The sequence below is a fragment of the Ruditapes philippinarum genome, unplaced genomic scaffold (assembly GCF_026571515.1).
Source record: "Ruditapes philippinarum isolate M1 unplaced genomic scaffold, ASM2657151v2 ctg3648_1_1_1_1, whole genome shotgun sequence".
NCBI classification, from domain to species: Eukaryota; Metazoa; Mollusca; class Bivalvia; order Venerida; family Veneridae; genus Ruditapes; species Ruditapes philippinarum.
In genome coordinates this window covers 1-72089 of record NW_026855987.1, presented here as the reverse complement: position 1 = coordinate 72089, position 72089 = coordinate 1, and the positions used below count along the sequence as shown (strand labels likewise).

The window sequence follows — 72089 nt, the reverse complement described above, 5'->3', positions numbered from 1 at the left end:
AAAGAAAATAAATTTAATATTTTTATGTTTAGTCTCTTTTGTTACTATTTTTATATGCTTTTTGTATGCTTGTTACAATTATAATTAAAAAAGACTTTGTTCAATTTGACTACTGTTTTGTATGTTCCAAAGAAAATACATTTAATATTTTTATTTTTAGCAAGCCGACCAATGTTCATGATGAACAATGTCTTCGTCCGCCCATTCACCTAAGAGTATGATATCTCTTAAATGAATATCTGGTCATCATATGTCTACTACCTCTGTCATGGACTATTACTATTACTATTATACGATAAGTATAATGATGCAAATTTAAATGATTTAAAAACATCCAAAAATAATTAATTGTTTTTTTCTAAATAAAAAATGATTTGGGTGCGCGGAAAATAATTTGAAAAGGGTATCTGAAAAGGGGCAATTTTTTGCGCGGAGTTTCCAATTGCTCCCAATGAAACAGCTTTCCTGTATTTGTTCTAAAAATTACTTATAACAACAAACTTTAAAACCCTTACTCAATTAAAGCATCATCCTCCAGATTCACAAATTTTTTTAAAAAAAATTCAAAAATGATTTTTTAAATTAAAAAAATTGTAGAGTGAAAAAAGGATGTATTTTCATATTGCAAATTTGGTAATAAACCCACGTAAATTACTAAAAATAGTTTAAAATATAAAAAAATGGCCCTTACTGCTTTAATTTAAATTTCTAAAAAATTAGGGTGATAAAATAGAAAAAATTTTGTAATAAATGAAAAATTTTTTCTTAAAATTTTGGGAAAATTTTTTTTATTTTTTAAAAACCCAAATTTCCCAAGTTTAAATTTTTTTGGTTATTGGAGGCTACAGTTTAAAAAAAAAAACTGCACTCTGAAATCCCTTCAAATTTCCCACAGTTATTTACGTATTCAAATTATTTTTGGGAAATTTTAAATAAATTTGGTTGTTCCCCCCTTCCCCCATAAAGGGTTAATAAACTAGAGTGAATTTTCTCAAATTTGTCTTTAAAATTGATTTTAAATTTTATGTATTTTCTGATAGAAGAACTGTTGTTGTAAGGGGATTTTTAGGACCACTTACTGTTTTACCCACGTGCATATATAAAACCCAAACCAACATTTTTGGGCGTAATGGCATTAAAACTATAAACCCAAAAGGGCCGCCGTGATGCGCAGAAAAGGGGCCCTTTAAAAAGGGGCCCCCATAATTTTACTGAAGGGAAAAAAATTCACCCCCCAATTGTCATTTTTTTAAATTACATGTATCGTTTTTTTCCTTTTTTCACACTTTGAAAAAATGAGATTGACAAATTTTTGGAAGGGGTTTTCAATTAAAAAAAAAATTGAAAATTAAAATTTTGCGGGGGATTTTTTTTAAAAAAAAGTCTTTTTGAAAAAAGGGGAAAATTTTGAAAAAATTAAAATTCTTCCCCAAAACAAAAATGGGCTGTAAAAGTATATAAATAAATTTTTTAAAGCCCCCAATTTTAAAAACCAACACAAAAATTAAATTAATTTGGATTTTTTCCTTAAAACGATAAAAGCCTTTTTTTAAAATGCGGGAAAATTTTTTTTCTATAAACCCCTGTATTTTCCGGGGGAAAGAAATTTTTACAAAGGCTTTTTTTAAAATTTTTTTGAGGTTTCAAAGAAATTTTCCCTTTTAAATTTGATATCCTCATTCATTATTCAATCAGCCAGAGATCTAACGTACAAATGAAATTTTACTAGTAACATGGACAGGGCTTGAATTTAGTGTTTAAATGTTTTATTTTGTCACACTATTGGCGTCCTTTTTTAAGAGACTTTATTAAGTTGAAAACTATTGTTTAGGCGTGACAGCAAAATGCATCGCAGTTTTTCCCCATCTTGTATCGTCTGTCCATATTGTTGTTTTGTCTTCATACATTTCCATCCGCTCGTTTGAAAGTCGGAGAAATCTTGCTGTTTACTTCAATTGGGTCTTTAAATCTCTAAATGTAGTTGGTACTAGAAAAAATATAAAGAGAAAGCTACGGTATTTTCTGTTTTCATGTGACTGTAAATAACCGAAATATAACTCCTCTCTTAATGACATTACATAAACTATTTTTAATAAACTAAATTGCCCCAGTTATTTTAAAATTTTTTTTTTAATTGTTTAGGGAAAAACAATGTTTTCTAAACAGCCTCCCTGGCCCCGTGGTTCCAAAAGATTTCCACTCCCCGATGAAAAATTTTCAAAAAACCCTTAAAGGGGGTTTTGACTTTATTTAAAGTGTAAACAGTGTATTTAATTAACAAAATATTTCATAACGGGAAAATGGAAAGTCATCTTTTTTTGTGCCCTTGTTTCAGCACCCACTCTCTGGAACCCCCCTTTAGATGAAAATTTTAGGCATGGGGGAAAAATAAAGGAAACGCCAGGGCTGATATGAAGAAAAATTTTCTAATTGGTTTTAAAAGAGCGTATGTGTTCTATCATATAGTATTGTTTATAATTTTTGAAAAAACGGGGTTTTATGGGATTTTAATTTTATGTTCGAATAAGGGTAGATAAATCACAATTTCTTGGTCCTTTCCGCCAAACTTCGGATAAATATGCCGAACTTCACAGATTGAAAGTCTAACCTACGCTATAGAGTTGTCAACATGTTATCCAATAGTAAGTCAATGCTGAGATTTGTAAAGTCAACTTAAAGTAAGTCATTTAAAGTAAAAAGTACATAATCTTTTTAAAAAAACGAAAGTACAAAACGAAAGTATATGTACGGAAATTTTGTTATATTTTTAGGGCTAAGGTTTTTAAAATGGGAATCAAAGGCCTGGTTTTTTTAAAAAAGTACTTTTTTAATGATTTTAAAGAAAACTTTTTTTCCAAAAGGGTGCCAAAAAAAATCCCTAATTTTTTACAAAAATTTTTTAAAATAAGGTTGGTAGAACTATTTTTAAGATATGATTATAAATAACAGGTGAGCTGTTCGACAAACTTATCGATATTATAAAAACACATGAAAATAAAGTCAACGAGTATAGGACGATCAATACCGATAAAATATGCAGGATATTTCGGTAAGGTGGGTTTATATGTAACTTAAAAAGGTATTTGTCTTATCTATGTACAAACTATTGATATATCATTATTATGAGGAAAACGAAATTAGCAAGCAAACGTTTTAAATTCACATGAAACAAGTATAAACGGTAAATGTCGAATTAATTGTCTCTTGATATAATTCGTTATGTCTTTTTCATAATAGTAACGCGGTAATTTATTTTTCTCTCAATCTTTACTGAGATTGTTTACGGATCTTCGGTGAGTAACCGGGTTAAAAAAATAAATATACATCAAGGAAGTAGATTTATTATTCTTAATTGTCATAAATCCGGAGTGTATGAATGATTTTTAGTTCTTAAATTGGCGATAATTGTTCAGTTAGTTTAAACATAGATTATTTCAACAAGTATATAAGTCGAACACAATAACGTTTACAGTTTACATAATTAATCGTACCATTATGATATAATGTGTTGTTAAAGTTCTTTAATTATTACATTTTTCATTTTATTGCAATGTAGAAGAATATAAGTGGAAATAGACACGTAAATCTAAGTACCGTTCAGATTATGAAGATCTCAGGTTATAGACACGCATGGTTTTTCGAGTTCAAACCCACAACTGTGCATGGTTTTTACTTTAAGAATATAGTTATATAGTTGGCTTAAAGTTGGCAGTGTATATGTTTATACATGTATATGTTTGAAAGTACAATGAGAATATATATGCGTATGTAGTTGGTTGGTAGAGGGAATTGTTTAGTTCGATACCATTATCATGGAGTTTATATGCTATTTTTTCATGTACCAATTCATTCGTTCATTTATAAAGTGAAACGTTGAATATTTCTAAAACCAAAACGAATTGAATGCTGCAAAAGAACGACGTGCGCTTTCTGTTTCTGATAAAGTGTGATGAGACTTATTAAAGTAATTGTCTGACATACTAAGGTAATATGGTGATATATGAAAGTATTCCTATATGATCTTCATTTTCCTGTTATATTGTATTTGTTACATTTAATAGAATTTTTTAAGAACATATTTCTTATTTAAAAGTTCAATAGAAACTTTCAGATGTCACTGCCAAATTAAATCTTTACTCCTTTTGATTAACAGCAAAAGAAGATTTGAGTACAGTCACCAGATTTTCTAACAGTAATATAATCTATCAAGGCATAAGGATAACTTGGAACTGTTTTCAAGATGATGATAAACGACCAACTGGTTCTCTATGAGGATTATGATGAAAACTATGTTCCTCCCGAGGATGATATTTGTGAGTATGCCCAATGTATTGGTATAGACCCTGACAAGGAACCATATTTGCTCTGGATTGCTAGAAAGGGAATAAATGCTCCTCTCCCAGAGAATTGGAAACCTTGGTATGTTTATATATTTATATCAGTAAATGTAAACACTTATTCAATGTGATAAAAAACCACAAGTAAAAGCTCTTCCTGAAGTTCTACAGATTGTATTTCTGAAACCGAAATAATAAACATTTTTCATGGTCCAGTAAATACCTAGTCAGTTACAAAAACATAACACGTTTCGATTATTGTAGCTAATGTATGTTAAGATTTACATATTTACAGAACAATATGACTTTATCTAATGCAGCCAAGATCCAGGTGGCAATATTTATTACTTCAACTTTGCTTCTGGAGAGAGTATATGGGATCACCCATGTGATGAGTTCTACAAAAAGATGGTCATAGAAGAAAGGAAGAGAGTCAATTTGTCACAAAAACAAGGTGTTGTATAAAATTCATCATGGTCCTCTGTGTTTGAATAGTTAAGATTGCTGAATCTATCAAAACGCACGCTCCGGTCTGACATAATCCAAAAGTGATATGGTTTTTTGTAATAATGCAGCCAAGATCCAGGTGGCAATATTTATTACTTCAACTTTGTTACTGGAGAGAGTATATGGGATCACCCATGTGATGAGTTCTACAAAAAGATGGTCATAGAAGAAAGGAAGAAAGTCAATTTGTCACAAACACAAGGTACAACATATACATGGATCATCCTTGGCCAATAATAAGAATGTTGTGGCACAATGTGACCAATAATTAGATATATTTGATATATGTATTTTTACTAGACAATTGTGCAGTTCATATAATTTATTTAATTGTAAAATCATTGACCTTTCTCGTGGTTTAAATCTTGATGTTCTTAGGTGACATAGGTGTATATAGTAGCTCAATAGGGAGAGCATCGAATAAGTAATCTAGACATCGCTAGTCCGACCTTCGGGCGGGGCGTAATTTCTCCACAGTTTTAGATCTGTGACATTACTCTAATGATCATTTGGTTCTTTCTCATCACCATGTCAGATCAATAGTCAGTCACTTGTGGAGACATTGGCAAGTACTGGAAATTTATCCAGGGACGGACTACCGAGATATGACAAAAAGTATTCAAGTCGGCAAACAAAAACACTCCAGAAAAATAGACAAATAGAAATAATTAGTTTAAGTTTTTATAAAAAAAAGAATTGGAACTGTGACATTTATTATTGTATGAAATAAATTTCGCAGATAAAATGGCAACCAAAGAAAAAATTGACAAGACAGAAAAAGATGAAAGAGAAAATAGAAAAGATAAACCGTCACAGGTGATGGTATCTGAAAAAATTATGTAAACTTTATAATTTCTTTCCTCTGTTTATTTCAACGGGAAAACTTTCAAGTAGTTTTAAGAAATTGCAAGATTTACTCTTTTAATCAACTTCTTGTGTTACCAAACTGTATAATATTATGAAATGTTGTTGAAACCAAATACCAAATGTTGGTACATGTATTTGGGAATAAGGGCTACGAACAGATGACAATAAATTACTGATGATTCATATTGTTGCAATAATAGAAATAGAAAAAGTAAGGCACGAAAAAGTAGAGTTCGGAAGAACTAATTTATAAAATAGTATGTACATGAAAGCCTAAAGAGCCTTTGAATATGAGTAGATGACAATACGAAGATAAGAAAGACGTTAAAATACCTTATACCTTATATTTCTACGAAATCGAGAAATTTGACTACGCTTTTTTTTCTGACGCATTGAACAATGCAGGGACAACCTCCATTAGGACACTTCCATTTTACACCTCATGCCCTCATTTCTCATTACATAAAATCATCAGATGAGGTTGGAAACGCGACTTCTTATTTGGAAAAACATCCGCCGTGTAACAAGTTCCTGCCCCTGGTTAGTGGTGTCGTGTATTTTTCATAAAAATGCCTTGCTTATCTAATGTTAATTATCAAAAGGATGGTATTTATTTATTCAGTTTTGGTATGCTGTGTAACACCAGCACTTTGGGGTCAAAAGCACTTTGGGGTTCGACCCCAAAGTGCGTTACACTTCGCACCGCACTTTGGGGTCCAACGCACTTTGGAGTCAAAATCGAGAAATTGACCCAAAAGTGCGTAATTATGTTACATATCAACGCACTTTTGGTTCAAAAGTTCTGAAGGTGTCAACTGAGTTCTTCTTAAATACTGAGTTCTGACTTATTTTCGATCTGCGACATTGAAATATTTGAGGCGGAGTTCAAGATGGTGGTTTGATGCTTAAGTGATAAAATTGTTTCATTAATTTCACCACTTGAAATATTTTAAATAGTGTCCATATAACAAAGTACTCTAGTAAATAAATTATTAAATTATTCCTATAATTAAAAGATGCGGCGAAAATATATCATGTTCTGTCAGTCATTTACTTGATAATTTTTTGTGCCATATTAAGCCCCTTTTTTAATATGACATATTAAGCCCCATTTTAAATATGATGGGGATGAAATAAAATGCAGGTAATATTTTTTCATAAAAAAAACTATAAAATACTCTATTGCAATGTTTTGGTGAAATATCCAGTTTTTAGATCAGTCTATAAATAGTGATTTTTACAAATAAGTTATTAAGTTTATCAACAAACTTAAGTTTTTTGTAAGCTCCGTAACAACCGTTCTCCAGAGGCTTTTCATTGGAAATCTCAAATACTGCTTTTGAAATGACAAACATGAATTTTAATGTTTAAATAATAGTATCAGAGAAATTTAAAATACTTGTTATCGGAATAAAGAAGCGATAAATGTGAAAAAATTGTCATAAAAGTAGCAAAATGAAAACAATGTAGTGTTTGACTTCCATATATAAAACTAAATCACTATAACTGTACTCATTACAAAAAAGCAACAGATGAAAAAGATGGTTCAGATAATTGGCTAATGAGTACACCAAAATTTAAAATCAAAGCACAGAAGGCGCTGAATTTGTTTGGATCTCAGAATGTCAGAAAGGTGAAGGTTGTGAGATTATAAACCAATTTGTTTTTGTATAGTGCCACCAATGCTTTCCAGTGTTTTAACTGTAGTAAATTGGCTATAAGACTAATTGCAACACTGATATTCAATTCAATGTTTATTTGACTTAAACAATTTAAAAAAAATTAGATGCCTAACTGGGATTTGAACTCCAGACCTCTCGATTCCTAAGCGAGCGTGCAAACACCTAGGACACGGTGATGTTGTATGTTAACGGCCTGAAGAAAACCATATAATTCTAAATTAGGGTTTATATCTCTTATTATTTCGACGCTAAACCTGTTGTAAATAATCATGGAGCTTACTATAAGCATGTACATCAATAAAACAATATTAGAAATCTTCGACCACTCGGAAACTATTTTGTTGAAATTAATGCGCCTGTCATTTGACAGTCTTTACGCAGTGATCTCCCCTGAAATTTTCGGCGTTGTGTACATATACAGGGAAGTAACCGCTACAAAAAAGCGGACTACTTTCGGCATTTGCAACTAACAGCATCAGGGTCTGAAATTTCGCTACCATTATTTGTTTGGTCTGACTACCCAAACAAATAAAAAGCTTAAAAATTGCAAATAAAAGCACAATTGGCCTTTAAAACGTTATTTTTTATAATATCGGGGGGAACGGGACCCAACTATCCCGTCTGGACCCCCCCCCCCCCCCGATCGCATTGCTGACATTCAATCTCTGGCACAGCGCTTAACGACAAACCTTACAACAAAACCTTAAAACAGCTTAAAATTAGCGGTGTAAAAGAAGGAAATTTTTTAATTCTGTTAGAAGTATCCAACAAATTACAACTCGTTCAAAGCTTAAAAGTAGTGCTTTTGAATTGTCAATAAATGCACAATCACAAATTACGCGGATAAATATCATTTTAATCAATGAAAATGCTATTTTAGCAATGTCGATTACCTAATACTTCAGATAAATCTGACTATCGAGTAGTGGGATATATACATGTGAAACTGTTTTGGCGAGACGATTTTTGCTAAATTATTTACATCAGTGGTAAACAACAGGTTTATCGTGAACAAAATACCTCGAAATTAATAAGGATAACAAACCCTAAAATTCTATATATTCAGTTTTCTCGGTATATCGTCCCCGTGGTGTAGGGGTTACGTGCTCGTCTAAGGTACGAGAGGTCTGGGGTTCAAATCCCAGTCGAGACAACTATTTTTTTAAGTGTCTTTTTTAAGCCACGTAATGCAAGAATAAACTGTGGCTGTCATAAAAAATAACATAAATGATTTTTGATGCAACTCTGGTCATGCAAATTTCCGTATGTATCAAACTCAAACTGTTACAGTAAAAAATCTAAACGCAGTCGCTGCATCTCGGTGCCCTGCAAGATGAATAATAGTATATAAAAATAAATTTATACAGGAAAATGCATACAGAAATACAGTACGATTTAGTTGCAAAGATCAGAAAATACCACAGAGCTTGCAGCCCTTTGATTATGAATGATTGACTACTCAAATAGTTTATACTACTTAAGGCTGGATCTACACCTAGTCAAATTTTTTAAATGTCACATTTAGATAAGCTAAATAAATGGCCATTTCAACATATAATCAGGCACAATTTTTACTGAAATGTCTTATTAAGATTTCCCAGAATTTATACCTTTGTCTATGCTAAGATTATTATATTTCTATAAAATGTATAAATAAAAATAAACGGGAAAGTGATGCAATTAGCTAAAAACAATGGAGTTAATGAAAGGTGTACATTCTTTTGAAATAAATGGAAAAATGTGAGAAAAATATATTTTATAATTATTACAAATATTATTACAAATTATTAATTGATACAAATTCTTTATTTAAGTTCTTCACTCTTTTAAAATACCTATTGATTCTACTATAATTCAGGACACATGTTTCGCCTCTATTCAATACCTTGATTTTTGTTTACCATTGGCTTTGACTGCAACATATTATTTGAAACATCATGAGAATTCATTTTATTGATTGATTTTTTATGACCCCAAAGTGCGGTCGCTTGTCTGATGTATATGTACCTGTTTAACGCACTTTGGGGTCAAAATTGGACCCAATAGTGCGTCACGCACTCTGGGGTCGGACCCCAAAGTACGTAACGCACTTTGAGGTCGGACCCAAAAGTGCGTTTGACCCCAAAATGCGGTGTTACAATGCTGTAAATCAAAATAGAAAATATAGCAGTTTAATCTATAAGATGACTCACTTATAATAAATCTATTTACTCTCTTCAAGATGATGATAAACGACCAGCTGATCCTTGAGGAGGATTATGATGAAAACTATGTTCCTACCGAGCACGAAATTTGTGAGTATGCCGAATGTATTGGTATAGACCCTGGCCAGGAACCACATTTGCTCTGGATTGCCAGAGAAGGTGTCAATGCTAAACTTCCTGAAAATTGGAAGCCTTGGTATGTTTTTTTAATCAAAATATATTTTCTATATTATTACTTACATGTGATTGAAGTCAAACGGCTAACAATAAACAATACATCTTGAAAATTCAAAATATTTCAATATTAACATCAAATGATATCAAATGGTATGTTTTTGTATCAAAATATTTTTCTATAAAATACTTACCTGGATTTAATGTGATTGAAGTAAAACGGCCAAACTGCCAACAATGTATATTACATGTATTACATCTATTTCAATAGTTTCTTTATGAAATATTATAACATAATGAGTGTCTCTTAGAATTGAAGTTATACAGGATGTTATAAGTTTACATTTTTGAGAAAGAGAATGTCAGAGTTATTGACGAATAAAGTGCTTGAATTATACATGATTGAACGATATATCTGTTCTTCTGAGAAGTTACTTTCCTTCAAGTCAATGAATTGCATTGTTGCTCTTTGAACGGAAATAGTAAAGGATCAATGTTGTGATAACTCAATTTCTCTCCCAGCTAAATTGGTGTAACCTAGTATCCATGCGATTAAGCGACAAAAAGTAATTCATATCCTACCATTCATTCTTTAAAGAAATAAAAATGGTAACGGTCTGGAATATATTTTTTATGTGCAACATCAATAACTTATTTTCATGATATGGTTTTGTTACAATGCAGCCAAGATCCAGGTGGCGATATTTACTACTTCAACTTTGCTTCTGGAGAGAGTACTTGGGATCACCTATGTGATGAGTTCTATAAAAAGATGGTCATAGAGGAAAGGAAACAAACAGAAGGTGTTGTATATAACTCATAAGTTTTTTGTGTTTAAGATTGTTGTATCTATCAAAACGCACGCTCCTTTCTGAAATTAATTCACTACCATTAAGCTATCCATCCTTCCGTTCACCATTAAAACTGCTGCAATGGCATCATATGACCTCGAAGGTCTAGATTAGCATGAATGTGAAAGCCATTTGCTTTGATATAAATTAACCATTTACTTTATAACATTTTGTGCAGTTCAGATAGCTATTAGCTTATGTGACTATGAAAATACAATTCTTGACATGCATACTGCCTACGCTAATAAAGATATTATTTTAGGTGCAATGGCAAAAGGGGAAGACAAGCCAGAAAAAGCAAGAACAGATAAACATGTAGAGAAAAAGGACAAGTAATGTCTTAAAAAGGTATTTGGTATAGCTTTTTCATTTGGGTTACTTTTACATTTCAAGAATTCAAACTTAAATGCTATACAACATGTTAAATGTTTAACAATGATATGCATGTGGTTAATAATAAATATATAACCTGAAACAATATTACTTCTCCGCATCAAATAATTGAGTCAGTGCCTTCATTTCACCAATATATGTAAGGTTGTTCTGTCCAGTTTCCAAACTGTATTCCATCTTCACTGAAAAACTTTTAAACATTTTAAAATTGAAGTAATGATAGAAAGTTTACTTTTAATAAGAACACATCGTATCGAAACAAAATATGAATGTAGTTTATTGAGAACCAATGTCATATCTTTGAATGCTTTACATACCTACTGGTGTTCACCCATTTTAAATAACAAAACCACGACATATCATGTATTCCAGACATGAAAATTGAAAAAAAAGTTTGTTTAAATCACACACTGTACTCACAACATACTAAGTATCAAACATAATCGAGAATTTTCGTCATTATTTGCGACACGGGCTCTTTATGCACATAACCTTAAATATATGCACTTGGTATGGTGGTATAATGTTGTCTTGTTAATTAAAAGCATTTGAGCCGCGTCACGACAAAACCAACATAGTGCATTTGCGACCAGCAAAGATCAAGACCAGCCTGCGCATCCGCGCAGTCTAATCACAAATAGAGAAACTGATAGCGACCAGCATGGATCCTGATCAGACTTCGTGGATGCGCAGGCTAGTCTGGACCCATGCTGGTCGCAAACTATGTTGGTTTTGTCGTGACGCGGCTCATTTATTGAATCTCCATTAACTTGATCATTTTCAAAATATCATAGGCGATTTACAGGATTTTATACCAGTGGTGGTCGTAAAATGTCAGTATGGGGCATTGCATATTCCAGATGAGGATTTGGCATTTTACTTCGTTTCCAGAATGGATCAGTCAATTTATGCTTAATTTTCATATATTTTTGTGTAATTTCCACTAAATAACGTAAGTAAAGTTCAAATGCTCAGAGTGGTTTTTACATATCAGTCAAATCCAAGAAAAGGAGGCTGTGGCGTCAAACCCATACTGCTGAATACTTCTGCACTAGCTTCCAGCGTGCATATACATGTATCTGGTAGTACCTCATATCTGGAAAGACGCCATTTGACCAATACCCCCTATCTTATAACTGATTCTGTTTAAATAAACTTTATTCTTATTTTATCCAAATTTATTTTCAGCGGTCCAAGGAACACAGAGGATACATTCACTATCGGCTTGTTTGGTCCTCAGTATATACAACTATGTGCAGCATTTCTTTTTGTATTAAATTATTAAATGACTGACGTGAAACTTTTGAAGCGGCAAATTTCTCAAATATAGAATCAAATGTCTTTCAAGGCTAGTGTTCTCACTTAGAGGAGTAACCTTTAACTTAAACCACAGTAAATAATGACAATTAAAGTCTAACCTAGTATTGACTCTTTTTATATAAACATATAGCAGTAATTGTGAACGATGATCTTTCTTTTATACTTATTATCAAATAAACTTTTGTATTATCTTTTTGTTTTTGTACATATTATAAAATAGATTTTGTTATAATATTTTTGTTTTTGTACATAGAAGTATGTCTCCGTAATTTTCCTACATGTAAAGTATTCTAAGTAGCAAAATTTATAAACATTGAAAAACGACAGCTGAACAAAAAATGCATGTTCAACAATCATTTATGAGGTGACGAGTGTACACGGTGGCGACTGTATTGGTGGTCTCGTACTTGTATTCTTTGTTCTATAGTAAATCAGCCACATTTGAGGCTTTATTCCCGATTCCACTGTTCTTGAAGGGTTATATACTGCCTTCAACTTTAAACGTCACCATTATCTTAGTTAAATGAGACCCGAAATATAATATGTTAGCCATCTACTTTTTCAGAAATCTTTATTGTGTTGTAACACTGTATAAATTTACCATGACTGCTGGTAGATAGTACATCTTTAATCCTTCCGCCAACAAATGAGGTCCTAGAGAATACATAAAGTTATCATATAACACACACAGACTACACAGATGCAATTTATACACTTTAAGTATGACCAAACAAAATAAAGATGACTTAGATTGGGAAACCTTCAAATTTAAAAGAACAACTTTCTAGATTTAAACGGTTTGGGTCTTATTTCGTACCGGGTTGAGGCCTTATTTGACGACCGGTGTGACCAACCGTAACAATATATTTCTCTCACTATCTTTTAGAGTGTGCCCTGACTTTGACTTCCCCGTATTATCATTGAGTTACATTGTAAATGGCGGCGCCCGACTAAAACTGACACTGAAAATTTCATTGATAGGTATAGAATTCTATGTATTTTTTAATTGTTTTTATTTGATTTTCTTTCACATATACACGTGTAGTCTATAGCCGGGCAAGCCAAAGCCCGGACCCGCTTTGCGGGCCCGGTCTTTGACTTCCCCGTATCAAAATCTGATTTATTTACTAGCTTTTTATGCTGCCATTAGAGAAAATCTAATAATTATATATTCACTTTGAAATTTCGCTATTTCGCTCCGTATCGAGAATTAATCTCAATCTTAGTTTTTGTACTTTTTTATTGTCTTGATATTGATTTTATGTATGCACAGGTATATATAATATCAATATACGTACCTGGTATGCATGAGTAAAGTTTTACATGTTATAATTATAATTGAACTATCAGTATTTACGCATTTAACTTTTCAATAAGCTATTCTATTTCAATTCTATGGGGCCTTTATAGTACAATCCCCCATTAACGTCACATCCGGTAAGGGAAGTAACTCTTCCCTGACTGTTGTTGCTTAAATGAAAGGGTCTGGTTCTTATCTTCAAATCGCAGCGCATTTGTATACGGCAAAGCTGGGAGCCACGTTTGATTTGTCGAAAGATTTTGTAAATGGATTAAAACGGCGATAGTCTTGATGTTTATTTCGCCCGTTGCGTTGTTTATATTGACGTTGAAGTTTTAAATTGACCACCATCATGAAGAATTATATCTTCTGTGTTGATGGAGCAAAGGAATATGTGAAAATATTGGAAATGGAATAAAATACGTGGTGATTATGACGGTAGGTGTGTGGATTTTTTCCGGCGAACATTTTTATCCTGTGTATTTTTATAGACGTTGAAATATGATTTCTTTTCAAAACGGCTTAGCTGTATATGATCAGCACATGTGCTGGGATTGACAAATATACATTTTACTTTGATATTAAAGGCGTTTTGAGCTACACATCCCACGTGTCTGTGGTTCGGATCAGGATAGATAATTCAATCACAACTTTTCGATTCTTCCTACCAAACTTCGGATAAATACGGCGGATCAATCTAACCTACGCTACATGTTATGCAGTAGTCAGTCAATGTTGATATTTGTAAAGACAACCTAAATTAAGACAATTTATTGAATTTAAATTTAAAAGTACACTATCTTTTTAGTTATATTTATGTTTTTAAAAACCGAAAGTACAAAATGAAAGTATAAGAACGGACTTATTGATGATATTTCGATCGGTTATATATTATTGGGCAACTCATTGTCAGACGTACTTTTTAATCATAATATAACCGAAGTATACTTAATTTTCCAATGGATATCGATCTTTATACAAACATTGTTAACATCACGTGGTAGAACTATTTGTAATCCAGAAGATTATAAATAACAGGTATATGAACGAGTGTAGGACGATCAATACCAATAAAATATGCAGGATATTTCGGTTAGATGGGTTTATATGTAACTTAAAATGGTATGTTGTCTTATCTATATACAAACTATTTATATATCATTATTATAAGGAGAACGCTATTAGCATACAGACGTTTTACATTCATATTAGCAAGTCTTAGATCTTCGTATCAACGGTATATGCTCTTATTTCATTATATACGTTATGACTATTTACATATCATATTAACGCGGTAATTTATTTTTCTTCAATCTTTATTGAGATCATGCATTAACGATTTTTAGTTTACAATAGCTTTTGCTCTTAAATTTGGTTTGCAAATCATGGTCATGCAATTACATAATTAGGTAAAGAAGCAGGCGCTTGTTTTGGTTGAGTCTATTATGTTTTGTTTAGGGGGTGAGTTGTCATGTTACAGAAATTTACAATTTATATGCATTTATTATTTTTCGATGAATTCAATTATTTTAAATGATTCTGGGATTGTTTTTATCAAATTATTTGTAAATAAAATTGTTATATGTCCGATTAAAGACATAATTTTAATGAAACTAGTTAACACCTTAATGTGTATTGATTACGTAATGGTTTCAGCCAATGACATTACATCAATATGAAAAGGTTTGCAATTAGTTAATCGATAATCTTTATGTAGCAAACAAACTTTGAATTGCAAGTATTAATTTCATATTATATTTTCGGCTGAAGAAACTGTCCGAAAATGACCAGGCATTTCGTATCGTAATACGGCTGCTGTTACAGTATCACGTGATTATCCCAATCACCACCGCGACTTAACGCGGGAATTATAAATATAGCTAACATGGATAGGAATTACCTTTTTATATTTATTTGTAATAAATATTTACAAACCGTATCTTATTGGTTTTATTGGATCAATCGATAACAAATAATGATGTTTTTTGTAAATATATAATAATTTCTCAAATCTGTGACTATGGTTTTCATGAAATTCTACCTTTAATATATTAGAATGGTTTTTAATGCTCTGTAAGATAAAAAAAAAAGAAAAAGAAAGATCGTGTCCGTGTAAGCTAAGTTTTTTTATAAACTGGTGCCCAGAATTACGAGTTCAGAAAACAAAGAAATACTCGGGCAAAAACGGGTTTTTATTGTTTATATTTCTATCTCTGTGTGTTTGCAAGATTTTCATATGGTCTGTTCAGTGGAAGTTGGGTAATTTTGTGTAAATGTTTTAAAGCATAAATTGATCGTGCATTGTTCTTTTCTTGAAATCATTTTTTCTCATCTGAAGGCATACAACTTTAATATTATGATACATTTATTCACGGATTTATATCACAAATAAATTTATTACATTCCATGAACATGTTTAAAGATATAAAATAACTGATGACATGTTTGTTCATTTTACATAACACCTTTCATGCAGCAAGCATAAAAAGTCTTAACAGAAGTTAGAATGCAATCGTGTCTATATACCATACGAATGTATGTAATATTTTTCTTGTTAGTTCTTAAATTGACGATAATTGTTCAGTTAGTTTAAACATAGATTATTTCACAACGAGTATATAAGTCGAACACGATAACGTTTACAGTTTACATTAATAAGTCGTACCATTATGATATAATGGGTTGTTCAAGTTCTTCAATTTTTACATTTTGCATTTTTATTTCAATATAGAAGAATATATGTAAACACGTAAATCTAAGTAGCGTTCAGATTATGAAGATCTCAGGTTATAAACATGCATGGTTTTTCCGAGTTCAAACCTACAAGTGTGCACATTTTTTGAGTATGTTACCGTTTTTACCTTAAGAATATATTCATATAGTTGGCTTAAAGTTGGCAGTGTATATGTTTATACATGGATATGTTTGTAAGTACAATGAGTGTTTTTGATTAAAAGAAATTTAATGTTATATACAAGGCATGTATATATATATGCGTATGCAGTTGGTTGGTATCATGAAGTTCATATGCTTATTGTTCAGGTACCAATTTAACCACATAACAGTCATTAGTTCGTTTACAAGATGGTGGAACGTTGAATATTTCTAAAACCAAAGCGAAATGAATGATGCAATTTAAGAACGATGTGCGCTTTCTGTTTCTGATAAAGTGTAATGAGACTTATTGAAGAAATTTGCAGCCTTAATTGTCCGACACACTGAGATAATAATGATGATGATATGACAGTATTTCTATATTATGAGTGTTAATTTCCCTGTTATATTGTATTAGTTACATTTAATACAACTTATTAAAAACACTTCTTTAAAAGTTCCATAGAAACTTACAGATGTCACTACCAATCCTTTTGAATTACAGCAAAAGAAGATTTGAGTACAGTCACCAGAATATCTAACAGTAATATAATCTATCAAGGCATTAGGATAACTTGTCTTTTTTTAAGAAGATGATAAACGACCAACTGGTTCTCGATGAGGAGTATGATGAAAACCATGTTCCTCCCGAGCACAAAATTTGTGAGTATGCCCAATGTATTGGTATAGACCCTGACAAGGAACCATATTTGCTCTGGATTGCTAAAAAGGGAATAAATGCTCCTCTCCCAGAGACTTGGAAACAAAGGTATGTTTGTATATTTATATCAGCAAATGTAAACACTTATTTAATGTGATAAAAAATAGCAAGTAAAAGCTCTTCCTGAAGTTATACAGATTGTATTTCTGAAACCGAAATAATAAACATTTTTCTTAGTCCGTTACAAAAACATGACACGTTTCGATTATTGTAACTAATGTATGTTAAGATTTACATATTAATATAATAATATGACTTAATCTAATGCAGCCAGGGTCCAGATGGCGATATATATTACTTCAACTCTGTTACTGGAGATAGTATATTGGATCACCCATGTAATGAGGTCTACAAGAAGATTGTCATAGAAGAAAGGAAGAAAGTCAATTTGTCACAAACACAAGGTACAACATATACATGGATCATCCTTAGCCAATAACAAGAATGATGTGCCACAATGTGACCAATAATTAGATATATTTGATATATGTATTTTTTTCTAGACAATTGTGCAGTACATATAATTTATTTAATTGTAAAATCATTGACCTTTCTCGTGGCTTAAATCTTGATGTTCTTAGGTGACATGGGTGTATATAGTGTGCTCAATAGGGAGAGCATCGAATAAGTAATCAAGACATCGCTAGTCCGACCTTCGGGCGGGACGTAATTTCTCCACAGTTATAAATCTGTGACATTACTCTAATGATCATTTGGTTCTCATCACCATGTCAGATCAATAGTCAGTCACTTGCTGAAACATTGGCAAGTACTAGAAACTTATCCAGGAAAGCCGTTATGTGGACGGACTACCGAGATATGACAAAAAGTATTCAAATCGGCATACAAAAAAAAACTCCAGAAAAAAAGACAAATAGAAACAATTAGTTTAAGTTTTTATATAAAAAAGGAATTTTTATATAAAAAAGGAATTTTCATATAAAAAAGGAATTTTTATATAAAAAAGGAATAGCAACTGTGACACTTATTATTGTATGAGATAAATTTTGCAGATAAAATGACAACCAAAACAGACATTGACAAGACAGGAAAAGATAAAAGAAAAAGAAAAAAGGGAAAAGATAAACCGTCACAGGTGATGGTATCTGAAACAATTATGTTATATTTATAATTTCTTTCCTCTTTTTATTTCAACGGGAACTTTCAAGTAATTTCAAGAAATTGCAAGATTTAATCTTTTAATCACTTTCTTGTGTTACCAAACCGTATAATATTATGAAATAATTTTGAAACTTGGTATTTGAAAATAAGAGTTACGAACAGATGAAAATAAATAACTGATGATTCATATTGTTGCAATAATAGAAATAGAAACAAGTAAGACACGAAAAGGTAGAGTTCAGAAGAACTAATTATAAAATAGTATACAAGAACGCCTAAAGAGTCCGTGAATATGAGTAGATGATAATACGAAGATAAGAAAGACGTTAAAATACCTGATAGGTAAAATTTCTACGAAATCGAAAAATTTACTACGCTTTTTTCTGACGCATTGAAAAATGCAGACAAGAACCTCAATCAGGACACTTCCATTTTACACCTTCTGCCTTCATTTTCATTACATAAAATCATCAGATGAGGTTGGAGACGCGACGTATTATTTGGAAAAAACATCCGTCGTGTAACAAGATCCTGCCCCTGGTTAGTGGTGTCGTGGATTTTTCATAAATATGCCTTGCTTATCTAATATAAAATATAACTAAAACAAGAGCACCGCTAAGCGGAGCATTATATGCCCAAAAGTGATTTTTTTTAGTAAAGATGAAGCATTTGTAAGACACGGGAATTAAATAAGTATTACCTCCTTCACAAAACAATCCTCCTTTGAAGTTTCAATATTGTGGTCCAAATGGAACTTAAGTTATGCCCCGGAAACTGTTTTCAGTTCTAATGTAATAGTGACCTTGACCTTTGACCTTGTGACGCCAAAATCAATAGGGGTCTTCAACCCAAAATGGACAATCATCCTATGAAGTTTGAACACTGTGGGCCAAATGAAACTTAAGTTATCCTCCGGAAACTGTTTTCAGTTTTAAGGTCATAGTGACCTTGAACTTTGACCTTGTGACCCCAAAATCAATAGGGGTCCTCTGCCCAATATGGACAATCATCCTATGAAGTTTGAACACTGTTGGCCAAATGGAACTTAAGTTATCCTCCGGAAACTGTTTTCAGTTTTAAGGTCATAGTGACCTTGATCTTTGACCTTGTGACCCCAAAATCAATAGGGGTCTTCAACCTAATATGGACAATCATCCTATGAAGTTTGAAAACTGTGGGCCAAATGAAACTTAAGTTATCCCCCGGAAACTGTTTTCAGTTTTAAGGTCATAGTGACCTTGAACTTTGACCTTGTGACCCCAAAATCGATAGGGGTCTTCTACCCAATATGGACAATCATCCTATAAAGTTTGAACACTGTGGGCCAAATGGAACTTACATTATGCTCCGGAAACTGTTTTCAGTTTTAAGGTCATAGTGACTTTGACCTTTGACCTTGTGAACCCAAAATCAATAGGGGTCTTCTACTCAAAATGGACAATCATCCTATGAAGTTTGAATACTGTGGGCCAAATGGAACTTAAGTTATCCTCCGGAAATCAAATTGCTAACGGACGGATGGACGGACGGACGCCAGGGGGCATAACATAATATGCCCGAAATTCTTTCGGGCATATAAAAAGGGTGGTATTTATTTATTCAATTTTGCTATGCTGTAAATCAATATAGAAAATATGGCAGTTCAATCTATCAGGAGACTCACTTATAATAAATCTATTTACTCTCTTCAAGATGATGATAAACGACCAGCTGATCCTTGAGGAAGCTTTTGATGTTTATACCGAGGATGATATTTGTGAGTATGCCAAGTTTATTGGTATAGACCCTGACAAGGAACCACATTTGCTCTGGATTGCCAGAGAAGGTGCTAAGGCTCCACTTCCTGAACATTGGAAATCGTGGTATGTTTTTTTAATCAAAATATTTTTCTATATTAATACTTACATGTAATTATAAAGTCAAACAAGCATTACATCTTGAAAATTCAAAATATTTCAGTAGCATTTTATGAAATAAATTTTATTTATATATCAAATGATATCAAATGGTCTGTTTTTTGTATCAAAATATTTTTCTATAAAATACTTACCTGGATTAAATGTGATTGAACTAAAACGGCTAAACGGCCAAGCAACAATGTACATTACATCTATTTCAATAGTTTCTTTATGAAATATGATAACATAATGAGTGTCCCTTAGAATTGAAGTAATAACGGGTGTTGTCAGTTTACAGTTTTAAGAAAGAGAATGTTAAAGTTATTAACGAATGAAGTGCTTGAAATATTCATGTTAAACGACCCATTACCCGTTCTTCTAAGATGTTACTTTGCCTCAAGTCATTGAATTGCATTGTTGCTCTTTGAATGGACAAAGTAAAGGATCGATGTTGTGATTACTCAAATTCTGTCCCAGTTAAATTGATGCAACCATATATGCGATAACGCGACATCCTATCATATCCCATCACTCAGCTGATGCTGTGTTTATTGTTATAAAAATGGTTACGGTCTAGAATATATTTTTATGTGCAACATCAATGACTTATTTGCATGATATGGTTTTGATATAATGCAGCAAAGATCCAGATGGCGATATTTATTACTTCAACTTTAATACTGGAGAGAGTACATGGGATCACCCACGTGATGAGTCCTACAAAAAGATGGTCATAGAAGAAAGGAAGAAAGTCAAATTGTCACAAACACAAGGTACAACATATATTAGCCAATAACAAGAATGATGTGGCACAATGTGACCAATAATAACATATATTTGATATATGTATTTTTACTAGACAATTGTGCAGTTTATATAAGTTATTTAATTGTAAAATCATTGACCTTTCATGTGGCTTAAATCTTGATGTTCTTAGGTGACATGGGTGTATATAGTGTGCTCAATAGGGAGAGCATCGAATAAGTAATGTCCGACCTTCGGGCGGGGCGTAATTTCTCCACAGGTATAGATCTGTGACATTACTCTAATGATCATTTGGTTCTAATCACCATGTCAGATCAATTTTCAGTCGCATGCGGAGACATTGGCAAGTACCGGAAACTTATCCAGGAAAGCCGTTATGTAGACGGACTACCTAGATATGACAAAAAGTATTCAAATCGGCATACAAAAACACTCCAGAAAAATAGACAAATAGTAATAATTAGTTTAAGTTTTAATATTAAAAGGAATTGGAACTGTGACACTATTGTATGACATCAATTTTGCAGATAAAATGACAACCAAAAAAGACATTGACAAGACAGGAAAAGATAAAAGAAAAAAGGGAAAAGATAAACCGTCACAGGTGATTGTATCTGAAACAATTATGTTAAATTTATTATTTCTTTCCTCTTTTTATTTCAACGGAAAAGATTCAAAGTAATTTTCAGAAATTGCAAGATTTATTTTTTTATTTTATGCTTTTCATTGGATTACTGATTTATTCGTGAAAATTATATTTGATAATTTCACAGTGAAAATTATCAAAATATAATTTCACACTTTTCAAAGATGACACTAAAGATTTTCCCTATGCGGTACCTAAATTTTATTAGTGTTGACAATTCTCACATTGTCAGGGCTGTTTAAATTTAGAGAAAAGCGAAGCTGAAATAGATAAATAACTGAAATTTCAAAAGTAATAAAAAGAAGAAAACTTACTTCAATTCATTCAAATTACCAATCACCCAATATCATCTCTAAATATTTGTTTCATGTTTACAGTCTGAAAAATACAATTCCTTCCACATGCAGAACTGCTCTTGATGACATTTGGGCGTATTTAAGTATCCTACGAGCAATAACTGCCTAATAACTTGAAAAGCAATGACAGACATTAGCCCGAAGAATAAGTAAATAACCTAGCGTTCGTAAGTTTGTCAGGACTTACAGACTAAGGCAGCCTTTCAAAAAGTCCATGTGTTCCAGTTCCATAGCCGATTTTGAATGTTTACTCATCTGTCAACACTTATTCATTGTCTGTAATAATCCTCAAAAAAGTTTTCTTTCTTCTTAAAAGGTGTATGACTAACAAATCCAAATGATATCCCTCTGAATCAAACACAATTATTTTCCTCCAATGGAATACACAATTTTAAAAATGGCGGCCGTTTACATTTCACAGAGCCAAGTCTTATATAAATACGCCGTAAGTAACTGATATATGGATGGATGGTTTGACTTTTTCTCCAAATAGAATTGTTTGTTTATATTAATAAAACAAGCGATCTTTCATATTATTTGAATAAAATGAATATTATCCTCGCCATTTAACGTTGATTGTCGAACTTATTTTCAGCCCAAAACTTCTTGTATTTTATGAAAAATTCGACTAATAGAGAAGCTACCAATGGGGAAAACAGATTTTAATATTAAAATTAATATCAAGGAAATTTAGTTTTAACTTGTTTTTAAGCATAAAACAAAAAGAAAATGTGTTTGTTTGTTGTGTAAGATGTAATTTTATTTCATCTCGTGAACTTTAAAAACAGTATTCTCACTCGTGGCTACGCCACTCGTGAGAATACTGTTTTTAAAGCTCACGAGATGAAATAAAATTTGATCTTACACACAAACAAACAAATATCCTCCATTTAATCACCTTAAGCTTCTTGTGTTACCAAACCGTATAATATTATGAAATGTTGTTGAAACTATGTATTTGAGAATAAGAGCTACGAACAGATGACAATAAATAACTGATGATTCATATTGTTGCAATAATAGAAATTAAAACGTAAGGCAAGAAAAGGTAGAGTTCGGAAGAACTAATTATAAAATAGTATACAAGAAAGCCTAAAGAACCTTTGAATATGAGTAGATGACAATACGCAGATAATAAAGACGTTAAAATACCTTATAACTTATATTTCTACGAAATCGAGAAATTTGACAACGCTTTTTTTCTAACGCATTGAACAATGCAGGCAACAACATCAATCAGGACAATTCCATTTTACACCTCCTGCCTTCATTTCTTATTACATAAAATCATCAGATATGGTTGGAGACGCGACTTATTATTTGGAAAACATCCGTCGTGTAACAAGATCCTGCCCCTGGTTAGTGGTGTCGTGGATTTTTCATAAATATGCCTTGCTTATCTATTGTTAATTATCAAAAGGGTGATATTTATTTATTCAATTTTGCTATGCTGTAAATCAATATAGAAAATATGGCAGTTCAATCTATCAGGAGACTCACTTATAATAAATCTATTTACTCTCTTCAAGATGATGATAAACGACCAGCTGATCCTTGAGGAAGCTTTTGATGTTCATACCGAGGATGATATTTGTGAGTATGCCAATTTAATTGGTATAGACCCTGACAAGGAACCACATTTGCTCTGGATTGCCAGAGAAGGTGCTAAGGCTCCACTTCCTGAACATTGGAAATCGTGGTATGTTTCTTTAATCAAAATATTTTTCTATATTAATACTTACATGTAATTATAAAGTCAAACAAGCATTACATCTTGAAAATTCAAAATATTTCAGTAGTATTTTATGAAATAAATTGTATTTACATATCAAATGATATCAAATGGTCTGTTTTTTGTATCAAAATATTTTTCTATAAAATGCTTACCTGGATTAAATGAGCCGTGTCACGACAAAACCAACGTAATGTGTTTGCGACTAGCATGGAACCAGTCTAGCCTGAGCATCCGCGCAGTTTGATCATGATTCAGGCTGTTCGCTTACAAACACTATTACAAGTAGAGAAACTGATAGCGAACGGCATGGATCCTGATCAGACTTCGCGGATGCGCAGGCTGGTCTGGATCCATGCTGGTCGCAAACGCATTATGTTGGTTTTGTCGTGACGCGGCTCAAATGTGATTGAACTAAAACGGCTAAACGGCCAACCAACAATGTACATTACATCTATTTCAATAGTTTCTTTATGAAATATGATAACATAATGAGTGTCCCTTAGAATTGAAGTTTTAACGGATGTTGTCAGTTTACAGTTTTAAGAAAGAGAATGTCAAAGTTATTGACGAATGAAGTGCTTGAAATATTCATGATTGAACGACCCATTACCCGTTCTTCTAAGAAGTTACTTTCCCTCAAGTCATTTAATTGCATTGTTGCTCTATGAATGGAAATAGTAAAGGATCGATGTTGTGACTACTCAAATTCTCTCCCAGCTAAATTGATGCAATAACGCGACATCCTATCATATCACATCACATCACTCAGCTGATGCTGTGTTTATTGTTATGAAAATGGTTACGGTCTGGAATATATTTTTATGTGCAACATCAATGACTTATTTTCATGATATGGTTTTGATATAATGCAGCAAAGATCCAGATGGCGAAATTTATTACTTCAACTTTGTTACTGGAGAGAGTATATGGGATCACCCATGTGATGAGTTCTACAAAAAGATGGTCATAGAAGAAAGGAAGAAAGTCAAATTGTCACAAACACAAGGTACAACATATATTAGCCAATAACAAGAATGATGTGGCACAATGTGACCAATAATAACATATATTTGATATATGTATTTTTTACTAGACAATTGTGCAGTTCATATAAGTTATCATCTAATTGTAAAATCATTGACCTTTCTCGTGGCTAAAATCTTGATGTGTGCTCAATAGGGAGAGCATCGAATAAGTAATCTAGACATCGCTAGTCCGACCATCGGGCGGGGCGTAATTTCTCTACAGTTATAGATCTGTGACATTACTCTTATGATCGTTTGGTTCTTTCTCATCACCATGTCAGATCAATAGTCAGTCACTTGTGGAGACATTGGCAAGTACTGGAAACTTATTCAGGAAAGCCGTTATGTTGACGGACTACGGAGATATGACAAAAAGTATTCAAATCGGCGTACAAAAACACTCCGGAAATATAGACACATAGAAATAATTTGTTTAAGTTTTTATATAAAAAAAGGAATTGGAACTGTGACACTAATTATTGTATGAGATAAATTTTGCAGATAAAATGACAACCAAAAAAGACATTGACAAGACAGAAACAAACAAAAAAGACATTGACAAGACAGGAAAAGATGAAAGAAAAAGAAAAAAGGGAAAAGACAAACCGTCACAGGTGATTGTATCTGAAACAATTATGTTAAATTTATCATTTCTTTCCTCTTTTATTTCAACGGGAAACTTTCAAAGTAATTTTAAGAAATTGCAAAAAGATTTACTCTTTTAATCACCTTCTTGTGTTACCAAACAGTATAATAGTATGAAATGTTGTTGAAACTTGGTATTTGAGAATAAGTAACACTTCCATTTTACACTTCCTGCCCTCATTTCTCATAACATAAAATCATCAGATGAGGTTGGGAACGCGACTTATTATTTGGAAAAACATCTGTCGTGTAACAAGTTCCTGCCCCTGGTTAGATGGGTCGTGTATTTTACATAAATAAGCCTTGCTTACCTAATATTAATTATAATCAAAAGGGTGGTATTTATTTATTTTATTTTGCTTTGCTGTAAATCGAAACAGAAAATATAGCAGTTAATCTATCAGGAGACTTACTTATCAAATCTATTAACTCTCTTCAAGATGATGATAAACGACCAGCTGATCCTTGAGGAAGCTTTTGATGTTCATACCGAGGATGAAATTTGTGAGTATGCCGAGTTTATTGGTATAGACCCTGACAAGGAACCACATTTGCTTTGGATTGCCAGAGAATGTGTCAATGCTCCACTTCCTGAACATTGGAAACCTTGGTATGTTTTTCTAATAAAAATATTTTTCTATATTAATACATACATGTGATTGAAGTCAAACGGCCAACAATAAACATAACATCGTCGTGCTAGTATAATAAGGTCCTAAGTGCCATTATGTAACATTGCGGGAAATCGAGCTTTAAATTTTAGTTAACAGAAAAATGTTACTAGACCATGTAATGATGGAGATTTTTTGAATGAATCATTATTATGTTCTATCATAACTTGCAAACAAAGATTTTACACGATATCTTTAGAGATATTTTCTAAAACCGGATTTTTCATTTTGAGATAGAGCTTTTTGCTTATTTGTACTTGCCGGAAGCTTAGAATTATGTTGCACACGGAGATAGAGCGTTTTAAAACTGCCCAGGATAGTATGAACTAGGATATAGGATATTTTAAAACTAATAAATATGTTCAATTCTAATGAAAGCAAATAGGATTATTATGGTATTTGTATAAACAAACTAAAAATTCTGGTCAATACTTGTATTTTTATCTTTCAGCTACACATTTTGATATAACTTGTGACAAAGAAATAAATTTGAATAAATTATTTCACCTGTTGGCATCAGTAACATACAAGTTTTGTAATAGATCGCAATAAACTACTTGTACTTTACCTGCATTGTGAATTTTTACAAAACTGAAACAAAAGATTTCAACACAATCACTTTAAATATTTATCATATAACTATAAGGCAATAGTTTTTCCAACCTAAAAAAATTCTGCAATATTAACGAACAAAAACACTTTATTCACTTAGTTACAGACACAAACTGAATATAAAATCAACTCTCTGATAAAATGGAAATTTTAACATGTTTATCTGTTACTTTGTCTTGAATTAATTCTTGATTTTATCTCTCTCTGTTAAAAAGACCAAAATGTTAAAAAAATGCCCTCGATAGATTTACAATAAAAATGCAACAACTCCTGTCACAATTTAATAGGCAGCACATACTACAAAAACATAATGATAGATTGGAGGATTTGCAAAAACTTCTTTCACCTGAAAGAAACTTTACTCATTTTGAAAACTATGAAAGGAACAGTCAATGTAACCATTTGCAATAAGTTCTTTAAACTATATGTGATCCTCCTTTTCTGCCAATAAGAGTGAAAATAAAAGTTTTAAAGGAACTTGATTGTTCACCTGATAACATTTGCATGAGAAAAAATATATACTAGTAATTGACAGTAGTTGATGACATAATCTAATCGCAGGAAAGTTGTTTAAGTCTGCAATGTGAGACTTTAAGTTTTATTCTAGATGTGACAATTATAAAATTGGACTGTCTGAAATATCTAACCAATATGTTGATATACAGTGACTGAGCGAACTAAAATCATTGGTAAATTTTAAATGTTGAACAAGATGAATATTCATGGAATTAAAAATAGTTTAAGCCCACGAGCATGTTGGAAAATATTGTGGGTGCCTCTATCGTTTAAGCTAAATGGAAAAGAAAATTCAAAATTTCTCATAAAAGGCAAAAACATTTAATGCGCGGTTGTGGAGTCTTTAACATGTTAATGAAACACTGTCAAGTAAAAATTCTAATGGAAGAAATCTCAAAATAAACACTAGTATATGTTCTGGCATCTGCATTCAATGAAACACACTCTAATCTCTGAAACAATTAAAGTATCTTATACTACAACAACCGTTGGTTATATAGAAGACAGTATATTAAAACAAGAAACAACAACTATAACCGAAATTCAATCATCCGAATATATCCATAGTTCAAAAGTTATATTTTATAAAATTTATAACGACTTTTTTCACGATACCTTGTTAATTTTTTTTTGATAACTCAAATAGATGATTAAAATGTTTCAGAATAAGTACATTAGCCTTAAACAACACTGCCTTCCATTTATTGCCATGTTTTAGAAAATATTAAAACAAAATAAAAAATTTCTCTTTAAAATTACAATACCCTATCTCCAGGAGTAGTGTTTATAACCATTTATATTTTAAAGGCGGTAACCATATATAATGGCATTATCTCTTTTAAAAGATTAAAAGGTTTTGCTTTGACTTAATGGTAATATTTCCTACCAATTTATCAAATATGATACTAAAAACTAATTTACTTCTGGTAGCCAGTTTAAGCAATGGTGTCAATGCTTTTTGACAAAGCAAAATCTGTCACATGACCTCGCACACAATCACTGATTGGCTCATGGACATAGAGCAACATAATAATTAATTCAACTATTATTTTCGAAAATGGAAAATGATATACATGCTATTATATCAAGCAGGGTAACCTCATGCATAAATGGAAACCACCTGGAGATAGATCTTTTAATTCTGAATCCAGTGGTATATCATACTCAATTTTCATGAAAATGGAGATAGGACCTTATAATACTAGCACGACGACATCTTGAAATTTCAAAATATTTCAAAAGCTTTTTATGGCATACAATGTATTTATATATCAAATGATATCCAATGGTATGAGTTGTTGACGAATGAAGTGCTTAAAAAATTCATGATTGAACGACCCATTACCAGTTCTTCTAAGATGTAACTTTGCGTCAAATCATTTAATCGCATTGTCACTATTTGAACGGAAATAGCAAAGGATCGATGTTGTGATTTCTCAAATTCTCTCCCAGCTAAATTGATGTAACCATACATGCGATAACGCGACATCCTATCATATCACATCACATCACTCAGCTGATGCTGTGTTTATTGTTATAAAAATGGTTACGGTCTGGAATATATTTTTATGTGCAACATCAATGACTTATTTTCATGATATGGTTTTGTTATAATGCAGCAAAGATCCAGGTGGCGATATTTATTACTTCAACTTTGTTACTGGAGAGAGTATATGGGATCACCCATGTGATGAGTCCTACAAAAAGATGGTCATAGAAGAAAGGAAGAAAGTCAATTTGTCACAAAAACAAGGTGTTGTATAAAATTCATCATGGTCCTCTGTGTTTGAATAGTTAAGATTGCTGAATCTATCAAAACGCACGCTCCGGTCTGACATAATCCAAAAGCGTACAGCTAGCCATCCCTCAGCTCACCATCAAAAGGCTGTAATTGCAACATATGACCTAAAACGTTTTAAACAGCAAGAATGTGAAAGTCATTTGCATTAATATGACTAAACCCTTTGCCCTATGGCATTTTGCAAAGTGTGGATAGTTATTTCTTACATTGAATATCTTTATATTACCAGCAGGTGAATATAAGAATACATGTATAACTATTGACCTGTATACCATCTACGCCAAAATTTATTTTATTTGCAAAGAAAGGGAAATTAATATTATGAGTTTATTAGGCGATGTTATTTTAGGTACAATGGCAAAAGGAGAAGATAAGCAAGAAAAAGGAAGAAAAGTTAAACATAAAGAGAAAAGGGACAAAATAATAAAGTCTTAAAAAGGTATTTGGAGTAGAGTTATTCATCTGGGTTACTTTTACATTTCAAGCATTGCTGCATAAACTTAAAACGATGATCACGTGATTAATAATTAATATTTAATTATGCTTCTCCGCATCAAAAAATCAATTGAGTCAGTGCATTCATTTCACCATTATGCGAATGGTTATTCTGTCCAGTTACCATACATTTCCGCCTTCACTGAAACAATTTTGAACATTTTAAAAATTGAGGTAAGGATAGAACGTTTACTTTTAATAAGAACACATCGTATCGAAACAAAATATGAATGTAGTTTATTGGGTACCAAGGTCATATCATTTAAATGCTTTACACACCTAGTGTTCACCCATTACCAGTATCTTATAAATTTTAGACCTGAAAATTGAAAAACTTTGTTTCAATCACACTCTGTACTTACAATATCTTAAATATCAAACATGATCGACAATTTTCGTCATTTTGGGGATACGGGCTCTTCATGCATATTACCTTCTATTTATGCACTTGGTATGGCGATATAATGTTGTCTTGTTTAAAATATTTCCTTATCAAAATCATTAATTGAATGGCCATTAACTTAAACATTTTCAAAATACCGTAGGGGACAGTCGCGTATCCAGGATTTTATACCAGTGGTGGTCGTTAAATGTCAGTAAGGGGTATTGCATATTCAAGATGAGGATTTGGTATTTTACTTCATTTCCAGAATAGATCAGTCAATTGCTTAATTTTCATTTGTTTTTGTGTAATTTCCACTAAATAACGTATTAAGTTAAGTTCCAATGCTCAGAGAGGTTATTATTTATCAGGCAAATCCGTGAGATTGTCATGGCGACATACCCATACTGCTGAATACTTCTGCACAAGTTGGCGTGCAGATACGTGTGTCTGGTAGGACCTCATGACTGGAAAGTTGCCCTCTGACCTATGGGGTTTTGATAAGATGTAAACCGCAAAAAACTCTTATAACTGATTTTGTTTTGATAAACTTATTTCTTATTTTATCAAAATTTTTATTTTCAGGGGTCCAAGGAACTCAGAGTATACATTCACTGTCCGCTTGTTTGGTCTTCAGTATATACAGCTATGTGCAGCATTTTTTGTATTAAATTAAAAATAACTGATGGGGAACCTATGCAACGACAAATTTGTCAAATATAGAAGTAAATGTCTTTCAATGCTTTTGTACTCACTTAGAGGAGTAACATAAACCTTAAACCAATGGAGTTTTAGGATAGTAAACAATGACAATTAATGTCTAACCTTATTGACCCTTTTTTATATATACATGTATACATGTATAACTAGGGGCGTCCGCGGCCGAGTGGTTAAGGTCATTGACTTTAAACCACTTGCCCCTCACCGCTCCCAGACAGGGACTTTGGATTCTTTCTTGTGAGGAAGCTATCCAGCTAGCTTACGGAACGTCGTTGGTACTACTCAGGTGCCCGTTTGAGCCTGAAATAATGCACCTGAGGTCTTCCTCCACCAGTTAAACGCTGGATAGTCGCGATATGACCTATACTGTGTCGATGTGACGTAAAACCCAAAACAAACAAACAAACAAAAATTTATAACAACATATATGAGTAATTGTGAATATGATCTTACTTAGTTATTGATCTTTACTTTATACATGTACTTATTATCAAATAGATTTCTGTATAATCTTTTTATTTTTGTACATATTTTCAAATAGATTTTTGTATAATCTTTTTGTTTTTGTACATATACAAAATTTTCTGTATAATCTTTTTATTTTTGTACATATTTTCAAATAAATTTTTGTAAAATCTTTTAGTTTTTGTACATAGAAGTATGTCTTTGTATTTTCCTACATGTAAAGTGTTCTAAGTAGCAAAATTTATAAACATTAAAAAACGACAGATGAACAATAAATGCATTTTCAACAATCATTTATGATTATGATTTGTAAGGTGACGAGTTTACACGGTTGCGTCTTCATTGATGGTCTCGTAGTCGTACTTGTTGTTCTATAGTAAATCAGCCAAATTTGAGGCCACAGTTCCTGAATTATTTAACCCTTTCCCTCATGAGAATATTGTGAAAAATGGCCGTTTTCATTGAAAAGCCTCCTGTTACAAGTTCAAACTGCTATGAAACTATGAAAAATGCTTCAATACTAATCAAACTTGGCACAAATGTTGACTGGACCATTGCCTTTGTAACAACATGCTCAGTCTTAAATTTTCTGTTACCATGGCAACGGGGGGACATCTCAAATTTGCCAAAAATCACTATTTTGCCTTGATTTTTTTTCCATCAAAATTTATTTCAAAGTGCTGCAACTTCTCAAGGGATTGAGATAGAGTAAAATGCTTTTCAACGTTGGTTACACGTTAGCTTATGATCGACCTGGGGTCATTTTTAGCCTCTCGCAAGTCCAAAATTTCTTGGCGATGAGGGGGACTGCCTCCCCCCTTCAAACCCCCAAACAAAAGGGGCACATCCCCCTTCTGTCAACCCCCCTGATGAATCTTTTGGATAGGGGCGGCGCCGAAAAAGTGGTCACTTTTTTAGCAACATTTCTCAAACGAAAACATGTGTTGGAGGCAAAATAGGACATTTTTTCACTATTTTAGGCCTAAAAGAGGGGGGGGGGTCGAAAGTGCGTTGTTTCGCGTATATATGAGGTAATGGGTTAATGTCTTCAACTTTAAACGTCAACACATTCTAAGCCAAATGAGGCCCGAAATATAATATGTTAGTCATCTACTTTTATTCTGTTGTAACACTGTTTAAATTCACCATGACCGCTGGTGGGTAATACATCTTTAATCCTTCCGCCAACAAATGAGGTTTTAGAGAGAATACATAAACACAACTTTTAAAGTTATCATATAACACACACATACTACACAGATGCAATAAATACACTTTAAGTATGACCAATCAAACTAAAGATGAGTTAAATTGGGAAACTTTCAAATTTAAAAGAACAACTTTTTATATTAAGACGGTTTGGGTCTTATTTCGTACCGGGGTGAGACCTTATTTGGCGACCGGTATGACCAACCGTAACAATATCTTTCTCTCGTGCGTTGACTTTAATGATAGTAGAACTATATAATTATCTTAATAGGAGTTCTTGGCGTCATCCGAGCGGATTTAGGTTAGATCATCTCATGAATTGCACTAGCAAAGCAAAATTAGCCAAATAAAAATTGTTTTGTAAAGTTAATATGGATGTTGTCAAATAGTTTCTGTTAGTAATGACATTTGTAACAAGCCAGTAGTTTGTATAACAGTATCATTACTTTTCAAACTAAAATTCTGATACCATTTATTAATATTAGAAACGAAATTCTCTAATTTGTACACGTGTAAGTAAGGCCCTCCAAACTTGCGCAAAAACGAATTTGTAAAACAAACAGACAAATGGTGTTAAAAATAGCTCGAGAAAATAGTTGAATTTTTTTTTTCGAAAATTTATACAGCTTATATACATAAAGATCAAATCGCCGGCCAAGAAAACGACGCGGAAATCTCACTGACATATTGATTGCATTGGGACTTTGTTATTTATGATGTGTAAGAAAGACTCTCCAAACCTTCAAAAATCGAATTTGCAAACAGTCAAAGAAATGAGCCGCGTCACGACAAAACCAACATTATGCGTTTGCGACCAGCATGGATCCAGACCAGCCTGCGCATCCGCGCAGTCTGATCAGGATCCATGTTGTTCGCTTACAAACCCTATAACAGGAAGAGAAACTGATAGCGAACAGCATGGATCCTGATCAGACTGCGCGGATGCGCAGGCTGGTCTGGATCCAGGCTGGTCGCAAACTCATTATGATGGTTTTGTCGTGACGCGGCTCAAATGTTGTTAAAAAGATTGGCTTGAGAAAATGCTGCTTTCTACAATAATTTACATAAGGAAGGGCAAATCGACGTTCCAGAAAACGACCATGCTTCGCGAAAATCTCACGGACATATTTATTGTGTTAGGGCTTTGGTCTTTGTAATGTGTAAAGAAGACCCTCCAAACTCGTACAAAATCGAATTTGCAAAGGATCAGGCAAGAGGTGTTTATCCAATTACTGCAGAAATATTTGTTTTTATTCTGTTACAAGTTCAAATTGCAATGAAACTAAAAGGAATGATCAAACTTGGCCCAAACGTTGACTGGACCATAGCCTTTAATTGTAACGGCATGCTCTATCTTAAATTTCCTATTACCATGGCAACGAGGGGACATCTCAAAATTCCCAAAATTCACCATTTAATTAGCGTTGATTTTTTCATCAAAACTGATTTTAAAGTGCTACAACTTCTCAGTTGATTGAGATAGAGTCAAACTGGTGGGTAGTGAAAAAAATGCAAGCTAGCTACCATCCACGGGTCGACTTAATCAGAACTGAACATTTCACACGAATGGCAACATCCGCAGATGTTTTTATCATGAACCTCAATGTGACACGTTATTTTAAAATCACAAAATAAAATCTGGGAATCACACTGGCCATTCTAAAAAAATTGTAAATGCAAGTTCTTATCATTCTAAGATACTAGTAGTTCTAAATTATCATTCTAAGATACTAGTAGTTCTCAATTATCATTCTAAGATACTAGTAGTTCTAAACTAAAATAAAAAGGATAGTTCTTGCCATTATGAAATAAAATGTAAAGGATAGTTCTAAAATAAAATATACAGGATAGTTCTTTAACCTTCTAGTTAAATACTTGATATTTGAATTCTGTTTAACAATAATTCTTCCATAAATGTTTCTCAACTATTTCTTTTGTCAGTCCAGGTTATTTGGTAAAAATTCCTTGTGTAAGTATTTCACCCATATAACTTACTTTATACTTGTTTTTCTTTTCCGTCCTTCAACAAAAGCTTGAATTCGATTAAATCTATATTGTAGGCGAAGATGTCGGTGTAATATAATTTCTACCGCAATTGTATGAGCTTCAGAATATAAGCAACCATGCAGAATAAAGGTCTTCATCCAGCCGATCTGTTTAATTCACCCACACCAAGAAATTTCACATCTCTGCAGGTTCGCTCATTTTATTTGTATGTCTGCAGAACTTCATTAGCCAAACAACTTAACTATCCCCTAAATAACAAACTTGACAGTGTTGTGTAAATGCTATTGAATACAAACATAAGTGTGGCCATTTTATAATAATACTGTATATGAGACTGATTGATACCACGCTTGCGTGATCTTTATTTTCTGTCACAATGTTAGCCACTTTCTGAGCGGCAGCCTAAAAACAAATCTGCCTGCAAAGACAGCCTGTTCTCCTCGACCAGGCAAGTTTGGACATTTAAACATTCTCAAGAAAAAAAACACTGAGTTGATATTAGGCAAGCGTGACCCTAGACTACGATTGTTTTTATGTATAATACGAAATATTTCTATTTATTTTAAAGGAAAGATATTTTGAAGGAATTTTTTTTCTTCTAATTTTCTAGGTTTTTTTGTGTGTACGAGAAAATGCCAGAAACATCCATTTGATATATACATGTAGTATTTATTTCCCACAGATCAACTATAATTAAACCCTTAGCTTGCATGTTCTTATAAATCCAGATATTTAAGTAAAGACCCTAATAAACATGAAATTTTATAAAAATGTATACTTTATATTTGCACCTAAAATGCACCATTTATAATAAGCAGATTCCAATTTTCCTGCACGACAGGACGCCCTGGGGGAGGAGGTAATCCGGTTGTTTTAAACTTCAGCATCCCCTGCCGAAAAAGTATGTGCACATCGGCCCGTGCCTAGCCTGTCACATGTTTATACCGTAAATTATAAGGGTCGGGAAGATGTTATCCATGTCAAAATTAAAGTCTCATTCGTGAGCACCATCCAAACAGGTTGTGTAAATTTGGATTAGGGGCGATCTGAATAAATTTATGAAAACATTTAATTGGCAAAGTATCACTATCAGTGTACGTCCCATACAGTGACCTATTTAATTTCCTCTTTGACTCCGGAGGTAATTTATACGGCATGACTATATAGTGCAATTACTGACATGTCCGCATCCCCTCGGTACGTGTGCGTCGTTGAGAAGACACAGTGCATCGGCAGATGATTTAAGATTCAATGCTACGTCTATGGATGGATGGATGGATAGATAGATAGATAGATAGATAGATAAAACATCATACCAAGGATAACACAAGAAAGAGAACTTAATCTCTTATTTCTATTGTGGTCCTTAGATACTGATGGTTTTGACAAAGAGAGGCATGAAAATAACTTATCACAGTTTTAATTGAAGAAAAACAATAGTATACATATAAATGTTCAAATTAAAATAAATAAATTAAAATAATAAATATTAAGACTAGAGGATAGACACCATTAAGAGAGATAATTACCCATTAAGTAAATGTTTTTAACAGATAATTTAAAAATGTACAATTTTGATTCCATCCAAATAGAAGAGGGTAGTTTATTCCACAATACACATCGAGTGTAAGCAAAAGACTTTGATCCGAAACCTTTGACCTTAGGTAGCATATAACACCCATTTTCACTTGACCTGGTCCTGTAGGTATGAACAGAATCTAATGGAATAAAGTTTTCTCCCATATATTCAGGGGCAAGTCCATGTTTTATTTTTAAAACGTTACAGAGGATAATTTGATTGACTCTTTTCTGGACAGGCAGCCAATTTAAAATTTAAAGTGTTCATTATCAATATGTGACCTATAACCAAGATTTAGAACAAATCTTATTAATTTATTTTGTGTGACTTGGATTGACTTGGTGTGACTTGTGATATGCAGGCTTCATAACCTCAGATCCCCTTTCAAAATTCCATTTTATTTAGTTCCGCCCATTGTTTTCTCGTTTAGGGCACACGTATTTTTTTACTTTGGGACCATATGCCGCTTATCATGGAATGGCACTTACGTGTCATACGTAAGGTTCCATGATAACTGTCATATGAACACATCTGCGGATGTTTCAAAATTCAAAATTGTACCAGTTCGTGTTAAATGTTGAATTCTGCTTAAGCCGGTGCTAGGGGGCGTGGACGGTAACTTGCACTTTCCATTACCGTCCATGAACAGGCTCAATCAAACCGAGCCTGCAACATTTTCAATTTTGTCGTGCTTGGCTTTCTTTAGGGATTCTGTATTTCTCTATTTTACTGGAGTTTATCCTTCCAGTATTTAGTAACCCCGGGAAACCAGAAACAAAATGACATTGGATGAGGGCCATAACAAGAAGTTTTTTAGTGTGAAAATTGACAAAATCACGTTTTCTATAATAAACTTTAACCTTGCATTGGCCTTTTTAATAATAGAACTTGTCATTGCTTCACTAGAGAGAGACTGATCAAGTGTTGCACCTAGATATTTGACATTAGAAGTTGACTGTATATCAGTCCCTTTACAACTGACATGAAGAGATTAACCTGTTTTTAACTTATGTTTAGAACCAAATAATATTGTCTCTGTTTTGCCTAAGTGAAGGGAAGTTTATTTTCAATTAACCATTGACTGACAGAATGTAGTTCATCTGTCACTTCTTTTTCAATAGGTGACCTATTTTTACCTGCAACAAGAATAGCAGAATCATCTGCATAAAGAAGAAGTTTATTTTTAACAACAGCCTGCATATCATTTAATTAGGCCTACATAAATTAGAAATAATAATGGTCCCAAGATAGACCCTTAGGGAACACCATGCACAAGTAATCCTTTCAAGTGTGGAGAAAGTACCAGATACATCAACAAGTTGTTGCCTATCAGGCAGGTATATGACCTAAACCATTGTAAAACATCAGGCTTCTAAATTCATTAAAAGGATTGAATGGTCCACTGTATCAAATGATTTTTGTAAGACGGCAAGTTCGTATGTTTTCTACAGCTCGGGGTTACGTATAAGACTTAAAATTAGCTTGCATGAAGTTAGCTGCCGGTACCCTGACAAAAGCCTATACAAAGTAGGCTCTGAGTCGACAAGGATGTGTGCTAGGGTGCGTGCGCCCCTAGCACGATAGACGGCTTGAATTGCAGGCCTTTTGCTGGCACCAACAGCACTTTTCAGGACTACCCTTCATATTGCCTCAGGTTACTGTACATTTATATAGGTTCTCATTGACCGCCGTACAGAGACCTTCTTTTGGCTCAAAATTCATATCTTTGGCTAATAGTCCGTGGAATTTGCATGGAGGCAGGGTCTTTCAAATAGAAGTACGTATTTGAAAGACCCTGATGGAGGTAAATTATCACCACTTTGTGTTTCAAAAGAAACTCTTTTAAAAGGGCATGACTCCATGGTGACATGTCCGGAGTCCGTACTCGACATTGAAAGCTGGATTTAGTGCCTGAAAGGACGGATGGACCCTCATTAAGTATTTATAAACTACATGTACATAGGCCTATGTCCGCATCGAATCAATTACGAAACGTACTTAACGTGTACTTTAAAATAGTGGAATGGGCGGGTTTAATAAGGAAGTATTAATGAAGTTGGTACGTTTAGTTCTATCACGAATCTTAATTAAATAAATTCGTGGTTCTATAGATATATAATAATAATGTACATAGTCTGCCTAATATATAACAGTATACATTACTTATCGAATGGGAATATACATGTTAAACTAACCGCATCTGATGAAGATTGAAGCCTGCGCCGCTTTGCCTACTGCGCACAACTCTTCTAAAATTTCGAACGTGATTAAATACGACCTACATATTTAAATCGAAAAAAAAACTACCTGTATCCCCACCGGAGCCTCTTCCAGTGCGATCGTGGCGTTCACATGATGTAAACATTGTACACGCATGCTTACTGCCAAAAATAGAACAAAGAAGGCTCATGAATATTAAACGTTACTATTTTTAGTAACGAAAACAAAGTTTGTCCAATGAAAACGTTCGTAGCAAACATAAACACAACAGTAGCGAATCAAGTTTGCGACCTTGTTTGCCTGAAATCTGACAGATCGGGGAAGAAAAGCGTTCAAGAAAATTTGTTAATATCTGCATAATTATTGCGAAAAAGGACAAAGTTTTACTATAGAACGATTGTAGGACATTGCAGAATCTACATAACAGTAAGTTCATAACTTATTTTTTCGTTTAAAATGCTAAATTTTTGATGCAAAGTTTGTGCTCAACAGCTGATTATTTTGCGTTACGTATTGACCTTCAACCAGCTTGACAACGGGGAAACGTCACTCGCAAAAAAACACTTAGTGTGCGAAAAATAGCCAGATTTACTGTGATTGCATTTGCAGTCATTTCATTTGATATATAAACTTTGGTATATTATAATTTTTATGCAGAATTTCATTCAAAATAATGGTTTTTGGGTGCATCATTTATGTTGGGTGTGTTTCCTGTCAGTTTTGTGCTATTTTTAGCCGTTCAATAAGCAAGAAAAATATCGACCTCGATTTCCTAAAAGATGACTGGCAAAGTTCATTAAATAAAACTGTTGCAACCTGTAAAGATTCAACTAAGTCATTGTTGTGTACAGAAAGACACCAGTAGCCTTAAAACCCTCCTTCCTGTCATGAAAGTCAAACAAATTCACAAGTCAATAATGTAACTGGGGTAGGTCACTTGAAATTGAAGCTTTTTGATCTCATTTACGGATGAATTACAGTACAGTTGCTATGCAAACACTTGTATTGGTTTATCATTATTGAAAAACTTATAAAAGGTATAAAGAATGGTTTGAACGTACATTTTGAAGAATGTCCTCCATCCGGAATCATGAATGTAACCAATTGAGTCTTAGGCTTGGATAGAATCTAGTCAAGAAGACCCAAGAACATGAAAACCTTTACAAAAGCAGTTGCAGGAGTGGGGACAGCAACCCTCAATGATCCAATGTGGTAATATTGTTTATCTTCCAGGATGCGCTAAACTCGGTTTGAACCCGAGGCTTAATAGTAATAGTTAGAAACACCCACTGTGGAAGATAGAACAACATGATATTTATCATAGACAATTGATGTCAACCTAAGCGTAACTGTTAACAGGGTTGACATTATCTTATTAAAGGCGAACATTTTGTTGTAACACTTACAATTGGATATTAGATTTTTTATTTTATTATATCCAGCATATCAATATACTGGAAGGACATCAGTAATATCACCCGGTAATGTTAGCATGACAGCAGGCCAAAAAGTAATTTTGTGACATAACAGACTGTTACCTGTTGATGTCACAGAAGTCTTTCTATACAGAAAATAAATCATGTGAGGAATAACAACGTATTTAAAATTTTTTAAGGACAATCTTAAAGCTGCATGCCTTGACAACTATTTTGGTAATTTATGTGGGTTGTACAGGTAAGTGCCATCAATGCTTATGTGTAAATTTCTGCCTTTTGGTTATTTCACAATATTAAACATTCAAATTTATACATTTTCAAAATTTTCATGAACATTAGCGTGAATCTGGAGGCACCTGAGGTCTAAATCCTCTACCAGTAAAGCTAGAACATCGCCATTTGACTCATATTGTGTCAGTGTTATAAAACCCAATAAAAAACAAACAAAATTATAAACAACCCATACACTGAATCAGAAATATTTTGAATAAAATTACCAAAAAATTAACATAAATTCTGATGAATAAAAGGAGGTAGTATTATAGTATATAATGTCTGGTGTAGAATTTAACTCTTCATTTATTTGTATTCTGATATCAATTACAGTTACAGTATGATTTCTGAAGAAAAAAAAGAGTATCAGGTCATGTCGAAACCCTCATTAGAGTTTCTTTAAAGTGGAGACTGGTTAGAATTAATGTTAATTATGATTTATAAAGAAAAAAGGCTACTAATTCAAAATATGTGTTATTGTAAAACACATAAAAAATATAACGTTTTCTGCCCACAGCAAAAAAAATGACAGTTTTTTACATATAAATTATACCCTTTTTGGTGTGTTATGTAAATCATCTTTTCATATTGTGAACATTTAGGAAATAATTCAAGACTGAGATAAAATTTCTAGCATTTGAATCTTCTGCCTGAGGCAAGACAACACTCTGGCTAGCCATTATTTTTCACTTTTAAATTGATTCTAAAATTAAATGACATACATTCCATAGTGTGATGTCACTTATGAGGTGCCACTGATTAATTCTTATTACTTGTAAAGAATAATATCCCACTTTTCAAACCATAGTTTGCATTCAAAAATAAAATTAAATTATGTTTGATTCAGGTGTACGCATACTTGAATTATGTTCATAAACAGTTTATGCCCTATTGAATATAATATACCTGTAATATGATGTCATTTCTAAATATAGAATTGTTACATCAGCTTAAATAGAATAACTGACAGCTATCTTAAGGGCATTTAAATTTATGTATGCTATTTTAAGTATTTCATGACAATTTAACAACATTGTGAAAACTTTTTACCCTGCAATTAACACAGTCCTGACCTTTGGCCTTAAGGACTTCTGTTTGTTTCGAACTTTTCTAGTTGTTCCTAAGGGTGTATAATGTTGCACAACATTTGAAAATTATTGGGTTTATAGACCAATTGAAATCATCAGGGTGTTACATCATGTTGTTTACACTAGAGGATACCACCTGTACGAAAATTCTGAGCCAATTCTGTACAGACTCTGTACCAACTCTGGTTGTTATAGAGGCAGATTTTCATTTTTCTGTACAGAGTTGACACCGACACAGAATTGGACACAGAATCTGCCTAAGAAATAGGTGATTTTCTGTGCAGAATAAAACAGAATCAAAAATTTTTCTGTACAGAAAAATTTTCACACAGATATTTTGCTCTTAGTTATTTTTACAAGACAGAATTTCAATACTTTGAAAAAAAATTGAGGCAGAATTTACATAGACACACAGAATTTTAACACTTAGATAAATCTTGAGACAGAATTTACTTTTCTAGCCAGAAGTTCACTCTGAGTTAATCTCAGAGTAGTAGATAGATATTCTGTAATATCAGGTGTAACCCCCATGTAACCCCTGTTGGTCAATTCAAATCTCTCAGACTGCCACACGAGGTTTTATTTCACAAAGTGTCTTCACATAAAATGGCAAAGATTAAAACATTAGCAAAGATGAATATGTTTTGTTTAGTTTATTTTTCTAATGATAAGTAAACAAGTTAGTTGTTGTGAAGAGCAATCATGTAGAGACTTGAAATTCTCAAATTTAGGGGCCAAAGAGGAATTATTATGGAATTATAATCAAAACCAGAGGTAAGATTTTGCAATGTTTTCTTTGAATTTTTCTTTAAATTATTTGGTTATACCTTCCACTATAGATAAAAGAAATTATTTATACATCTTTTAATAGTCTATGAATTATCTATATTAGTTAAATTTACTCTGATTTGAGACAGACCACTATGGTCTAATGAGTATAATATTAATGCACTGAGGTCAAAGCTGGGCCAGTGAAATTATTAGTTCATAAATTGCTTTTTGATCAGGATATAGCTCAAGATCTTTTTTTTTTAATTTCTTGCTCTATTATGCAATAACTAGTTTAGCTTTTGGTTTTGCTATTCTATAATTCAATTCATTTAGTTTAAATTAATCAATTGAAAGCTCCCAGAAATTGTGTAGAATTTATGACCAGCAACTGTTGCTATGGTCAGTGCTTATCAGCAATTCTATTTTTAGAATATTGGCCACTTGTAAATCTCTCCTATTTTAAGTTATGTTGCAAATTACATAACTGTGTAGATTTGTAACACAAGCTTTGGTCAGGGATGATATATGTAAACAGTTTTATTAGTCAGTGACTTTGATGTTACTTGGTGCAAAAAAACTTAAGGTATATAGGTATACAATTTTAACTGTTTTATATATACATTGAAATATTTTACAAATTTTGCATATCATTTAATAATAGAATGAACATAATTCAAATTCCTTTTTTTTTACTCTAGATTATGTCAGGATGTGTGTGTGGTGCAAAGACAGAGACAAGCCAATTCCTGATGACAGCGCCCTCAACAAGGCTATTACTCATTGGATAGACTACTCCAGGAAAGAAATGAATAAAAATTGTTAATTGAAATTAATAAATAAGAAATGTTCAAAAGGAAAATTGATTTTGTTTTTAGCCAAAAAAACGAAAATCTGTACAGAATATTTTCTGTACAGAATTTTTCTGTGCAGAATTCCCTTTCAGATATTTCCTATGGACAGGGTTAATTCTGTACAGAATATGAAGAAGCCCAGATTTTTTTCTGCCCAGATTTTTTTTCTGCCCAGATTTTTTTTTTCTGCCCAGATTTTTTTCTGCCCAGAAAATAATCGGCTTAATTTAAATATTTCAGAAAAAATCTGTACAGATTTCGTTCTTTATCCTTATTGCTAAAATCTATTAATAGAATTCTGGTTCAACTTTGTTTCATTTGACCAGATTTTTTTCTGTACAGACTCTGTACAGAGTTTTCTAAATAAAGTCTGTACAGATTCTGTCTGCATTCTGCCCAGACTTTTTCGTACAGGCTGGGTAATAAAAAAACCTGTCACTTACTTAATATTGTGCAATTTGAATGCCCAGTCAAGTTTAAGTTAACAATTTTACATATTACCATTTTGTTAAGAGATTATATTCTCATTAAGAAGGAAATTAATACAGATTACTGCAGGTAAACAGATTAGATAAAGTGGTATAATTGCACATTCAAAACAAATTAATGCTTTGATATTTAGATGTTATATAAAATTGTATTTATAAGGGCTCTGCTCTTTATTATATAAACAAATCAGTGAAGTAAGTAAATAATGATTTAAGAGAATTAATTTCTTTTGAATTATACAGTAATAATGGTTCATATTTTTAAATGGTTATTATTTTGATTTAAAGGTTAAAGTCTTGTGTTGTTGATATTGAAATAAGTTAGTAAAATTGTAAAAACCCTGTTTATTATTATTTAATTAACTTTGCTATGCTATTATTAGCTTGACTAATCTATGCAAAGATTAAAGAGCTCACACAGAACTCATGATGTTGGTATCACTGACTTTAATTAAGTTTTTAGGTGCCAGTTGGTATCTTAAAAAATTCTGAAGGGAATGGGTTGATATTTCATATACACTCTTATGAGTGCATAATAGGAGAGGTCACTGTATTCCAAGGCCCATAACTCTTAACTTTGATTTGGTCAGTATTATTGGCCCTTTTTTGAACATAGAAAATTCAACATTGTCATGGCCTCTTGTTTTACTATCAAGCAAGCACACTGTACTACCTATAGCTCTTGTTACAGAAAGTTATCAACTTTTTTCTTTAGATCACTCAATACTAAAAAGACTAAATTCACATGACTGCTTTGTTTATAATATACATGTAGACATGTATATAATATTACATACAAGTGATACTTACAGGACTGGTGTGAGAGGCTCTGTATCAGACTATGTTTATAGCTTTATGTGTACTTAATTTATACATACTTGATTATTTGTACTGGAATTTTATAATTGACTAAAAGCACAGTCCCTCCCCCTTCTATCCCATAGCTAAAAATTACCTATCGTGGAGTACACCCTCATTTGTACTACATAATCACAAGTTCTGTCAAAATAATGTTGACCCTTTAAGATTTAAATTCCTTTAAGTTAATAAGACTTTTCCTAAATTATGTATAATTTATGATAAGTTTTAAGGTAATAAGGAAAAATTTATTGTTATACACAATTTTCTTATTAATTTATTGATATACAATTATCATCATATTTATGATATCATTATTTCATATACATCAGATTTTTGCTAAAGATGCAATTATTACCTCTTAATTTGTATATAAAATGGTTAATTTACAAACCAAATTACTTTTTGCACAAATATCTTGGTAAAATATCTAATTAAGGCATACCTACATGTACATGTATAATAGTTAAAATTTAGGTTGACAAAAAAATATTATCATTGACAGGTGGTATCATGTTATAAACACATGTACAGACAGATGTTATCAGTTTGTCGGAATGTCCCCTTTGTGTCCCCTTAAACTCCTTTATACTCCTTTGTGCATTGAATTAGGGGCCCTGATATTGTTTTCCAATATCCAATATTTCTATGGCAACTGTTTATAATGTGAGAAAATCAATATTTTTGTTGTTGTTTACATTGTGTCCATCATATTTATTCTATTATATAAGGATAATTTTATAGCTATTATATTTCATTATTTAATATCTTCGAATCAGGAAACATTCTACAACTTTTAAGTAGGTTTAATTTGTTTTAAGATTTATAGTTTAAGTTGGAAATGATAAAATTTGACTCAAGTGGTAAGAAATTATACATATTTCAATTGTTTGTTTAGATAAGAGAATTCGTTATGTCTATATATATATACTTGCAAATTGTTGAATAACTATGTATAAGTTGTGCAATTATATAATTGTTAGATTTATTGTTAGATTTCTATGTTATTGCTTACTATTGAATCTGTTATTTTAACTTTGTCAATTACATAATTATTCTGCTGTTAGTTTTGAAAGAATTCTTTGCTTATAATTATCATTATTTCCTTTAGTAATGTATTTAGATAGTGATCATTAGCTTATAAAGTCTTGTAAATATCATAAATTTTAAATTTTGTTTTTCATGGTATTTTTAAATTGACCATCCTTTTTACAAGTAAGTTTAGAAATTATATAAAAAACATCAAATTTTACTTCAAAGGCATAAAGATGTTTTTTTAATTAATATTATTATTACCATTAAGTATAATGAACTATTACATGTAATTATGTTCAAAGCATTAATTAATGATATTAACAGTGTGAACAAGCCACTGATTCTTGCCCATACAATCAAACTCAATAGGCCAAGATCAGCTGGCATGATCCACACAGTCTGATCATGGCTTAATTAATTCAGTCAAAAATATGCATGCATAATTTTAAGATTGAATTGAGATAGGACAATTAACTGGCGATCATGGATTTTTGGGTTAATTCAGTATAATGCCAGTATATTTAAGAGAGCCATGGTTAATTTGATCAATTTAGCCATGGAGTATAAAGTAGATAAATTATGAGAGTTGGCAGGGAAAAGAAAAAATAATGCCTTCAGGATTTCTGTTTTCAGTCAAATCGCTCTGTGTTAATTGTATGGTAAATGATTTTGTAAAAATGTGTTAAGTATATGGTAAATGATTTTGTAAAGCAAGCTTAAGTTAATTAGTCATAAATTGAACAAATTAGACCTGGCTAATTATTAGAGGACCTAAATTCATCTTGTTGAACAATTAAACAATTGTTATATGTACATGTTAAAGATGAATAAGATGGAAAAAAAAAAGAAATAATATATTATCATTGTTTTAATCTACCATGTATTCTCCAATAAATGAGTTGCACCTTCAACATTAAGAGGGAGGGTGGGGGTGATAGTTAAAGAAGGAAGAAAAATTGTAAAAGAAAAAGTAAAAAAAAAAATCTTGTTTGCTTTTTTCCCCCATCAGATTATACCTACTGGAACATCAAAATTTTTTAATGTGCTAAAATTTGTATTTTGTGTTATAAACCGCTATAATGTCTTGGTAACTCCTTTAATGTTAAAAAAAGGTGAGGGGATTGTGTTTATTAACAGGTAGGGCATTTATTATAGAGTAAATGGTACATAAATTATGATCTTAAACAATTAGAAAGCAAAGTTAATTAACTCTTACTGCACTTCAGTATTATCATAAATTGACTTTTCAGTATATCATAATTGCCCATTTACAATCTTGACAAAACAATCAAGGATTTAAATTTTAAGAAATCCTGGCTGAATAGCAAACAGTGCAAACCATGATCAGATGGCACAAATTAGCTGTGCTTTTTTTTTTTTAATTGTAAATTTACAATGATCAATACGGTTGTGAAGAATAGAATAATTCAAGTTTAAGGGTTATATAATTATTTAAAGATTTTACATTGTCAGTTTAATATTGCAAGAAATATTTCTAAAATAGTTACACAAATTTATGTAAGGTAGGCTAAAGTTTATTGGTACGTATTTACAAAATTAAATTGGTCAGGTGCAACCAATTTAATTTTGTAAATATCTACTTATAAATATTAACCAGCTTACTGTTTTAAATTATTGTTATAGACAGTCTTTTTACTTAAAATCTGCAGCACAATTCAAGAAAATGTGTTACATTATCTATTTGAAATACATTGTACTTCAATCCTAGCTATTATATATAATTGGACAAAGAATAATTTCAAACACTAAAGTATATTATTAGATTATAAATAGCATTAACACATGATGTCAACACAGTATTTGAATAAGTGATTATATAAAGGTGTTTGTATGGTTCACATTATGATCATTAGGTCAAGTAAGGTGAATATTTAAGTCTTTTACATAATATAAACAAATGACCTGAAATGACCCCCAAGGACTATATATAAATGTTATTTTCTCCAGCCACTGTTTGGCCACTGATTGAATGATCTGAAATGACCCCCATGGTATAAATGTTATTTACTCCGGCCACTGGCCTCAGATAGCCACTGCTTATCTCTGACCAATTTGTTACAGTATTTAGTGATCTATGGGTCAGCTATAATATGATATGTATGTTATATATTATAACCCACAATCTATATGTCTAATTCTTTATGCACAATTAGTGAAACTTTGTGATCAGGAAAGTCGTGTAAGTTTATTTATTTTTGATACTAATGAAAAGTTTGCCATCGTATGTGCATGATTTTCACAAAAAGTAGACTTATTTGTGTAAATATTGATTGAAAGTACTATATAGGTATTAATGAATGTCAAAAAAGATAATTTTGTATGAAATTTGCATACCCGGCAGGTGAACATTTAAAGACTGTTGAAAGAATTTTTTAGTTTATTTGAAAAACAAATAATGAAACAAGGAATTAGGATTCAGACTTAGAGATACCGGTATTGATTTTATGCAATGATAGCACTATTGCACCTGTTTTCATGTATTTAATCAAGCCCCTGAACTTATTTAATAACTCGCCCTTAGTATAATGCTGTATGTATGGGCTGTCAGAAATACTCATTTAGTCACTTTAATAAAGAAAGTGGCTTTATAAATGTATCATAATTAAACAGCATGGGTTTTTGCATCAGGACAGATCAACACCAACTTAAAATACATGTAATTATATAAATTTGGTACTTAAATTACATTTTTGCTTATTTATGTAATTTCAGGAAAGATGTTGAGCTGGGCCAGTTATCTGTTCGGTTCATCCACCACTGAGCCACAACAACATGAACAGCCATCTGAACCAGCCAAGCCGGTTGCCATGGAGACAGAAGCTTCCAGTGACAAAGATTGGGTCGTAGTCGAGCATAAAGGTACGTTTGACCTTTAACCTGCATCATGCTGTTACACTTAGTGACTTACACCATGTAGATATGTGCATGATATTTATTTTGTACTTACTTTATGTACTTGAAACCAAATGCAAGGTCATTGTAGTACCTCTAACCATGCTAAATACCAAATAATTGGACTTGTCCATCTTTCAATCTGGACCAATCCATTCATTATTTTAGGGAAAATTAAAAAAACTAAAATTGGCTGACTGAATAGCTAACAGTGTAGACCATAATCATACAGCTGCAGTTGCATGTGCCCTACTATGATCTTCAGGTATGCACTGGTAAAATGCCACCATCAGGTATATTTGAAGATCAATACTAAGGGCAAATTTTTATCACTGTGAGTACCCTATAATGTTACAATTTGACTATGATATGCCAACATACAATTCTGAAAAGAAATTGATTGTAACCCTTAGACTGCTGGTGGCAATGTGACCAGGTCAGATCAAGATATGCCATCTATGCCTGTTTGCACTGTTCACTATTCAGTTAGTACATAATATTTAAATTTCCCTAAAAATGTTAAATGGTGAGATCTATAGTTTTGAAAAAGGGTAATTATAAAGTTTATGCTTGTTATTAAGTGTTGATCTGAATTTGTCAATTTGACTATAATACATATTAAAGCAGCATGCCTCCAGATTCATGCTTTTTTCATGAAATTTGTTTAAATGTAACAAAAAGTAAAATTTTGTCAAGTGAACAAACAAAGTAATTTACAAATTGTAAACTGCTGCCTTAAAATCTTCCAAAAAAGGTCAGAACATGTAAAATAAAAACTTCACTGCATTAGTCACACAATAGAAATATGGTGAATCATATACTGCAAAATCAGTCTTTAATTGCATTTACAACAAGTATATTCATTGCGAATATTTTTTACATTTTAAAAATCTCAGTTTTTTCAATATTGACCTTTTAAAAATATTTTGGTTCATCTGGAGGCATGCTGTTTTAGGGCTTCATATCACCAGCAATCCTTGATTGGCTTAAACCCTTTAAACCTGCTGAATTTCTGAAATGGACTTGTCCAGCTCCCATTTTCGGAACTTCCCATTTACAACTTTGGGGATTTCAATCAAGATGAAAATTTGAAACCAGCAGTATAAAGAGTCTTGTCAGATTGCTGAATGTGCAGTGCAGGCCAATATGGCTCTGTACTCAGATGGCAGACCAACTACATGTACATTCTTAGGTTCCAGCACTGGTAAGGGTTACAAGACCCAACAAATCCTCACCTTAGTGCAATAACAGGTTAACTCCTTATATAATTCAATAGGACTTAACCTGTTACTGCACTAAGTTGACGAAATGTTCCATAACTTTCAGCACATTTAAGAAACCGACATTTAAAAACAGTGTAACTATTGTCAGTTCAATAGTACTGTTATCTGGTAAAGATATTGAATAATTGTCTTAAGTTAAAATACTGAATTTGACCCCGTAATGGACAAAAAATATAGTTTAAACCATAGCATATTGATCTTTTGTGTTTTAGCTTAGGTGCATGTTAAGAATATAATTTTCAGGCACTGGGTAGTAGAGGTCAAGGTAGTCACTATGGTAACGGTAGTCAGTCCTCTTAAACTCCACCTTGTAGTAGTACTTGTATACATGTTTATATTGTAAATATCATACTCTTTTTTTTTTTAATTCTCAAACAAAATATTTGTTGTCTGAAAAACAAAATTTATTTATGCATGTCTTTCTTAATGTTCTGTGGAAATGTGTAACCAAAAAATTGTATTTTGCTTTAATTTTGTTTTTAATAATATGAATTTTGAAATTTTCTTTTTTCAAATTTCTAGAATATAATAAATTCTTTAAAATATTTTATCATTCTGGATAATAGATTTCCTATTTTGTACTTTTTTTCAAACTATTTAGTTTGAAATATTCTAATTTTTATGGAGGGAGAGTGACTAAAGTAGTCATTATTCTCTTACAGACTGTTGCTTTGGTAACCAGCCAGCCAGTCACCGAAGCCATGTGACCTGTTACTCTGGCAACTGTTACCCTGGTGACTCCACTGACTCCGCTAGCTCAATGAGTGACTCATCAAATAATATAAGTCCTTGCAAGAGTGAATCTTCTAGTCCTTCCAAGTTATCTACCCCAAACTCATTGAGTCCCGTTTCACATTCTCGTCATTTATTTGTTCGTACTCGTCATGGGCGCTCAAACGAGGCCTGGATTCTAACGCCTCCTTCATGTTTTACTGCAGGAAACGGCCAAGCTCCGGAAGTCGGAATCTCTGACCTAGAAAATCTGTTGATTGAACATCCAAGCATGTCTGTGTATAAACGATCTGGCAGTGCAGGAGAGGAAAGCAACGCTTCAGACGAGTCTTCTAATGAACTTGTCACAAAATCAAAAAGATCTCAAGCCATGAACCGACCTTCACCAAAACGCATGCGTGCAGTGTCGGCTCGGGCTGAGCTTTTAGCTCAAGTCTCTCAGGTAAAGCATGCTCAAAAGGTGCAGCAGAAACTCTCAACGAAACGCAATAACAAGAGAAATCTTGACCGAAGCAACAAAGTTGCCAGTTGTGATAAGCACGTGACCCGCAAAAACCGAGTCAAGAACCCATCAGGCCAGATGAACGGACGTATTCCACAGAGGAAGCAGTAATAAACGTGTACATTTATATGCTAGGTTATCAAATTTCTGCCACATAATACACAAAGATTGATATTGTTTTCAAATAGCATAGACTTTTAATATTCAAAAAGATTTAAGGAGTATTTTTTCCCTCTTTAAGTATTGACTTTTAAGATTTGTTGTAATTCTTTTTATCTTAATTGTTAATGATCTTACATGTTCGTCACATAATTTTCTGAATTCAAAGAAAATTTACAAAAAAAATGTATAAAATTTAAAACTGTAAAAAAAAATCAAAACAAAAAAGACTGTTTCTGTTTACAACAGTCTTACAAAAAAAGTAACCATAGATCTGTTGATAGTTTTTTTCTTCTGATATTTATTCTTTATCATTATTGCTGAATTATTCACATGTTGTTACTTCCACAGGAAACATTTTTTTCCCTTGTAAATTTCTGAATAAATTCACTTACTTCTGATACTTCATGTATTAAAATTTTTGTTGGTTAACTATGACCATCTATTGATTATCCAATTGTATCCTAATGAACGCTCCACTACCTTTGGTTTACTGAAAAGTTACACAGGGACTTTAAAATTTAAGAGTTGATTTGAATGACATTGTAATCATTGGCAAATTGGGTCAAGGTCATAATTTTAACATTTGTCAAAGTGACACTAGGAATTGCCATCAGTGTTTAAGTGATAAAATTTAATATATTCTTCTTAAATCATAGCATCTATATATTAGGGAGTTAAAAATCAAACAGCTTAAATGAGATAGTAAGCTTTGGGAAATTGGGTCAAGGTCATTGAAGCTCTACTTAGTTTAAAGGTCATAATTTTAACATTTGTCAAAGAGACACTTGGATCCAATCAGTGTTTAACTGATACTCTTTTTAATCAATTAGCATCTATAGACAGATACATGTGTTATCAGCTATTAGATAATTAACTGTGACATAGAAAAATGAAACTGACTGTTAGATAAAAAAAATGAAACAGACCATGACATAAAAAATGAAACTGACTATAAATCTGTACATGTAAATTGTGAGTATAGCAATTCCAGACTAACACACTCTTAAATTAACCATGGTGCCATAGTATATTTACATAATATATTGTAATTTATATATATATCATTTACCAGCATTTATTATATAATTTGATTAATCCTAGCCATACTTATTTCCTCCTGCAGCTTTTCTTTTAATCAATTTTTTTTAAGCAATCAAATGATACTTTTTTACATTTTACAAATCAAATATTACTATAAGTTACAATGATCCATTCATTTGATGTGTTAGGGTGTTTATATTTAGTTATCATTATGAGGACATAGGCTTATAATGTGAGGACTTAGACTAATTATGAGGACTTAGTATAATTTAAGTACATTTTTGTACTTGTAGGAAATAAGTATGGTTTTTAATGCAAGTAAAAATGTTGTATGGTTGCTAATTAAATACTCAATTATTAGAGAAGATTATGAGATAATTATAAAATAACATCCAGTAATTAATAATCATGATTCATGATATGTCTGTCGATGTATGAATATGTTACTATTTTTGTCAAATACAAATTTCTGTGGTCAAGATATGGAGAACATTATTCTTAACTGCCCCGCTTGATTAAATTTTTACAATGAGTAGTTTGATTTTCTCAGGAAAAATTGATTTTAAATAGAATTGAATAATTCTTTAATCAAACACAGTCCAACAAAATAACATTATAATCTTAAGAGAACACTGGAAAACTTTATTAAATTGTTGCGTAAAAGTAAGGTAAATTCTGTGCATGTTTTAAGTAAGGGAAATGTTATTTTTTTAATTAGCATATTTCTCAGGTGAATAAATTCTGTACAGATATATTTTGACATCATTCAATTGCCATTTTAGATCTCTTTTCCTTTATTAAGATCATATAAATACTGCCTTCTGATTTACTAGTCCAGTATATTTTGGAAGATTATTAAATCCAACTGCCTGCCGGATTTTGTCTGCTTAAAGGTGCTTCATTCGAATATTGATACCTTATGTTTTAATTGACCAACATCCCTATCATGCTTCATTATAGAAGCTTAAATGGACTTAATTACCCATCTTTCAATTTGGACAAAACCATTGATCATTTTAGGGGAAATTTTCAAAATCAGTTCTAACTTGAAAGCAAACAGTGCAAACCATGACCAAACAGCAACAAGGTCCCAGCTGATCTTGGTATGCACTTGTCACATGTGTAATTTCTATTGCCATCAAGAAAATGATGAACAATTATTAAATGTTTATAAGTGACTAAGTTGAATAAAGTCAGAACACAATAATATATACATGTACTCAGCTTATTTTGACAGGAAATTATATATATATTTTTGCATTGTTAAAAAGATTGACACAATCTCAGGTTTTAGGTGTTGTATTGTCAATGCTTCTCTTAAAAGTAAAAAAAATATTACTGAGAATGTATCATTATATATATCATATAAAATTCATCACCCTATATGCTAATTTGTACTACCACAGGCATTTGTTAGTTAAATGATATCATCACCTTACTGCATTAATGCATTAACTCCTGTTAAAATTTATAAACAGCTAACCCATTACTGCACTAAGCTAGCAAATTTGTTATTCTGTACATAATTATATAGAACTTGAGCATTTTGTATGCATGTACATAGTAACTAAGTACTATACATGCATTTGTTGTCACATTAAGACTGCCCTGCATAATTAGGCTATGTAGATTTTGCATTCAGATCATGAAAATATTAAAAAAGCGCAATAAAGAAATTTTTCAATGTATTGTTAAATATCACCATTTGATTGTTTATGAAATGTTCCTAATGAATTTGAAACTAAAATTCTGGTGAAAATTAAGGGTGAACATTTGAAGTCAGTTTATTTGTCTTCATTATTTGTTATTGTCAACGTTTATTGTTACAGGAAAAACTTCACCTGGCTTTTGAACATTTTGTTAAGTTTATATTCATAAAGCTTTTAAAGGAATTTGAATGTTAAGGTATATGCATAACAATTGAAGATCTTCCTGGTATATTAACTGGTTAATTTAAAGCTAATAGTGGGCAAAGTTTTTGTGCTGGTTTAAGATTGCATTATTGTACAAATCCTTTGTCTATCTATAAATTGCTTACATTGATCAGTTCATGTATACCAGTTAATGAATATCAATCAATATTGTACATTTGCTAAATTGTATGGTGTACCAGAAGGGACATTTTAGACAATTGAGTTAAACTGCTGGTAATAAAATGTGTTAAAGTGACATTTTGCTCATTTTTTTCTTTTGATGTCAAGCTGAATTGAATAAGTAATATATTTCAAGAGATTGACTTTTTTGATGGTGATTGACCAATAATTGATTAATAAATATAATAAACTACCTAAGTTATAAAAAAAGACTGCCCTACTCTTTCTAAAGAATTGAACTTTGCTGAAACATTTCGAATGATATTCATAGAAATGTCACATATTTAAATAATCATTTACAGAAATGTCCATGGTTCATTTGAATTATTGATTATTTTGACTTAGTAAAAGATAAAATTGAACACATTTATGACAAAATGTTAAGTTATTTTGACTTTTACCTGTGCACTCACCATTTACATTTTGATGGGCATTAAGTGTCTCTTCTTAGATATGGAATGTTGGAAGTTATGTAATTATGGGTTATTACTATTATATAAATTGATGGAGACTTGAGAGAGAAGAGTTTAATTTGGTACCTGATTAACAATGCTAGTTAGTTTTAACACAGTGTTTACAAAAGTACTTTGATATTTTTTTTTAAAATAATGTGGTATAGCGTTTTGCACAGTGAGTTATTAACTGTCATATCTTAGCCATTTTCAGTGCATTACAAATAGTTTGTAAATACTGTAAATAAATGATTCCATGCAAAGTATGAAATGTTTAAAAATTGTATTTTTTTTCCTAAGTGTAAAATGTTACTTATAAATGAGAGGCTGAACTTGACTATATGGACATACTGTTTACTTGTTAATGAAGTGTTTAATTGCCAATATTTGGTGCTTTAACAGAAATTTATTTAATCAAACATAGGCATAATCCATTATATAAAAGGTTATACGAAGTTTCTTGTATATAAATATTTGATTCAAGGTACATGTACTCATGTAAAAGTATAGAGAGAGTGATTTTATCTTTATCTCTTGTAAAATTATAGGAAATATTTACCAAATAATTAGTTCTATATACAGGAATGAAAGACCAACTTTATAATTGTGTCAAACAGTGTGTAATAAAATATGCTGAAGATAAATGCCTAACAATAAGTATTAATGGTTACTAATTGTTGCATACTATTATACAAGTATTTAAGTACATGTACATTTATTATTATTGGTAGATTGGTTAACTTGTTTTGTACTGCCAGTTATAACGGCTTTTATATGTTTCTGTGTATTGGCTTTTTCAAATTTGAATTTTGATATTGAAATCCCTAAATGAACAATGGGTAGCTCCAAACTTAAAAGCAGGAAGAGTTCATTGTTTAAAATCTGCATAGGGGGAGGGGGGCGTGAGGATATACATATACATTTATAAGCGCTTGATTTAATAAAATAAAGCATTAAAGAGCGTAGTTAACACCTGCTTTTAAGTGCTTATGTAATGATATTACATGTAATAGTAGTAATGTTATACAATATCTATGTTATTGAATGAGTGAATGAGGCAATATTGGCAATAGCTTATAATATATTATTATTATGTTAATTGTTGAAAAAAAAACGTTTTTATAAAATTGTTATGCTTAATGCTTTTTGGCTAAGTCAGATGCGAGGGTGCAATATGATGAAGATCTTTGTTAAAAATGATTGAAACCAAAGTGAGAATAATGTTACCTGTTGTTTAATTAAGTAATTAATGTTATTTATGGAATATAACGAAGTTATTTTAAGAATAGCGTTGAACGGATATAGGTTTTTTTAAACTTTAAACTTTATTTCAAATGGTCATAATTTAAACAATAAAAAGACAAAAATTTTGAAAATTGATTTGAGTTAAAGGGACTCCACTGAGGTTTAAAATTCTAAAAACATAACATTTGAATTTCTTACATAAATGAGCTGGGGCACTTTAAACAGTACTATATGCAAAGATAGTTAAGAAATATACTTTGAAATAAGTTGAAAATCGTATTTTTATGCTTTTCTTAGCCTAATTTGAGTAAAAAGCGTTTAAATGCTTTTCTGTTTGGGTCAGTTTTTTACAATTAGAATAATTATTCTGGAAAAACTGTGTGCGCGAATGATCTGAAATTTTGCACAAAGATTCGTGGTCTTAACCTACATCAAATGGTACAATTATCTGAAAATTTTTTCAGTCCCATCAAGTCAAAAAACCTCAGTGGAGTCCCTTTAATAAGTGAGAATTTATAAGGTGGGTAAAGATAATCTGGGTGACATTCTCTTGTTGCTTTTGTTTCTTTTTTTTTTCTCTTCTGAAATAGTGTCATTGGAAACGTGTTAATATGATCATGATTGTTTTTTAGTATTTATTTGATTGAGGTAGTAATTAATTAGGTCTATGAAATGTGTATATGTGTCCCGTTGTTGTGCAGTGAAAATATAACATGAAATTTGATAATGAATTATGTTCTTTGTTTATTGGCTAACTGTAATATATTACAGAGTGGACTAATGTTATATTGTTAATATATACAGTTTTTTGACGTAAGTTGATATATTATTATGATAATGGTTAAAGTGTTGTATTTAGTTTGCATGTGTACAATATTCTTTCTCTTTTTTTGTTAGAAAATTCACATTTAATGCTATATAATCTGTATATATAACATAATGTGAAACAAAAAATAAACAGTCCTATGCAGAATCAGTAAATTATTGTTATTCTATAAAGCCATGTAATGTTTTGTTTCCAATCGTTTCTTCTCGGCCCTTTCCGTCAAACTCCGACATAAAGATTCAGTTAGTGAGCAGTTACTAAGGGTTACTGTCCCAAACGACATCTGGTTTCAATATTGTTTTACTCTCCTGATTTAGAAATAAAGAGATGATTCAAAATTCCACTTGAGCACCCATGTGACATTGTGAAAGCACGCCACTGATTGGCTGTTTGAAAGGTCACGAGAAGGTGACCTATTTGTGGCCGTCAGATCCTAATGCAAAGCTTTAATTAGAGGCTGATTTTAATCAGATGGAGGTACAAGTTTGCATTTTGAAAACAGATAAAAAAAACAACAGAAAAGCAACATTGCTTTCTAATTAGAGAAATCCCTGACAAAAAAGGCTGTCTGACATTATGCTAAAACACTACACTGACAAAGGGGTTGATAATAATGGTTATTTTGTATGGCAATACTGACAATAAGCTTACAATATGGAAATGTAGCGATTTTTGCAATATAAATAAAATTCTTGAAATACGCTTGTACTATTTCCAAATTTATATCAGCAGCTGCATTTAAATTGTGCAACCTGGCACACAGTGTCAGAAAGAGCTATTAGGTTCACTCTTATCATCAACACATCGAGGGGGAGTCCGTGGCCGATTGGTTTAGGTCGTTGACTTCACCGCTGTGGGTTCGAATCCCGACAGGGACTTGGGATTCTTTCATATGAGGAAGCTATCCAGCTAGCTTACCGAACGGCGGTGGTTCTACTCAGGTGCCCGTTCGTGCCTGAAGTAATGCACGGAAGGGCACTTGAGGTCTTCCTCCACCAGTAAAGATGGATCGTCACCATATGACCTATCGGTGCGACGTGAAACCCAATCAAAAAAACATCAGCAACAAAAAAACAGTCAACACATCGTATCACACTTTTTTCATTACACTGGGTTGAGGTTGATACAACTTGGCAAAGATGTGTCTTTTGCACACAAAAATGGCTGGCATTGCAACCAAAAGCAAAATTTTGTAACTACTCATGTCTAGACAGCTTTGATATTTGGATTAAATAGTATTTAGCTATGGTGGCTGATTTGTGCCATTCGTGTTTTCGCTCCGCGACACCGCCAAGCGAAAAGTCGAAAATTATCAAGTTCAAATGGCGGGGGCGCGCAGCGAAAACACGCTTATTAGCGAGGGCGCGGGCCGAAGTTTAAAAAAAAAATTAACCCTGCGGGGCCGCGGAGCGAGATTTAAGAAATAAAACGGTGGGGTCGCGGGACGAAAACACGCTTAAGCTAAGATATTTAGCATGAAACATCTTCTAATGGGTGTCTACCAAGTTTGTTCAAATAAGGACCCCTGGGGTTAAGATTGGTCTCGCACCGGAGGTAAATGATTTTCCTGATATGTGTATAGTAAAAACTTATAAAAAATATTTTAAAAGAGCTAGAGTTTAGATACTAAGCATGAGATATCTTTTAATGAGTGTCTTAAATAAAAGCCTGGCCGGACAAAATTGGCGCCGCCTCTGGGGGTCATTGTTTTTTCCAATATGTGTTTAGTAAAAACTTAAAAAATCTTCTTTTAAAAACCCCAAAGAGCTAGAGCATGAAATATCTTCTAAAGGGTGTTTACCAAGTTTGTTCAAATAAAAGTCCTTGGGTTATAATTGTCATCACCCCAGTGGCCTATATACAGGTGAGCGACTTCACGTCCATCATGGCCCTCTTGTTTATTTTTTAGATTCAATCCGCTTATTCAATCTAGCTTGAAAAAATCAGAATTTGCCGGTGTATGACCTTGGACCTTCTTCAGCAAAGCAGATTGCAATACTTGTATGTCTCAAGGTCGCCCACCTTGAGACATATTGCAATCTGCTTTGCTGATCTATGGCCATCGTGGTTCTCTTGTCCATGTCCCTATGGACTGCTGTATCAGCTACAGATGGTCTGCTGGTACATTTAATTGCCCATTAAAGCTTTAATAATTAAAATCAAAACAATACATAACCCAGTAAATGGAGGATTCAAACAGTCTAGAACATGGCCTGTTCTGTGGGAATGGTCTTATTTTTAACTTTCTTTAGTGGTTGTTTAAAACTGGTATAAATATAGCATCTTTAGATGATCAGCGTTAAATTTGTTGTTATACGTTTCTCTTTTGTAGCCTCTTCGCATAAGCCGTTTACAAAAATATTCAAAACACTGATTTTAGCCGTAATTACTAACTTAGAAACTTTACGGAAATATAAGCTCATTAAAGGAACTCCACTTGCGTTCAAAATCCCAACAATCCACGAATTTCTAATTTCTTACATAGTTCAGCTGGTGTACTTAAAACAAAAACATATGCAAAGGATAGTTATAAATAAGAAATATAGTCCGAAATAAATTGAAACTTTTGCGCCGTTCTAAGCCCGATTCGATTAAAAAGCGTTGCAACGCTTTTCAACTTTGGGTCATTTTTCATATTAGAACAGATATTCTTCAAAACGGAATGAGCAAACGGTCTGAAATATTGCCGATACTGGCCTAAATCTACATCAAATGGAAAATTGATCTTGAAATAATTAATTAATAATTAATCTTTGCAATAAATGTTAAAGTTTCAAGAAATTTTCAAAGTAGGTGCATATTTTCAATCGGTCCCAAGTTATGAAATTTGTAATAAAGTGACATTCAGCTATTTCAATTATAGTTCAAATCACTGACTCGGGGCCATGTACTAAATTTGCACATGTCAGCCTGTCTGATGACCTCAACTGTACGCAGTTTCATACCTATTGCACGCAATTGCCTGATAACTAAATAATTGCCTGAAGGTCACCAACAAATGTTTTCAGTTAATGCACAGCAAAGTACCTAAATTTAAATAATATTACTAAAGAACTGTGTTTATAAAGTTCCTCTTAAAATTCTTGCATATGCGCAAGATCATAGCTAAACTAATTAATAAGAAAATATTTTATTTGGGAATTAAATTTTATTGTTTTTATTGTATAATGCATTTTTGTTGTTGCTAAAACTCCTTCCAGATAGATCAACACAATGATTGAGTTCCACTACTTTTGACCATTTTATTATATAACTCTTAGTCACAACGTTACATGTGGACATTATCTAAAAGCTGCATGTCTCCAGATGAACCGAATAATTTAAAGAAAAAGAAACTTGAGACAAATGTACTAAGATTTTAAGAAAAGTAAAATGAGTCACGGAATAATTTACATGCTATGTGCGGTTAATTACTGATTTTTACAGTATTTATCACCTTATTTGTACTGCGTGACTAACGCAGTAAGGGTTATTTCTGCAAATTTTTACCTCTTTTTGGTCAATTACATAAATTGAAAGTGCCGTTTGCAATGTGTAAATTACATTCTTTGTTTACTTCACAAGATTTAGGTTTAAAATAAATTTTCAAAATCTTCACGATAATTTGTATAGAAGAATATAACTGACAAGTTAATTGTTTGATGAGGAAAATGCAACGATTGTTTAAAAGGAGAAAGCTTTCCTTTTTTAAAAAAAAAAAATTAGTGCATTTTTCTCGAAGCTGAATTTCTTAAATTTGGCTCATCTTGAGGCATGCAGCTTTAAGCCATCGCCTATTGCAGATCGATTTCGAAATTTGCTTCTCTAATAATGTATGTACATGTATATTAACGGCTTAGTAAGTTTGTAGTCTTCTTACATAATGCAATGTTATATGATATTACGAACTTTAATGATTTACATGTTCTTCTGTAGATATACATGTACATGAAGTATGCAAACAATGTTAACATGTACTGCATAATTTATGATAAAGAAATATCGACACATCAATATCGGATCTGTATATTTGTTGTATAGAGTATTGGGACATTCCCAAGACTTTGTCAAACAGTCAAAACAGTCAAACCTGTGCTGGAGGCCACTCCTGAAGAAATACGACACCAGGTGATGTGTAACTTGATTAAGTTCATTATAAGACCATTTTTTTACATTATTAATTTCAGCCAAAAGTTGGTTGATATGAGTATGAGTGACACCCTCACCAAATAAAAAGAAATTAAGAAAATAAAATAAAAAAATAAAAATTTAAAAAATAGCATTGTCCTTTAAAAACTGATATTGTATAACGAATTCGACTTTTTTTACAGACATATTTTTCCATGTTAAAATATTTAAATTGTACTACGCGACGAGATATTGTGCTATTTTGTGTATGGGCAATATCTACCCTCTAAAAACATCTCAGAATCTAGCTTTGGCACGTCAATATATTTTGACTATTAAAAGATAAACTTTAATGTATTAACATTTTCATGTTTAATTATTGAATTCTACATAAACGGTGCTATGGGTGTGGACGGTAGCTTGCACTTTTCAGTACCGTCTATGAACAGGCTCCTTCAAACCAAGCCTACAACATTTTCAATTTTGTTGTTTCGGACCTTCTTTATGGAATCCGTTTTTCTCCATTTTAATGGAAATTATGTGTTAATTTTTAACTAATCTTAAGACCAGTATTTCTGGGATATGAGCATTTACAATTTGACACCAGTCTGTATTATTGTCCAGTGTTTGTTCGGGCTGTTTGCGGGATTTGAAACAGCAAAATGTACATAATGAAAGACAGACCCTTTTATAATGAACTAAATGTGTTTTTTTTTCTTTTTTACATTTAATTATTTATAATTCATAATTAATAATATTAGACAAAGCATTTTAACCCTTTATATTTTTTTCAACTAAAGAGCTACGGTAAAAATCTGTAATATTAACACATAATCATACATACGTAAAAGATTTACAAACATTGTCTCGCTCAAAATAGAACAATGTACTGGTAGCCATTTCTTAAAGAGGGGAGACAATTGCGTACTATTTCATCAACTGTTCAAAACTCGATTGTCGTTCGCTAATATACTATTTCACGGAGAATAAGGTGGCGGTTCATCCTGAAATGTTTCACCGCACGGAATCACGTGTATTATTGCAGGCTGGTGTAAAGGTGGAGTTGGTGGTGGTGGTGATGGCGTGCCGGAAGACTGAGGTTGCGGTGAATATCTAGGTGGTATTATATCCGGTAATGGAAGTGCCGACGGGGTCAAGGGCGGCGTTCTTCTTGATTGCGGTGGAGACTGTGTGAGTGGGGGTGATGGACTCGGAGGTGGATAATGCATAGACGCAGGAGGCGGGCTTGGAGGTGGTGGCGGTGGTGTTCTCGTCGGTGACCTTGACCTTTGGTAGAAATTGTGGCCTGAAACTGGGGGTAGCACATACGGGGCCTCTCTTTCGTGGTAATTTAGCCCTGTAACTGGAGGTAACACATACGGGGCCTCTCTTTCTTGTCGCCGCCGACGGTTCTCATTTTCTGTATTGCTTTGTCTATTTCGTTTTCTATTCTTCTTACGTCGTTTTCGTATTCTATCTCTATATTGCTGTGTAAGATAATGTTGCAAATGAGTGGTAGAAAAATCTGGCTCTGGAAATGCCAGTCTGGGATCTGGATGACTATGATGATGATGGTGATGCGTTTCATTTTCAGTTATATTAGTCCCTGCCGTTTGTTCTGCTGCTATATAGGCTATTACATCGTCTGTATTGTCTACCATGTTAGAAATTTGATATTGAGCACGTGATAACATTTTCAGTCCAAAACTTGATGAAAATTTGCACACTATTGCCAAACCAATTGCACTGGTTAAAACTCCCACACATATGAACACTATGATAGTAATGGCGAGGCGGCGATTTTCTCGCGTCTCTATGTACGAACAATCGCTATTCAAACAAACGCCAGTAAAACTGACCACCAACACAGCGACCAGGTATCCAACATTGGTTGCAATCGCCATTAAACAATATGTCTGCATCTGTAATATTAAATTCAAATTGCTTTGAATATTTATAAGATTCAAACAAAACATGTAAATTTGTAGGACTTACTGGTACTTAGACTAAGCGCTCTCTTAAAGTCCCATATGTAGAAAAGTTGGTATGTTATGTTATACAATAGTGTTGTTTGGGGGTGGGGGATTATTAAACAACGTTTTACAAACAAGATTGTTATCCTTTTTAAAGACAACTTTTCATTAATAAACGAGAAGAAAAGATAGTTGACAAATATATTTTAAAGCTGCAAGCCTCTAGATGAGCAAAACTATATTTCAGGAAAATCAACATAGAGAATATTAATATGTACTAGGATTTTAAGAAAAGTAAACATATTTACAATTCAATAAATAAAATTGAAATAAAAATGAAAAATTACATGAATCTGGGGGCTTGCTGCTTTAAACCAGTAATGCTCCTCTATTAATAACCATGAAATTTACAAAAGAAATACTAATACAAATGTAGTACGAAACGCTATTCTGGTGTATAACTTACTATACATCCTATTTTTTCGGCTGCCTCTAACTTGTTAACACAATCTTTGCCACGAATGAACACTGCAAGCCCGAGTACTGCTTGAACAAGAACCTGAAACACAGAAAATATACTCGAACAATTATTATTTGGCATTGTCTTAACAGATCATATTTTATTTGTCCATATGAATTACAAATATCGATTAGAACCCTAGAATTTTATCATTTGAATAATTTTTTTTTATAAAATACGGTCAACTGTACAAAAAGCTCTGCTGGAGTGCTAAGCATGGCAAAATTATTAACTTGCCATTTCTTATAAACAACAGTTATTCCAGCTCTAAATTAGTATCAGTGCCAAAGTCCACTCTACCACTAATCTGTTTTTCTAAGTTAAAAATGACAAACTTTTATTGTGAAAGAAAGCTGCAATAATTTGACAAATGAATTGTCTTCTCTAACATATACTTACCATAGCCATTCCAATAAAAGCACCAGTGTAAAATGGAGGAATACCGTCCATGTAAGGTCCGTGTTTAAACCTTGAAACAACACCTAGGATCAGCAACAACACTCCAACTATACATTGACTAACACCAGTTATGTTGAGATAGCGGAGTGCCCGCTCCCTTTTCACTGAAAAATATTCATCAACAAATTATTCGTTTATTTTATCCAATATTATGCTTCTATTTTAAGTAGGTTTATTTTGTGCATGCACCATTCGCTCTTGTGGGATATACAAACATTTCTTTAATACAGGTATTTTTGGAGTATTGTTTTTTGTTGTTTTTTTTTCTTCAAAATTTAAATAATATTTTTTAAAGCAAATATATAGTTTGATACACTTTATGGCGACAAAAATAAACAGATAATGTATGAACTTTATTTATGCCTTCTACATGCAATGTAAATGTAAATGTATATGTATACAATTAATCTTTAAATTTCTCACGACTATATCTATTGTAATTTGCTTTGTTTTTGTGCACGTTGTCTCATATTCGATATTCCGATGTTGGAACAATATCACGCAGTGGTCACGTGATTCAATCTTCTTTGGCGACTTTCGAAACATGATACTATCATAGGTACACTCGGGTGATGATTTTATTTATATATATTTTTGTAAAATCTATGACATATTGATTTTAATTGTGATTAATGCACATTGTATTTGCTTTAATCACAGATAAAGAACAATGTTATGTTATCATTCATCAGCAATACAAATTTGTAGCTTCTAAGACTGCTATCCAGACCAACAGCAAAACCCGTATTTTCTCTTCAATATATGGTTTGATGGAATGGTGTTTACTATATGCATGTATACGCGCGCACACACACGCACGCACACACAATAATTTTAAAAATGTTTTTGTGTATCATTTCGAGTGATATAATTATTTCTAAACAATGAACATATTTCTATACTTCAATCGAAATGCTACCTAAATATATATTTGAAATTAATGTGTGTGTGCATGCATGTGTGAGAGCATGATAGTAAATAATGGATTGTTTTCTTAATATAATACGACCGTTTTCCTCAACAAGATGCCTTTTTCAGATGAGTAGATAAAATTAACTTGGCCTATAAATGTTTTAGAAAAGCAAAATTCTTTCATGACGCGAAAGCATTCGATCAGTTCGCAGTTTTTTTTGCGGCTCTAATTTAACACGTTTATATAAATAGCTGAACTTCTCATTTAGATTTACACTGGTAGATGAAAGTTATAAATTTCGTCCGTTTCAGATATACCGAAAATGTCCATGTTTTTACATGGCAATTATCATATCCAAATTTATATTACATTATATTTATACCTACAATAATCAAGAGGTTATGTTTTGCGGGAAAAAAGGAATTTTAATTCCAGTCTGCCCTCCTTGCTAGGTGTTATTTTTGCACTGTATATTAATAGAAAAATAGAAAATAACAGCAAAACAATGTTTGAACATGTGATACTAATGAAGAGACTCACTATTTTGATAAAGACACAAAACCAGTCCCGCAAGAAAGTTATATATTTACCATCTTCCATTTTGTGATTAATCCATCATACGCCCTTTTCTTCCATTCTTTCAAACACAATATCTACTTCCATTTTATCTTGATACACTTTTCTGTTATTCTGAATAATGTTTGTCCCTAAAGTTAAACTCTTCGGTATACATTGTTTCAACATGATTTACCTATATAAGATATACCCCCTTTATATATTTCTTTAATTAAAACGTATCAAATAATATCATTAAGTCAACTCCACGTCATTTGTACCGGGCCAGGTATAGTTTTAATACAATGCCTTTTTATCATAATAAATTTAATTAAATCTTTTCATCGATTAACACTTCATAGTTGGATGCGCTTGTTTTAATCGAATCATTTGAACAAAAAACTATTAAATTACTAATCTATACTATTGCTTATAAAGACAATATTTATCTACAAATATTTATAGCATGGTTTTAGCAATTTTATGGTGTATTATAGTTCAGGTACCTTTATATCGAGACAAAGCCATTGCCTATCCCCTAGTATCGTAGCATTTGAATATTTTAACATATTTTTATTGATGCCGGTGGTATGTTGTATTTTTCATCATGAAGTAAGTCTGTTTGTTTAAGTCGGAACTTCCGGTTCCTTCATTCGTACATGTAGATTCTTCTATACATATATAATACTATGATATACTTCTTGGGCAAAATTAATCCGCTGCGAATGCCTCTACCATATTGTAAAGCTTTTGATTTTCTGGTGTGGCTAAAGAGATCAAGCTTTTGTTGATCATCATCATCAAAATCATCATCGAAATCATCATTGAAATCACATAATCATGATTATTATCAGCAAAATCATCATCGAAATCATCATCATTGAAATCATCATTAAAATCATCGTAATCTTTATCATCGTCACCATCATCATATCAACATCATCATCATTATCATTATCGTCATCTTTGCTTTCAGATTTAACTTACATCTACAGTAGAAGAAACGACCCCAGGAGCTACTCTGAGCAATACTCCAAAGCATGAGGAAAGTACCCCGGTTTTGAAATATATGAATGCATATACAACTTTGCAGGTTATTTACCACTTAAGATCAACATCTTAAGCCAGGCAGTCAAAACTCATACACAGAGGGACACGGAGTCGATTTCTTTTACAATGAGTGTCTTTTAGCACTCTTGACCCTAGATATTAAGGTGACAGTTACCGTCTGAAGATAGCACTCAATTAAAACTGTAAACAATGACTAGTGCTGTTCGGAGATCACACATTAATCGAATGCTGTGCCCTAAAATGAAAGTCTCGGCAAAAATATCTTTTATCTACTTATGGATGAGCATATTTCTTTGGAAATGAGAGCTGGTGCACCTCTCTTTGGCCTTTATCAACAATGATCTATAAAATGTGTTGCTCGAACTGAGTGCATACACTGCGAAATGTGTTCCTCAAATCTGGTGTAATGATATGCACATTCAGCACCTAAATTCAAACCCTGACACTAATATCTCATACTGGGTTGATGCTGAGTCTACAACCTTGAAAGTTGTTGCAGCTCTATATCCGCCCTCGGTAAAGAAGGCTGTATACCAGTATTAAACGTAGAACGTATACCGTGCGTTTCGACGATGCCCTATAGCCCATACACCAAGATCTTATCAGAACTGAATGCATATGAGCCGCGTCATGACAAAACCAACGTAATGCGTTTGCGACCAGCATGGATCCAGATCCGCGCAGTCTGATCAGGATCCATGCTGTTCGCTATCAGTTTCTCTATGCGCAGGCTGGTCTGGATCCATGCTGGTCGCAAACACATTATGTTGGTTTTGTCGTGACGCGGCTCATATAAGGAAACTGCATATCATGAAACACATTGTGCGTCCCCCAAGTCTAAACCCTAAACCCAGGCACAACTATGTTAAACATGACGATATATAATTCATTGGATGACGTTATAGTTTTCAGATGATACTGGATGTCCAAAAACCTATTTGAATTGTCATTTGAATAAATTTGTATTCAATTTTATTCCAGTTCCTCAACACTTCCCAATTTATAATCGGTATGTTAAACTCTCTAGTCGGTGCACATATAATAATCATCATCATCATCATCATCAACATCATCATCATCATCGTCGTCGTCGTCGTCGTCATCATCATCATCATCACCACCACCACCATCATCATCGTCATCATCATCACCACCATCATCATCGTCATCATCATCACCACCATCATCATCATGATCATGATCAACATCATCATTTTTAACATTTTTTGCTTTTGAAACAAACTGACCGGCTAAATGTCATACTGTAGTTTTTTTCATTTTCTATCTACATTGGAAAGAAAACGACTTATAGACCTCCCCTGAGCAACACTCCATACATGAGTGATCACCTGAGTTAAGGGGGTCCGTACTCTCAGTGTCTTTCTGTATCAAAAACGAAATGATAACACAAAAGCAAATGAAACTATATATTTATTGTTTATAAATTTATATTGGAAGTACATACGTTACATAAAAGCTTATCAAAATAACATTTTTTACAATAATTTATAAAGGAAATCATTTTATGTAAATGTTTCTTTCAATAATAAAAATATACTCTAAAGTAAATACAATTTTTATAAGAAAATCTGTGACGTGTTAAAATGATGTTGTATTGTAAGTTAAACACAAAACAGGACTTTGGTAAAAACTGAGAAGTCTTAATATGTGAGATACATTTATGAAACAACTCATTTAGAAAGGATTTATAGGTCACTGTAAATACACAGATTTACATATGTTTGTTTTGTTTGGTTTTGTTTTCTGCCCACCAACACAATATAGGTCATATGGCGCCAAAACAGGACAGATGATTTTGCCTAACCTTTGGTGTTACAAAAACACCAGGAGTCAAAGTCACCTCACCTGCTAGAGCTTAGAGATGCAAAGACTCCAGTAATTTGAAGATCGCCTCAAACGATCTCAAGGTTAATGCAATTCTTATGCCTCAACTGTTAAAAGCAACTCCTCAGCCACTAGGGGCTAGCTTGATATATATCATTTAAGTGTTCTTAAGTGACATTTTTTGAGAAGAATTAATATCTTTCTTGAATTGAATGACAAGAATGTGTACGAAATTTAACACTGTTCTCGTTTTTTATCACATTTTATGTTTATATAAAAAGAAACACAATTATTGATAAAACTTATCATCATGCATTCTGTATTTTCTATTACTAGTATGTAAATGATCCTTGTGTTTTATAATAAAATATTCATATTAAACCAGTTGCATCAATGTCCATAACAAAATACGTGATACCAAAACATTATAACGAAATCTTGTTATATGGATATAACGAATTTCGGATATTTCGAAGCAAATTTCCATGTCCCTAGAAATTCGTCATAAGCATGTTTCGTTGTATCTAGATGTTGGTAAAGACTGTAAATCTTTACCTAGTAAACAACATCACCATACACTATATTTCAAATTTACCTCTGCTCAATATTATACATGTATTTCAACTTATGTTCATGTGTGTTATATTACTTTACTTAGTTATGTCCACTGACATGCTATTTTTTTCTTTTCTATGTTTGAAATTTTTGGGACATCATTAAAATCAAAATGCCCATGGGTTTAAAAACCTATTATAAAAAATAAAATTTCAATTTTAAAAATCAGTACCCGGGCCAAATTGGGTATTTCCCAACCCCCAAAATTTAAAACCGATACTTTTTCCCCCAAATCGGTAGTTTGGGCCCCTGCTTCCCCCGGTTTTTTTTAAATTAAAAAAAAAAAAGAAAAAAAAAACCCTTTAAAAAATGGGGGAAAAAAAATTAAAAGTAGGCTAAAGATATGACTAATGCTTAGATCTGATTCGAATTTTCCCCTAAAATTACAGTGTATAAAGATCTACTTTCCCGGAAAAAGAGAAATGTACAAAATTAAAAAAATCTAAAAGCCCCCAAAGGGGAAAAATACCCGTAACCGGGAAATAGCATGTGCGTTTTAAAGGGGAAGACATGGTAAAGTGATTTTCTTTTCGTAACCCTTTTTTTTGTGGTATACCCTTTTTAAGAATGAAAAAGTTTTATAAACAAACGTATACATTCGTTTATCTATTTTTAATACTTGAAAAAATAATTTATTGTAAACATTTATTTTTAAAGATAATGGCCCAAAAATATAAATTATATCGTAATCGTTATTTAAACACTATTTTAAACCAACCAAAAATTTCCCAAATTTAACTTTTAAATTTAAAAATATTTATAAACTTAAAATAATAAAATCAAAAAATTAAAAATACTGTTTTTTTTAGTTACTTTGTTTTAAATGGTTTTTTGATTAGGGTTTTTTGTTTTTAGAAAATACGGAAAATGGAAAAATGGCGCCAACCAAAAAACCTTTCGTAACAAAAATTGTTCCTAGCTTTTTTGGTTTTCAAAATTTTTAAAGCTTTAAGTTTTAAAGCTATGTTTCCATTACTAAAAAAAGAAGGAGTTTAAAGGAACCCAACCGTTAATTTTATCTTTTTATAAACAGCGGTCAAACCCAATTTCCCCAAAAGGCTGCAAAAAAATTAAAAAGAATACATCTTTTCTTTGGGGCGGGATTTCCCGTGTTTTTGGGAATTTTGTTCTTTTTGGCCAAAAAATTGGAACAAAAAATTTTGGGGCCCTTTTAAACCCAAAATTTATCATAAAACATTTTGAAACCAATTTTGTAAATTAAAAATATCAAAATTTCAGGTAAAATACAGGGAAATTTTCCAATAATTATATGCATCTCGTTAAAACGGTTGCCGTAGCGTAAAACCCAATTGCCCTTTGCAATTTTTTTAATATAAATTGGGATTTTTTTTGCAAAAAATAAAAAACGAGACATCAAAACCACGTGAATTTGGGAAAGGGGGAAAAACTAAATTTTAAATAATTTAAATTTGTTTTTTTTAGGGTTTTTTTGAAAAGATATTAAAAAATTAAAAAGCCCTTTGGGAAAAAAATTTTAAATTAAAACATATTAATGCAATATTTCTCACTATTTGCATCACAAATAATATGTTTCAAAAGGTGTGTAAATATGTAATTTGTGAATGTAATCTGATTCACTTTAAACATACATGTCTAGAAACTCTATCAGATGCATTGCATATAATTATAAGGTATTGCAGAAAAAGAAAGAAAATTCGAAATACATGTACATATATTTATCACGTTTCAACTTACCTAAAATGAAAAATGGTATATGCCCGACGTACTGTACCAGTCTACCAAACGTAAAAGAACACGCGGCATCAACAACCCCATAACATATCATAACAAAGCCAACATTCCAAATACCAACCGAACAACTGATATATGACTGAAAACAGACACAAAAGAAAAAGAAAATATATTTAAAGGGACTCCACTAAAGTTTTATTTTGACATGACAGACATGGACTTTTGATTTTATGTTTCCAATTTTTTTAAGGGCTGGATTAAAAAACTTGTGTGAAATTTCAGATTTATTCAAAACACTTTTTTCCCGGAAATTTATTTCCTAAAATTTAGAAAAAAAGACCAAAAATTGAAAAAGCCATTTCCAAAAAATCCTTTAAAAACGGATTTTAAATAAAACAAAATATACGTTTTAAATTTTATTTTGGATTGAATTTTCTAAATATTTTTTTGCCCAATTTTTTTTCCCTTTTTTGGTTTGGAAATGGCCTAAGTATCTTTGGGGTTAAAACAAATTTCAAAATTTAAATTTTTTTGGGGTTTGGGTAAGGGTTGGGGTTTTTTAAAAATAAAAAATTTGTTTAAAATTTCCCTTTGGAAAAAAATTAAGTTTGAATTAAAAAGGGGCAATTTAAAATTAAAACTTTAAATTTTTGGCTTAAAGAAGGGTTTTTTTAAATTTAAAATTCATTGTGGTTAAAACAATTTAAAACAAATGGGTCAGCTTTTTTTTGTTTTTTAATTTAAGGGTTTTTTTTAAATTTTCCGTTTATAAAAGTTTTTTGGTTGGGTTTTTCGTGGGAACCGCCCCCCAAAAAGGCCCTTTTAAAATTTGGAAAAACATTTTTTAAACATTTGTTTTTTTATAACCCCTTTTGTTTTTTATTTTTAAATTTTTCGGCAAAAATTTTTTGGGGCTTTTGGTTTTCCCCCTTTTTGGGTAATTATTAAATTTTTTAAAAAACCCTTTCCAATTACTTTTTTTTAAAAGGTTTTCATTCTTGTTAAAGGGTTTTTAAAAAACCCTTTTTTTATTTCAAAAAAACCTTGTTTTTTCCGATTTTTTAAAACGATTTAAAAAATATTTTAAAATTTTTTTTGTTTTTTTTTATTTTTGATTTTCCCCAATTTTTTTAAAATTTTTTTTAAAAAAAAAAACTTTTGTTTTTTTTGAGAAATTCCGGGAAAAGGTTTTTTTAAAACTTTTTTTTTCCCTTTTCTAAGAATTTTTTTTAAACCGGGGCCAAAAACATTTTTTAAAAATTATTCCCGTGTTTAAAAATAAGTAAATTCCCTTTTAATTAAAAAGTTTGGTTTAAAAAATAAACTTGGGTTTTTTGGAATTTTTGGGGAAACCAAAAATTTTTGTTTTTATATTTAATTTGTTTAACCCATTTTTTAAAGGCTTTAAAAATTTTTTAAAAAAACCAAAAATTTCGAAAAGGGTTAAATTTTTTCTTACCCCCTTTTTGACAAAAAATTTTTTGGGTTTTCGTTTTTCACAAAAACAAAAAATTTTTGGAAACTTTTTGGGGGTTTAAAAATTTTTTAAACATTTGTTGTATGAATTTAAGGAAAAATTTAACAGTTTCTATGCAAATTTTATTTAATTTAGGGGGTTGTTTGAATTTTTTAATTTGCATTAAAAAAAATGTTTAATTTTAAACATTTAAATTTTTTCCTAAATTTTTTTATTTGCCGTTTGCCAACAATTTTTTAAGGTTTAAAACAATTAAAATTGGGAAAAAAAAAATTTTTCGGGGGGCGGGGAAGGGTTTTATTTTAAAAATAAGGGCAAATTTTAAAAAAGAATTTTTAAAAGGTTTTTTTAAAATTTAAAAAAAAAAGGGAAATTTTCTTTTTTAAAAAGATAAGGGAAAATTTTAAAAAATGTTTTGGGTTCCAAAGGTGTTTTGGTTTTCCATTTTTTTTCCACTTTTGGGGGTTTTTTCTTAAAATTTTTAAAAACCAAAAATTTTTTTTTTTGGGGTTTCTTTTTTAAATTTAAGATATTCACAAGAGCAAATAATTTTAAAAATAAAATTTTTAAATTAAATAAATAAAAAATTTAAACTAAAAGGTTATGTTCCCTTTTTTTTAAATTTTTTGATTTAAAATTGTCAAATTTTTTTTACCCAAAAATACTTTTAGAAAAAAATTGGGTTTTTCCCAA

The 72089-nt window shown here is 31.9% G+C and overlaps 3 protein-coding genes across 4 annotated transcripts; 2 read left to right on the top strand and 1 right to left on the bottom strand.

Annotated features, from left to right (window-relative positions):
* Nucleotides 1-2940: 2940 nt before the first annotated feature.
* LOC132745047 (uncharacterized) lies at nt 2941-31020 on the top strand. The gene is made up of 23 exons (XM_060733883.1): nt 2941-3049; nt 4154-4419; nt 4658-4796; nt 4833-4867; nt 4913-5046; nt 5584-5660; nt 9615-9793; nt 10456-10574; nt 10885-10954; nt 12204-12285; nt 17100-17278; nt 17501-17634; nt 18244-18326; nt 20045-20214; nt 20890-21023; nt 21543-21619; nt 23547-23716; nt 24625-24758; nt 25279-25391; nt 25863-26032; nt 28841-28974; nt 29357-29461; nt 30485-31020. The coding sequence occupies exons 2-22, from the start codon at nt 4241-4243 to the stop codon at nt 29455-29457; spliced, it is 2613 nt and encodes an 870-aa protein (XP_060589866.1). The 5' UTR covers nt 2941-3049; nt 4154-4240; the 3' UTR covers nt 29458-29461; nt 30485-31020.
* A 7347-nt stretch (nt 31021-38367) lies between these two features.
* Nucleotides 38368-56303, top strand: LOC132745046 (tumor protein p53-inducible nuclear protein 2-like). Of its 2 annotated transcripts, none has more exons than XM_060733881.1 (3): nt 38368-38525; nt 47633-47779; nt 50034-56303. In XM_060733881.1, the coding sequence occupies exons 2-3, from the start codon at nt 47638-47640 to the stop codon at nt 50438-50440; spliced, it is 549 nt and encodes a 182-aa protein (XP_060589864.1). In that variant the 5' UTR covers nt 38368-38525; nt 47633-47637; the 3' UTR covers nt 50441-56303. The 2 variants fall into 2 exon arrangements, with proteins under 2 accessions (XP_060589864.1, XP_060589865.1); XM_060733882.1 differs by lacking the exon at nt 38368-38525 and adding an exon at nt 38615-38734.
* Nucleotides 56304-60970: 4667 nt separating this feature from the next.
* LOC132745045 (uncharacterized) lies at nt 60971-64958 on the bottom strand. The gene is made up of 4 exons (XM_060733880.1): nt 64711-64958; nt 63148-63311; nt 62695-62787; nt 60971-62177 (listed from the first exon to the last, which is right to left on the bottom strand). Exons 1-4 carry the CDS (start codon nt 64718-64720, stop codon nt 61233-61235), a joined length of 1212 nt encoding a protein of 403 aa, XP_060589863.1. The 5' UTR covers nt 64721-64958; the 3' UTR covers nt 60971-61232.
* Nucleotides 64959-72089: the final 7131 nt, after the last annotated feature.

What these genes read in the sequence shown, in the direction of transcription:
- LOC132745047 (XM_060733883.1), top strand. Translation starts at nt 4,241, where the DNA reads ATGATGATAAACGACCAACTGGTTCTCTATGAGGATTATGATGAAAAC. An exon ending in GAAAAGATAAACCGTCACAG is followed by an intron (nt 5,661 to 9,614) that starts GTGATGGTATCT and finishes ACTCTCTTCAAG; the next exon opens with ATGATGATAAACGACCAGCT. An exon ending in CAATTTGTCACAAAAACAAG is followed by an intron (nt 28,975 to 29,356) that starts GTGTTGTATAAA and finishes TGAGTTTATTAG; the next exon opens with GCGATGTTATTTTAGGTACA.
- LOC132745046 (XM_060733881.1), top strand. Translation starts at nt 47,638, where the DNA reads ATGTTGAGCTGGGCCAGTTATCTGTTCGGTTCATCCACCACTGAGCCA. An exon ending in GGTCGTAGTCGAGCATAAAG is followed by an intron (nt 47,780 to 50,033) that starts GTACGTTTGACC and finishes GTTTTACTGCAG; the next exon opens with GAAACGGCCAAGCTCCGGAA.
- LOC132745045 (XM_060733880.1), bottom strand. An exon ending in CTTTTATTGGAATGGCTATG is followed by an intron (nt 62,788 to 63,147) that starts GTAAGTATATGT and finishes TCTGTGTTTCAG; the next exon opens with GTTCTTGTTCAAGCAGTACT. An exon ending in CCGAAAAAATAGGATGTATA is followed by an intron (nt 62,178 to 62,694) that starts GTAAGTTATACA and finishes TTAATATTACAG; the next exon opens with ATGCAGACATATTGTTTAAT.